General features: G+C 37.0%; 1 protein-coding gene across 1 annotated transcript; it reads right to left on the bottom strand.

The window, feature by feature from the left end:
- Positions 1 to 5,737: 5,737 nt before the first annotated feature.
- Positions 5,738 to 45,508, bottom strand: ric3a (RIC3 acetylcholine receptor chaperone a). Its single transcript, XM_028793778.2, has 6 exons — positions 45,265 to 45,508; positions 37,759 to 37,973; positions 34,702 to 34,780; positions 33,559 to 33,652; positions 20,006 to 20,151; positions 5,738 to 6,902 (listed from the first exon to the last, which is right to left on the bottom strand). The coding sequence occupies exons 1-6, from the start codon at positions 45,482 to 45,484 to the stop codon at positions 6,382 to 6,384; spliced, it is 1,275 nt and encodes a 424-aa protein (XP_028649611.1). The 5' UTR covers positions 45,485 to 45,508; the 3' UTR covers positions 5,738 to 6,381.
- Positions 45,509 to 62,234: the final 16,726 nt, after the last annotated feature.

Here is a 62,234-nt window from a genome sequence, read left to right as displayed (position 1 = left end):
TGTGGGGATGTTTTTCAGCGGCAGGAACTGGGAACCTGCTCCAGAGCGCTCTTGACCTCAGACTGGGGTGACGGTTCATCTTTCAGCAGGACAACGACCCTAAGCACACAGCGAAGATATCAAAGGAGTGGCTTCAGGACAACTCTGTGAATGTCCTTGAGTGGCCCAGCCAGAGCCCAGACTTGAATCCGATTGAACATCTCTGGAGAGATCTTAAAATGGCTGTGCACCGACGCTTCCCATCCAACCTGATTGAGCTTGAGAGGTGCTGCAAAGAGGAATGGGCGAAACTGGCCAAGGATAGGTGTGCCAAGCTTGTGGCATCAAAAAGACTTGAGGCTGTAATTGCTGCCAAAGGTGCATCGACAAAGTATTGAGCAAAGGCTGTGAATACGTATGTACATGTGATTTCTGTTTTTTTATTTGTAATAAATTTGCAAAAACCTCCAGTAAACTTTTTTCATGTTGTCATTATGGGGTGTTGTGTGCAGAATTCTGAGGAAAAAAATGAATTTAATCCATTTTGGAATAAGGTTGCAACATAACAAAATGTGGAAAAAGTGATGTGCTGTGAATACTTTCCGGATGCACTGTATATATATATATATATATATATACATACTTACAGCTGGAGATCCACAAAGGGAGAAAATGAATCACGTATCATAAAGTAGTTTTAATTCTTAAGCTTTCAACCCCTAACAGGGGCCTTCATCAGAGGATAATGCTTAGAATTACAAGAATCAAAGGCAATATATTGGAAAAAATTACATACACTGGGGGGCGTGGAGTTGTATGGTGGTTGGGGTTGGGTTTTGTTTTTGCTATATATTGCCTTTGATTCTTGTAAGTCTAAGCATTATCCTCTGATGAAGGCCCCTGGTAGGGGTTGAAAGCTTAGGAATTAAAACTACTTTATGATACGCGATTCATTTTCTCCCTTTGTGGATCTCCAGCTGCAAATATGCAAACCGTATCACAGACCTTCTCTTCTATATATATATATATATATATATATATATGGGCAGCATGGTGGCACAGTGGTGGAGCATGTTCCCCTTGTGTCTGTATGGGTTTCCACCCACTGTCCAAAGACATGCAGGTTAGGTAAATTGCAAACACTGAATTGGCCGTACTGAGTGTTGGGTGTGTGTGTTCAACCTGTGACGGCCTTGCACCCTATGCTAGCTAGGATAGGCTCCAGCACCTGTGCAGCCCTTAACTAAGATTTCTGTTATCTAGTGACATGTAGTGTCTATATGATTTCAATAGAAATACAGTACAATATATACAATTTGCAGTTGAAATTGAAACAAATACACCTACAAGCTGCAAGTTAACATCTACAGCCCAGTGACTGAATTGTGCTACACTGGAGAACAAGTCAGTAGAGGATTGTTCAATTGAGAAGAGACAAAATGTATTTTAGGAAGAGGTGGAATGATAGAGATTACACACATCACATCATGCCCTGGCATCTTGGGGATTGGTGTCATTTTTAGCTCATGGGGAACCAGTCCACTGGTGAGAGAGGTATTGACACGTCATGATTGGGCAAATGGATGCAAGTACTTGAACTTGGAGGCTTTGTATGTTTTAATGTTATCATGTCGTTACTTTTATTTAAATGATGCACAGACCATTCTATGCAGTTGTTGGTAGGGAATGAAGCTTATTTTAGTCACTTTACTAATAACATATATTTCTTTTTGTCCTGAAGGTGCCTGTGTGGAAACCTTGAGCTATCCAGCAGTATACAGTATCTACCAGCTTGAAAGTGTCCTCTTTTTTTAAATCACGTGTGCACTTGCTTGTTCACTGATCCTAATTATCTGCTTTAAATCATTTGTTCTTCATGTGAATCAATGAAATCTTATGTTACACATTACTATAAAGTAGTTTACTTTTACAGCTTTTTTTTTTTTTTTTGATCACTCTGTGTGTGTTATGTGACACTGTATAAGCTGTGACAAAAGCTGTCAAACCAGTTATGTGACTTCCTTAACCGATCATATTGCAATTAATTACGTTTCTATAAGCAGACTACTGCAGAAATAAAAATCAGGAGTGGTCTCTCTTAAGACTTTCTCGTACACTCAGATATGGGGATGGGTATTTGAGGAGTACACCCCAAGACAATTATATCTTTATATTATGTACATTAAAGTACCATCAACAACAAATCAAATCAAAAATATATTGAACAATTATTATAAAAGTAAAGTTGAATAAATCAGACTCTACAGTTGTATGAATAAAATGTAAAGTAAGATAATGGTAACAGGTAAAGTACCACTTCCGGTTAACGGAAATAGCCCAAAATTTGATAGAAATCTATGTTTTGTACCTAATACTTGTATGCAAAATGTGGTTGACCTAAGTGAAAACATGCTCCAAGTTATCATGTTTACATTCACACACACAAACACAGACAGACACACAGATATCTTTCGACGCAGGGATGTCTAAAACGCTGAGGTTCATCAAAATCTCGACATCGAATCTTTGGAAGATTACAATACTTTCCCTATACTTTGTATACAAGAAAGTAAAAAAGAGAGCTTAGGCATTTGATGAGTATTCCGGCATTTTTCAATGAATCAATTCATTTGGTTTGACTCATGAGTAAAAACTGGATCTGTTGGCTCCCAAACACATTTTATCCAGGAAAAGAATCGTTTTTAAATGTCAAATAAAACTTTCCAATAGTATGACCTATAATTCATGCCCTTATGTTATTAAAATACATTCAAATAGTACTACTTTTATTATGGTCACTCATTTAATTTTCTAACACATTGCTTTAGCTTATTCTGCTCCTTGGTCTTTTGTGTTTGTCTTTAAAATATCTTTAAAAATCTTTAGTGTCAGTCTCACAACAAGTGGGAGTCTGGAAGATAGGCAGACTTAAATGTTTTAGAAGATATAAACAGATATTCTTTCCTTCATCAATCTTAAGATGTGCAAATCAAATTGGTAAAGCATTTAAATACTTTAAAAATGTAAAAATAAACCTGAATAAGCCCAAGGCAAGAATAATCCTGGTTGTTTAACAGTAATAATGCTCATGAAATAGTACATATTATACACAGACATATGAATGTAACTACGTTTCAGTTTAATTCCATTATGGTACACATCTCTTAGGATATATACATGTGTACTGGTTTATTTTTATTTATTAAACCACTAAAAAATGTCTTGCATCATATAATTGCCAAATGAGCATGCACAATATAAAAACTTTGTTTTCAGTTAATTTTATTCTTTATATTTAAGTCACCAAAGTCTATATTATAATTTTTATAAACATCAGTTTAACAACTAGATGCCTGTGCTCATGGCACCTGAAGTGTCCACTAAAAAAATAAACACTGTAGTGTTAAACTATTTAAATGTTATATTAAAACATATTCATGTGAAGACATCATAAACTTACTTTTCATTCAGACTTCTTTTTGGGAAAACGTAATATTTAAACGCATCAGAAATATTGGCACAATGTATATTAACAATTGGTCTTCTTTGCTGCCCATATATCAATATTGTTATCAGTCTAAAAAATCCATTTTGGTTGGGGACTAATCTGCATATATTCTACCTGACAATACATTATACCGGCAGAAATACTGCACAGTTATGTATACAATACATGCTTGCGGTCAATTTAGATGCGGAATTGTTAACACATTAAAAACATTATCACATTAAAAAATACTTTCGAGTGTCAGCACTTTGAATAAAAAATATCACAGAAAACAGAATTTCAGCATAGGACTTATTAGGATTCAGTAAAATCAGAAACATCGTCAAGGGCCTAAATATTTTTGGACAGAACCATACATCGTAGAAAAAAAAAAAATCTATCAATGTTATAGGATTACTCATGCAAATAAAGGAAGGACCAATGACTCTAGGTCAGGGGTGCCCAATACGTTGATCGCGATCGACCGGTAGATCGCAAAGGTAGTGCAGGTAGATCGCGTTGCATTCAAAAAAAAAGTTTTTTTTAAACATTAGTGTATCATATATCTCCCTGTGGCATTTGCCACTTGATTGATATACAGGGTGGCCAGTCTGAGATCTCTTTTCTTCTAACACACTGGTCATCCTGCACTCACGATCAAACGCGCGAGCTACTGCAAAACTCCGGCTGTGATCTAGTTAGCCTTCCAATTTATATCGACTAAAGAAGGGACTTAAAAAAATTTATTTGGGGAGGGTATGGGCTGGATGTGGAATTGGAAGAGGATTTTTTTTCTCACAATGTCACAATCAAAGTGCGTTTGTCTGATCTGTCAATCTATCATTGCTATTCCAAAGAAGGAAAATGTGGAAAGGCACTTTCGAACTGTTCATAAAAACTACGAAACTGAATTGAAAAAAAGCATGTCCAATCTGGACGTTGGCGCTATACACATGCAGAGCAGGTTAGAGATTATGAAAACAGTGGAATTCGAAAGGCTCAAAAAAAAAAAAAATAGTTGGGAGAAATACACATGTGGAGAAAGTTAAAGAATATGAAAGTAGGAAAATTAGGAAGTATAAAAAAAAGAAAGTAAAGATCGCAGGAGCGCAAACAAATGGAAATTATTACTCCAAAAAGGGAAAATAATCACCACAGACCAGGTGTCATTAAAAAAAAGGATAAAGCGAAGTCAGAAATAAAAGAGTAGAAAACAAAGTAAAACATCATAAAAAGGTTAAAAAACAAGGGGGCCAAACACATGCAGAGCAGATTAGAGATAATGAAAACTAGAATTCAAAAGACTCAAAAAAAACATAAGCGTGAAACACAGGGTCAAAACTTTGACAGATGGTCTCAAGACTCAGCTTTACTTGAGCCAATCGCTACATTTAAGTGCTATCCATTTAGGGAAGATGTTGAGGGTGATTGACCCACATCAAAAATTGCAACACTGGTTCACCTAAAACTCCTCTATAGTGGAGGATGAGATTTTGACACTACAGGATGACATTCGGCTGAAGTATGGGGCTCATGGACAGTTTTGGAATTTACTCACAGAGTCAAGTACCCAAACATGAGGAAATGTGCTACCTCCTTGACTGCATTATTCAGCTCTACTTATTTATGCGAGTCAGCCTTTTCCCACATGAAGATTATTAAATCCAAATACTGTAGTGACCATAAATGTATTGAATTGTTATTGTGCCATAAGGGTTATTCAGTTACAACAACATATATTTTATGTATAAAGTACGAGTATATATATTTTTAATGTAGGTAGATCATTTCGACCTGGTCATTTTAAAAGTAGCTCGCAAGCCGAAAAAGTGTGGGCACCCCTGCTTTAGCTCATTACTTCAAATATAATGTAACACTTCATAAGACATACTCACCACGCTAGCCAAACATGGCAAGTGGTTCTCTTGCTGTTCATATAGACATGTGCTTTGCATGGCAATTATGACTATATACGCAAGTACAAAAAGAAAATGGATGGGTTGATGGAAGTTTAATCAAACTTTTATGTCAATATTACAAATGATTTAAGAGCTCCATCACAGCATTTGCAAAAGGACTCTAAACATCGGCTAACCAAAACACACAAAATAAATTAAATAGATAAAGAAAAACATGAAATGTAAAACACAGATAAAAGTTTTAAATCAGCAAAGGAACGCTTAGAATTTTACAAGAGAACGGTATAATCATGTAGTTCACTCCAATTTCAAAATCAGCTTTAAAACTTGAGTAAAAAAAAATCTTAAACATAAAAAATGATTAGATTATTTCTTTTTCCAGTTCAATAAAATGTATTCTCATAATATAGAATTATGAATCAATCTAATCTGCATATCTTTGGGATGTGCAAAATCCACAGTTTTGGAATACACTGGGATTACTACTTTATATTTTTTTCACACAAACATTATGTTTAGAGATAATATACTGGGGGTCAATGCCAGATAATTATGTAAAACTGCCAAAAAGAGAGAGTGCTCCTTGCCCAAAATCAGATACCAAAAACAGTATTGAGCATACTATTTAATGATTTTGTGTTTTCTTTTTATTTAAATATAAAAAATACAAAACCTTCCAAATTCTAAATCAAATTATTAGAATAGTTTCTTTAAGATGAATGTTATATTTTCTAGCCTGCCTATAGTAATCATTGTTTATTATAGCAAATTTCATTTTCAGAGAACAACACATATTATACAACTTTCAGTTTTCAGGAAAATCAAATATAGTTAAATATGTTTATTTTATCATGCTATTTGATTATTATGGTAAATTTATAAATAAAAATGAATTTCTCTGGAAACTAAAAAAATTTAAAATCCATTAAATGATGCTGTATATTGAGTAATACCTCTGCTGGCACAGTATGATGTATAAACTCAACAATGCAACACTTATTTTTCTAAATTTGTATTACGCTTCCTGATACTTCTCGGTTTTGGTTCACCTGGCATTTTTAAATCTTTATTGTTTTGTCTGATGGTATCAACTGCATCAAACTCATTCAACCACTGGTTTTCATCATCACTGTGGCTATCAAAACTGAAACTGATATTTTCAGCTAAGACAGCTGGGTCATCTTCTGACTGGCAATCCATGCTGCTCCCATCTTCATCATCTTCTTCCTTCTCACTATATGCAAGACTTGAATTTTCATAAAGGAACACACCCCTTCTTTCACAGAAGCTAGCTTCCTTTTCAAATGTTTTTACTTCTCTGCTATTGTCAAAAGTCTCTTGTAGATTTACTTTCAAGTCAAAGTTGGTGTGTCTGAGCAAATCCTCCTCTTCTATTTGTTCTGCCAGTTCTTCTGCAGATGGCTGGCTTGCATCATTTCCATCTACTGAAATTATATCATCTCTCTCTCTGCAACAGGGTGGCTCATCATATACAGGATATGTTTCCTCAGGATAGCCTAAAACAAAAAAAAAATGTAAACTTCAATGAAAATATTTATTTACTTTTATTTACATTTTTATTTTAATTTCAAAAAGAAAAACAATACAATTGCATACTACTCAATCAAACAATAACATAACAGATATTACAATTTAGAATTAATTTTAAGAAAAATATAAGAACAAAGGGAAAAACAAAACATGATTCAACCCTCACCCAAGAGGAAAAGAAAAAGAAGACTGACAAACACAAAAAAACCATCTAACTTTTTAAATTAAATTAGAACAATCAGTAGTATTCCAAGTGGTAACCTTAGATCTTCTGTTACTGGTGTGGTTATCATTCCAACAGCCAAGTATAAAAAAAAGTGGTGAGGCAGCCTTTGCACTTATTCACAAAAATCTGAAACAATTTACCAATAGAGATGTGCCAGGCAAACACTGTAGATCATTTTTAAAAAAACTCCTAGAAACACACTTTTTCAATTTGGCTTTTTCATAGCTACATTTTACTTCTATCCTTAATAAACTAGATATGCACAGAATTATCATACTCTTCAATGAACCTGAAATCTTCATTAATCTTTACTCGTCTCTGTTTTCACCACCTGATTAATGTCCTGTGCAGCCACCTGTGATGTTTAAATGAAAGCAGATACCCCATCCTGCCACAAGACAACAATAACATTTATTTATATAGCACATTTTCATACAAATAATGTAGCTCAAAGTGCTTTACATGATGAAGAAAGAAAAAAAAGACAAAATAAGAATTAAAATAAGAGAACAATAATTAACATAGAATAAAAGTAAGGTCCGATGACCAGGGAGGACAGAAAAAACTGCACTGAAGCCTCTAAGATGAAGCCTAAAAAAATAATAAGGAACTACTTAAGAACATTTATATTAGGTACAAAGCACAGAGAGGGCAAGGTTTTTTTTGGCCTGGAACTGCTTCAGTTTCTCTTGTAGTCAAAAGATTAAATTCTGATTATACAGCCAGCCTTTTCCTATAGAGTACCTCATTAGGAAATCTAATATTCATGATATATTCTAAAAATTTCTGCAATCAGTTCTGATGCCTTCCTAGTCTACAGTTTATTTTTTGAGAGAGCTAGGAAATAAATTGTCCTCTTAAAATAGCGTGACAACAGCGCTGTACAAAATTTGATGGTGGGCAGGAACTTACCAATAAAGAAATATTTAGTTCTTGAGTAACCATGGTAACTGTAAAGATTCATTAATGTTATCTTTTGAATTTGGATCTCTTAAATTTTTGGGTCTAACAGATTGTGGTCAGTAATAAGTTGTGTAATTGTCTTTGCAGTTTCACATGTTATAATTTCTGTACTTAATAACCTAACTAAGTCTGTATTTATAAAGTTATTAAAATCTCCATCCATTATAATTTTATGAATGTGAGGAACTGACACAAACACATTTTGCATAAATTCTCTATCACCCACAATAGATGCACATATCTTTAGTACAATTACTTTAGGTTTGAATAAACTGCACACATTCTTGACATAGCACCCTTCAGAATTTGATACTATGTCTATTGCTGCAAGTGGAATTGTTTTATGGATTAAAATTCCCACACCTCTGTTTTTTGTTTGTTTTTTAATCATCACTATAATAAAAAATTTGGCTGATCCAGTCTCTTTTCAGTCAAAACTAGTTCTTACTTATTAAGTGAGTCTCCTATACCCTTTACACCTATTAGATGGAAGAATTCTTCTCTGTAGGTTTTGACTGTAGCCTTTGAATATTCCAACTTGCAAAGTTTAACCATTGCTTGGAGATATGCCGTTTAAGAATGTTAGGAGACATTTTCTTCAGTAAAAGCATTGATTATTCCAGATTACAGCTTTAACATTAATGTATCTTTATTGCCAGGTATTAGCGACTGGTATGCTAAGTAACAAACTGACACCTAACAATTGTAAGGATAAAAAAAAAACAACAGAGTAATAACTTTTCTTTCTCTTCCTCCCCCTCCCTTTTTCAACCATCTAGCCTCCCCAAGTGAGACTAAACCCACACATTAAAGAGTCTCAGTCCTATGACATGCCAAGAGACAGGGCATGCCCAAAACATGCATAATAGTGTTATCAAAACTTTATATATACAGAAGCACATACATTTATGTGCCTGTACATATTAACCTACAAGCAAACACAAACGTATGTGCATTACTAATGTATACTCCCACGTTCTATGAACCGCCGCCTACATGTATACTTTGTAAAATACACTATGTAATACATGAACTACAAGCACTAAATATACAGTTGAGCTTGAAAGTTTGTGAACCCTTTAGAATTTTCTATATTTCTGCATAAATATGACCTAAAACATCATCAGATTTTCACTCAAGTCCTAAAAGTAGATAAAGAGAAACCAGTTAAACAAATAAGACAAAAATATTATACTTGGTCATTTATTTATTAAGGAAAATGATCGAATATTACATATTTGTGAGTGGCAAAAGTATGTGAACCTTTGCTTTCAGTATCTGGTGTGACCCCCCTTTGCAGCAATAACTGCAACTAAACGTTTCCGGTAACTGTTGATCAGTCCAGCCCACCGGCTTGGAGGAATCTGAGCCCATTCCTCCATACAGATCAGCTTCAACTCTGGGGTGTTGGTGGGTTTCCTCACATTAACTGTTCGCTTCAGGTCCTTCCACAACATTTCGATTGGATTAAGGTCAGGACTTTGACTTGGCCATTCCAAAACATTAACTTTATTCTTCTTTAACCATTCTTTGGTAGACTTGTGTGCTTAGGGTCGTTGTCTTGCTGCATGACCCACCTTCTCTTGAGATTCAGTTCATGGACAGATGTCCTTACATTTTCCTTTAGAATTCTCTGATATAATTCAGAATTCATTGTTCCATCAATGAAGGCAAGCCGTCCTGGCCCAGATACAGCAAAACAGGCCCAAACCATGATACTACCACCACCATGTTTCACAGATGGGATAAGATTCATATGCTGGAATGCAGTGTTTTCCTTTCTCCAAACATAACGCTTTTCATTTAAACCAAAAAGTTCTATTTTGGTCTCATCCGTCCACAAAACATTCTTCCAATAGCCTTCTGGTTTGTTCACGTGATCTTTAGCAAACTGCAGACGAGCAGCAATGTTTTTTTTGGAGAGCAGTGGCTTTCTCCTTGCAACCCTGCCATGCACACCATTGTTGTTCAGTGTTCTCCTGATGGTGGACTCATGAACATGAACATTAGCCAATGTGAAAGAGGCCTTCAGTTGCTTAGAAGTTACCCTGGGGTCCTTTGTGACCTCGCCGACTATTACACGCCTTGCTCTTGGAGTGATCTTTGTTGGTCAACCACTCCTTTGTCTGACTGTGGATTGGTGGAGTCCAAACTCTTTAGAGATGGTTTTGTAACCTTTTCCAGCCTGATGAGCATCAACAACTCTTTTTCTGAGGTCCTCAGAAATCTCCTTTGTTCGTGCCATGATACACTTCCACAAACATGTGTTGTGAAGAGCAGACATTGATAGAGCCCTGTTCTTTAAATAACACAGGGTGCCCACTCACACGTTATTGTCATCCCATTGATTGAAAACACCTGACTCGAATTTCACCTTCAAACTAACTGCTAATCCTAGAGGTTCACATACTTTTGCCACTTACAAATATGAAATATTCGATCATTTTCCTCAATAATTAAATGACCAAGTATAATATTTTTGTCTCATTTGTTTAACTGGGTTCTCTTTATCTACTTTTAGGACTTGAGTGAAAATCTGATGATGTTTTAGGTCATATTTATGCAGAAATATAGAAAATTCTAAAGGGTTCACAAACTTTCAAGCACAACTGTATTCTTATTATTCTGTTCAATACTATACTAGATGTATACTCAAAGTCCTGCAGAAGGAGCACAAAAGATTAAAGTATTACTAAGGTATTCAGATAAAAAGAAAAAATTTTTTTAAAAAGCAGCGGAATTTGTACCAAAACTGGTACAATTTGCAAACACATGGACAAAATCCAGCTTCTGCACATTGCTGACATTCTTCATTGCATTGCCCTCGACACGATTTTACTCCTGCCCTTAGAACAATCATTTCATATTATAAAGATTGTCAGAAATACTCTTTTTTGCTCTTGTTCCATTTCCTTTGGAGAATAGAAGATACAGGATTGACTGTTAACCGTTAAATTGAGTCTACCCAGAAACAGAAGACTATATTTGATTTCTGCTCGACATACAGTAGGTGTTGTTTAATAGCATAAAATGTAGCGTTTTGCAATGGCTGTAGCAGAGAAATCTGGAAATATATGGATTCAGATGTTTCCCAATACAACCTCCTGCTTCTGTCTGAGATGAAATATCAAGTTTTGTTTACCCATTGTTTATCAAAGCTAACTATGAATCTTCTTGGCTAAATTCTAAACATTTTAAATATTTCACAACTTTTAATATAAAAATTAACATATTTCAATTTTAAAGGTGTTATGCACAGCTTACTGAGAACTGGCCAAACAGATATAAGGTTGGCATTTCTGCCAAAGGTGTATCTACTCAGAATAATAACAATAGTAAAGCATGATTATCTTCATTTTTGGCATCTGATCCAATAGATAACGCTAATGCGCCTGTTAAGGCTTTCTACGGGAAAAGCACTTTACTATCTCACATAAAATGGTGTGTTCTCTATAATTGAAATCAGGATCTTTGCCAAATAAATCAGATGTGTGAATAGCTGAGCATCCAGGGCAGCAGATTCCTATGTGACAATAACACATTAGAAACAACTGAGCACCGTGTAAGTCACACCGGGAGCAACCTCACTGCCCATATGCAGAGCTGCCGAGATGACTCTCTGTTCCATCACGTGACAGCTTCAATCACAGGTTTTGTGTTGGCAAGTCCAATAAACATTGCTTTTCTTTAAGCATGCATCTTGCTAGCTGTACTGCTAAGGAAGAAAAAGTCTGCAAAGCGCCTCACCCGGCAAAGCAAGCGGGCAATTGTTGGAATCTTCAAAGCAACATGTGATTCAAAAGTGAGCGTGTGCACAAAGCAACTGACTTGAAACAGTTCCCTAATAGCGGCGTTATCAGTCACAATGGCCAGTTCTTTTTCTATTCTGTTCCATTCATTCAACATCATTGTCAACGAGCATCAGCTCTAGATCCCAGTTTTAAAATGCTTGCTTTTTGTCTGAGGACTGTAAGGACACATTTTCCAGACTGATTAATGTGACTGCTACATTTGAGCAACTGAAGAACTATAGAAAGACACAAGACTTCCTGCTGACTCTTTATTTTCGATTAATTCAATATTATCTTAAATGTTCAATATGAGAATGAGTTTGGCTGACAATTCCATTAAAGGGTATCTACATGGAGATTGATAACACACACATATTTAAGAAGCAATATCTGATTATTTTACAATATTATTAGCAGGATGATATAGATGTTTTATAAAGCAGATGCCATTGAATAGTATTAAAACAAGGAACTGCCCCACAATATGTGTGGACTCTGATGTGGCGATACATTAGTAAAATGTTAGTAAAACAATGGGGAATTTTGAATGAATGCAGTGTTGTGATGTATCAAGAACAAGGCTCTATTGTAGGCATGGAGCTGGACAGTTTGACATCTGTGGCAGAGCGACAGGCGCTGAGCAGGCTCCTGTCAATAATGGAGAATCCACTGCATCCACTGAACATTATTATCTCCAGACAGAGAAGCAGCTTCAGCGACAGACTGCTGTCAATGTCCTGCTCCACTAACAGACTGAGGAGATCGTTCCTCCCCCACACTATGCAACTCTTCAATTCCACCCGGAGTTGGGAGGTAAACATTAACACCATACAAGATTATTGTCTATTAAACCTGCCTTGCACTCTCCAACTTGCATTTATACCTGCATTTTTATTGCTCTTTAATTAATATTGTTTTTATCAGTATGCTGCTACTGGAGTATGTGAATTTCCCCTTGGGGATTAATAAAGTATCTATCTATCTATCTATCTATCTATCTATCTATCTATCTATCTATCTATCTATCTATCTATCTATCTATCTATCTATCCATCCATCCATCCATCCATCCATCCATCCATCCATCCATCCATCCATCCATCCATCCATCCATCTATCTAGAATACGCTTAAGGTCCCATATGAGGCAATTTATAGGAAAATATAGTTTTTGCAAGCAGAAGTCAACTTCCTGATAACAAAAAAAATGGAACAACTCATTTTTAAATCACGACATCATTACTATGAACACGGAGGGAAAGCTATTAAGATCTTAGTTCAACAAATCCACAAGCAGGAAGTTTGCAGTGCAACACCAGTAATTATCAACACAGACTGAGACAAAATTATTGAACATAAAAATATAATGCACACATTTAACAACTACTATAAGTCCTTACATTCTACTCAGTTTAAAGAAGACACAATCTAATGTGTTTTTCGATGCATTACAGATGCAACAACTAGATACTCTCAATGCAGAGGAATTGGATACACCTCTGAAACTCTCAAAATTATTAGATACTATAAATTCACTTCAGATTGGGAAAGCAGCAGGCCCTGATGGCTACCCTGCTAAATTTTATAAAAAAAAAATTTCAATTAAGTTAGCTCCCTTTTTATTAGCAACATTTATAGAAGCCAGAAACAATGATTGAGAAAGTTCTTCCTTCAGTAATGTCACAAGACCAAACCATATTTATTAAAGGCAGACAATATAACTTCCAATCTTCGATGCTTGTTTAATGGAATATATTCACCCATAAAGTCTAACACCCCAGAGATCTTATTATCTCAGGATACAGAAAAAGCATTTTATATGGTTGAATGGGGCTACCTATTCACTACATTGTACTCATTTCAGTTTGGCCTGATCAAACTACTGTAAAACAGCCCAACAACAACAACAACATTTATTTATATAGCACATTTTCATACAAAAAGTAGCTCAAAGTGCTTTACATAAATGGAGAGAAGAAAAATAAAAGACAAAATAAGAAATTAAAATAAGACAACATTAATTAACATAGAAACTTTAACTTTAACATAGCCCAGAAACTTTAGTCTGTATTAACAACATTATTTCAGACTACTTCAAACTAGAACGTAATACTAGACAAGGATGTCTCCTATCACCACTATTTTCAATCGCAATTGAGCCATTGGCTGTTCACTTCCAAAATGCTTCTGAGATAAAGGGGATTATCAGAGAAGAACTTGAACAGAAAATATCACTATATGCATGTGATATGGTACTATATATATCAGATCCACAAAATACTGTGCCTACAGTCCTAATAGCACTAGCAGAATTTCAAAAGATATCTGGCCTCAAATTAGTTTGAATAAAAGTGTGGTTTTTCCAGTGAACTCCCTAGCACACAACATTAATTGGTCACTTTCTATTTTATCATCGCAGATCAGTTTAAATACCTAAGGGTAAACATCACAAGTAAAAATAAAGCTCTTTTTCTACAAAATTTTGCTGTCTGAATGGAAAAACTTAAAAACAGGGAGAATTAACACTGTCAAGATCAATAAATTAACAAATTATTTTTTAAGAAATTATCAAAATCATTAATTATCATAACCTAATTTACTTGGAATTCAAAACATCCACTTATCCAAAGGGCAACCCTACAATGACCTAGAGCAGTGGTCCCCAACCTTTTTGACAGCAAGGACCACTTTATTAGATGCAAATTTTTCCATGGACCGGTTGGGGGGCAGTTTTATACACAATTTACACAACATTTCTATTATTATTAAGTTATTAAGCAGTTTGCATACGTTTGCAACCCGAGATTTTTCTTCTTTTTTTGCATATAACAAACACATATGCTTTGCATTTGCCATTCCAACAGATTGCACATCATAAACATTAACACTGCTATCTTTTTTTCATGTCTGCCGTTTCTATAGGAGGGTGACAATGAGTTAAATTCCAATGGATGTTTTTCAAATGTTGACAAGCAATAAGCAAAAGGTATCACTGAAAACCACAGAAAACAAAAACAGCAAAAAAAAAAAAAAAAAACCAGTACGAGGAAAGTTCGAAGAAAGAGATTTTTTTTACAATGTTTCTGTTTGGGGATCGTTGTGCAAACGTCACAACTGAGCTGTGACCACAGATCTAACTGTTCTGTGGATGATTCGCTCAGGCATTTCAAGGTCACTTCATTGTAATGAAAGCATCTGCTGAATGTACTTCGTAGTAACGCGATTTCTATAGACTCGTGTCATATGGGAAACTGTCGGGACCATAAAAATTACTTTGTTGTAATACTCTCTCACCTCTCTCTGCGCCGCTGCAAAGCCCCGCCCACCAAGCGTTCTGAAAAGTCTCAGTGAGTCTCCGTTGCCGGCAGTTCTCTCACGGCCCGGGGGTTGGGGACCCCTGACCTAGAGCAGAAGGTGGCATTGCTCTACCTAATTTTCAATTTTATTATTGGATGGCAAATATACAAGCTATAAAAACCTGTACATTGACACAAAGAGATATTCTCTTCCCTCTTTCCTGCTCCTCAAGTTTCACTCTGGCTGTTGGCCTTCCTCTCTTTCTCTTGGGGGCGTGCTGAACTGAATTTAGTTTGTTAAGTTTGACTTGTTTGCATGGTTTTAATAAATTTAATAAAAAAAAAAGATTCGGGAAATTCATTTTGGAAGAGCAAATCTCATTTGTAGAGTACAATAATGATTTAATGGCTTTGATGTTCTGCCTTTACATTGTTGTCTGAAAGTTACAATCAATGAAAAATGACATCACACATGCATTTATTACAATAAGAAATGTGAAATGTTAAATTAGCTCCATTAACTTGCAGAACTTGTTAATAACCTGTTTAACCAGATTGTGGTATATCATAACAGATGGTAAACTTATTATTCTAAAACACAACAACACAGATGTGCACACTTTAGAAACAAATCAATAGCGTCATTCAATTTGTGCAAGATATGTTGGCCAATGTTATAAAATTCAGTACGTTTTACGACTGAAATCAAGACTGCAAATGACTATTTTACTGCAGTCTTCTCTTTTACTGCTTTACTGTTTGTAATTGTGGTTGTTATACAAATGTAACAACCACAAACATATATGGTTGTTACAGAAACCAATTATATGGATATTACAATTTCAGGGTCTTGAAGGAAGGAGCATTGTAACATAAAACACATGCCTTTGAACAAGCGACCTCTCCAAGCTACTGGAGAGTATAAAAAAAAATGAATAAAGATATGTTGATAGCCCATAATGCACCAACTTAAACTTACACTCAGAAACGGATAATACGTATTTATTTTATATTAACCAAATGATACATAATTAGAGCAACCATTAAGGAGGATACCAGGGAGGCTAAAAAACAGTTGGGAGAGGAATATAGCAGATAAGGTTGAAAGAAGACCTTTCAGTATTTTAGTAGTAAAAGAACAGCCAAGAAGGAGGTCAAGTGCATCAGAAATAGTAAAGGGGAATTAAAAGATACAGACAATGAAATAGCGGATGCCCTAAACTTACATTTTTCTGAGCTGTTTACAAGTGAGCAAGTGGATAACCTCCCAGAGGTAAACACGACTACTAAGGCGGTACTGAGGGATTTGTAAATTGTAGAGGGAGAAGTGCTGCTCAGATTAAATAAGCTGAAATCAAACAAATCACCAGGACCAGATAATATTTACCCTCAAGTTCTTAAGGAGGCTAGTGAGTACATATATAAACCCTTGATACATATTTTTGGGAAGTCACCGTGCACTGGAGAGATTCTGAAGGACTGGAAAATGGCAAATATCCCATTATATAAGAAGGGTGACAGGGCAGATCCAAGCAACTATAGGCCAATAAGCTTAACATGCATCGCAGGAAAACTAATGGAATTATTAAGGATAAGATTGAGCAACACCTGGCAAGAACAGGAGTTATTCTGAACAGTCAGCATGGGTTCAGAAGAGGGAGGTCGTGTTTTACTAACATGCTGGAATTCTATGAGGAGGCAACAAAAGGATACGATTGAAGTGGAGCATATGATATTATTTATCTAGACTTTCAGAAAGCATTTGATAAGGTGCCACATGAGAGGTTGGGCATCAAATTAAAAGAAGTGGGAGTTCAGAGTGATGTTTTTAGATGGGTGCAGACACAGGAAGCAGAGGGTGATAGTGCGAGGGACCTCATTAGAATTGGCCGATGTTAAGAGTGGTGTTCCACAGGGATCAGTGCTAGGGCAGCTGCTATTTTTAATATATACATAAATGATTTAGATAGGAATATAAGTAACAAGCTGGTTAAGTTTGCAGATGATACCAAGATAGGTGGATTAGCAGATAATTTGGAATCCGTTATATCATTACAGAAGGACTTGGATAGCATAAAGGCTTGGGCAGATTTATGGCTGATGAAATTTAAGGTCAGTAAACGTAAAGTATTACACATAGGAAGTAAAAATGTTGGGTTTGAATACACAATGGGCAGTTGGAAAATCGAGAATATACCTTATGAGAAGGATTTAGGAGTCATAGTGGACTCTAAGCTATCGACTTCCCGACAGTGCTCAGAAGCCATTAAGAAGGAAAACAGAATGTTAGATTATATAACACAATGTGTGGAGTACAGTAATCCCTCCTCTATCGCGGGGGTTGCGTTCCAGACCCACCCCCCCCACACGAAAGGTGAAAATCCGCGAAGTACAAACCATATGTTTATATGGTTATTTTTATATTGTCATGCTTGGGTCACAGATTTGCACAGAAACACAGGAGGTTGTAGAGAGACAGGAACTTTATTCAAACACTGCAAACAAACATTTGTCTCTTTTTCAAAAGTTTAAACTGTGCTCCATGACAAGACAGAGATGACAGTTCCGTCTCACAATTAAAAGAATGCAAACATATCTTCCTCTTCAAAGGAGTGCGCGTCAGGAGCAGATAATGTCAGAGAGAGAAAGAAAAGCAAACAAATCAATAGGGCTGTTTGGGCTTTTAAGTATGCGAAGCACCGCCGGACAACGCAGCTGCTAGGAAGGGAGCAATGTAAAGGTAGCCTTTCAGCATTTTTTTAGAGGAGCGTCCGTATCGTCTAGTGGTGCGAACAGCCCCCCCTGCTCACACCCCCTCAGTCAGGAGCACAGAATGTCAGAGAGAGTGAGAGAGAGAGACAGAGAAAAACAAACAATTAAAAATCAATACGTGCCGTTCAAGCTTTTAAGTATGCGAAGCACCATGCAGGAAGCATATCGCTTGACAAAACAGCCACATTTAAGCCCAGCAAGGAAGAGAGCAATGTGAAGGTAATCTTTCAGCGTTTTTTGAGGAGCGGCTGTGTCCTCTAGGGGTGCGAACAGCCCCCATGCTCACAATATATTTGAGGAGTTTTATTTAATAGGTAATACGCGCTCTGGTTGGGTAGCTTCTCAGCCATCTGCCAATAGCGTCCCTTGTATGAAATCAACTGGGCAAACCAACTGAGGAAGCATGTACCAGAAATTAAAAGACCCATTGTTCGCAGAAATCCGTGAACCAGCAAAAAATCCGCGATATATATTTAAATATGCTTACATATAAAATCCGCGATAGAGTGAAGCCGCGAAAGTCGAAGCGCGATATAGCGAGGGATTACTGTACAAGTCCAAGGAGGTTATGCTCTACCTTTATAATGCACTGGTGAGGCCTCATCTTGAGTACTGTGTGCAGTTTTGGTCTCCAGGCTACAAAAAGGACATAGCAGCGCTAGAAAAGGTCCAGAGAAGAGCGGTTAGGCTGATTCCAGGGCTAAAGGGGTTGAATTATGAGTAAAGATTAAAAGAGCTGAGCCTATACAGTTTAAGCAAAACAAGATTAAGAGGTGACATGATTAAAGTGTTTATAATTATGAAGGGAATAAGTACAGTGGATTATTTTAAAATGAGTTTATCAAGAACACAGGGACACAGTTGGAAACTTGTTAAGGGTAAATTTCGCACAAACATTAGGAAATTTTTCTTTACACAAAGAACGACAGGCACTTGGAATAAACTACCAAGTAGTGTGGTAGACAATAAGACTTTAGGGACTTTCAAAACTCGACTTGATTTTTTTTTTTGGAAGAAATAAGTGGATAGGACTGGCAAACTTTGTTGGGCTGAATGGCCTGTTCTCGTCTAGAGAGTGTTCTAATGTTCTAATGATACATTAGGTATTCAATTGACTTTAGCCTCATATAGCCTGAATCCCAGTTGGTGATTTATTAGTTCATAAATTTATATCTGGATGAACATTAATTTTTACCTTGCTACTTCTGTCCTATAGCACTTTAAAATATTCAGTTTGAAATCTATTCCTGAAATATACTAATTTATGTTCAATTACAACTTCTTGACATTAACACAAACATGTAAGCTTTGCTGATGTTACATAATGCAGAGCCTGTCTGGAGATGGAAGTACTGTTTGGCTGAGCTTTGTTTTGGTGGAAAATGGTACCAGGAACAAAGTTTTAGGAGAAATTCAGACCCTCTGCCCTATAAAACAGTTAAAAGAGATAATATTGAATATTTGTATCTATCCAGCTACTTTCTTCCTGGACTGAAGTATTTTACAGCTGCTGGCACATTAAATTATGTAGGGCAAGAACAAGAATTAAAGTTTTATATACCACATGAAGTACAAGGCGTGCTATAATTAATTAATAAAGTCTAACCACTGAGCTATTATAAAAACACCAGTTTATTTTTGTGCAAAATATGTAAAGCTTATGCCATTTAATAACTATAAATAGGTTTTTAATACCTGTTGGTCATTACCTGAAGAAATATGACATAATTATCTATGCTTTAAGAGCACAACGAGAAGCTTACTACTTTAAATGTTCTTTGGCAAACCTAATAGTGATAATTGAAACTTTGTTGAAAATAACTACAGTTTTAAATTATTATTCACTGCTCCTTTTTTTCAAATTCAATGATGACATTCTTTCTTCATCTGCTTATAAAAAGGTGTATTATTTTCAGGAGGAGACACTGCAGCTGTATTCATGTGGCTCTCCCAAGTGAGCCATGTATTCTACCACAAAATATTCTGTTTGGCCCAAATTCATAAATTAATAAAATTGTGTACCATCCCAGTCTTCACTGTAAGATAGTTCTTCTGCCTCTTTTTCAGGTGAATGTCCATCTATTAGGTTTCCATCCTGCATTGCCCGTGTAATTTCATTTAAATGCTGGAGTAGTTTTGCTTCATGTTCTGAGGCAACACTTTTAATTCTAGAGAAAAAAAAAGATATATGCATATTAATGACAAATGAAGTGCAAGGTATTTAGTAGGCACAAAATGATTTTGAAAAAAAAAAAACACTATGTATCAAACCTTACTCTCTTTTGGAACATAATGATAAAAGGATCTTTATAATAACTATGTGCTTGTCTCTGTGGGGAAACTGACAAAATTCCTCCTTTTGTTTTCGGTAAAACAGAGCTGGGTGTATCTGGGTCACATTTTGTTTTAGGCTTTGGAAACATAACTCAAGAGACAAGCTTAAATTATGTTATATCGTCAAACTGAACACATGTATGTTAGTCATTTAAAATAAATCATTTACGAATTTATAGAAAAATAAACTTTATATATGTTTTTAATACAACTGTCATTGTAAGAGAAGTCGAACATGGCTGTGTCTGTTTGCATCTGCAATAAAAGGAACTTAATTCAAGACTAAAAAACTAAAACAAAGTGAGAAAAGAAAACTTTTTTACCTTTTGACCCTTAATCAGTGTCTTGAAACATAATGTTTTAATTTCTTGCTAAAAATAAAAAGAAAGTTAACTTTCACATATATTTTTTTTTCAAGTCTCTTTACTATATTTCTTAATTAAATAAATTAATTTTATTCATGGATGCCCAGGTGAAAATACAAATCCAATGTTTAAACAGTACATAAGTATTTGAAAGTATGTGTATAGGTGACATGAAGCATTGTTTACTAATTTTGAAAGGAAAATTAATAGTAGAGTATTAAAAAGCGTAAAATTTCTATCCACCAATGAAGTGCAAAATAATTAAAATTCTAAGATGGCAACAGCTACTAATCCGACTAATAAACACAACACAATGGTCAAAAAGAGTTACATCTACAGAATGTAAAGACGAGTCCATTGTAAAAAAATATTTTTTTAAATTTATAACAGGAAAATGATTGTAAACCTGGAGCAAAAGAAGTGTGCTCGTAATACTATAACAAAGTAAACATTCTTTTTGCTTGTTCAAAAATAAAATCATTCACACAAATTTGTACTTCTTCATGCATCACTAGCTCTTTAGACACTAAATATTCACTTATAACTTGTACTCCCAATGACCACAATGTCATTTCTCACAAATAGGTTGTGAAATGCTTCTCCAAACAAATACCAGTCAAAATCTTAACTTTCCCATTTAATTGTGTAATAACTATCTATATCTTAGCTTCAGCAAAACAAATAAGCTTTATGAGACTTCACAAAATCCTGAGGCACATACTAATGAAGGCTTACTATTGAATACAATCAGCAATTTTAAGTTTTATGGGGTCAGCATTAGTGATTATCTCTCATGGTTCCTTAGTGACATCCACCTTATTAACAAGATTCAACAGTGTCCACACTTACTGACATGACTGAGAAAAGTAAATCTATCAACTTGATCATAAATATATACACACAGTGGAAAGCATGCTGGATACCTTGGATTCTGCACTGTGGAAGACTGAATGACCCAGCTGCAAACCTCAAACACCCCATAAACAAACAGTTTGCTCCTGTACCATTAAATAAATTACAGTATGTCTGTTAGGGGAATTCTTGTTTACCGCTGGTTTGACTTTGTGTCAAACAAGCTGTTGCTCATGGAGTCCAGAATGAGCAACATTACCTGTATTGTGTCGGAAAGTCAGTTATGGCACTACGGCCATATGGCGCGGTTACCCGAGTGTGATCTGGCTTGCAAGATCCTCACTGTTGAGGACCCGAGCGGCTGGACGAGGCCAAGGGGACAACCATATAACACCTGGCTGCGGTAGATAGATGGTAATTTCTGGATGGTGGGACTGGACTGCTTGTCTGCCTGGGGGTTTGCCAACCAGGATCCCGAGCTGTTTCGCTGTGTGGTACATGCTCACCAACCCGACCCGACTCTGCAAAGCTGAAATAAATGGCACACGCTGTAACTCAACATCTGATGGGTGTCTGTAGTACAAAGCAAATATGTGTATAGGACTGGCAGTACTCAGTAAGATTTGCCAAGTTTTAGATATGGAGATCAATCATAAACTTCAGATCTACAACAAAATTCTCCTTCTAGCTTTTGCTATACATTGTGACTCTCATATAATATACAATTTATTACAGTAATCCCTCGCTATATCGCGCTTCGCCTTTCGCGGCTTCAATATGTAAGCATAAATATATATCGCGGATTTTTCGCTGCTTTGCGGGTTTCTGAGGACAATGGGTCTTTTAATTTCTGGTACATGCTTCCTCAGTTGGTTTGCCCAGTTGATTTCATACAAGGGATGCTATTGGCAGATGGCTGAGAAGCTACCCAGCTTACTTTTCTCTGTCTCTTGCGCTGACTTTCTCTGATCCTGACGTAGGGGGATTGAGCAGGGGGGCTGTTCGCACACCTAGACGATACGGACATTCGTCTAAAAATGCTGAAAGATTATCTTCACGTTGCTATCTTTTGTGCAGCTGTTTCCTGAAACGACATGCTGAACGGTGCTTCGCATACTTTAAAGCACGTATTGATTTTTTTATCTGTCTCTCTCTATCTCTCTCTCTCTCTGCTCCTGACGGAGAGGGTGTGAGCTGCCGCCTTCAACAGCTTTGTGCCGCGGTGCTTCGCATACTTAAAAGCCAAACAGCCCTATTGATTTGTTTGCTCCTTTGAAGAGGAAGATACGTTTGCATTCTTTTAATTGTGAGACTGAACTGTCATCTCTGTCTTGTCATGGAGCACAGTTTAAACTTTTGAAAAAGAGACAAATGTTTGTTTGCAGTGTTTGAATAACGTTCCTGTCTCTCTACAACCTCCTGTGTTTCTGCGCAAATCTGTGACCCAAGCATGACAATATAAAAATAACCATATAAACATATGGTTTCTACTTCGCGGATTTTCTTATTTCGCGGGTGGCTCTGGAACGCAACCCCCGCAATGGAGGAGGGATTACTGTATTTAAGATATTTCAATGATTAAATTAACAAAATGTCTGTTTAATACAATACTCTCTGCAATATTATTTAGTTGGTATTAAATCTGATCTAATTACTTGAGTACACAAGACATTTAACAGGCTAATCAATATTTTAACAGTGTTTTGCCTAATTCAGCATGAAACAGCAGAAGCAAGGAGAGGACCTGTCTTTATTGCCTATCAGGGATTTTTTTTTCCCCCAGAATGTTCTTTTTGGAAAACAGAAAAAGAGTGGGAATTGTTGACTTTCTTAATTCTTTTGAATAACAGAACATTCTGAGGGCTTTTAAAGGCGGTGATCAGCATGAGCTCAAGCGCGTGCAGAAGGAACTCCGAGTCCAGCTCAGGGCGGCGAAGGAGCAGTACAGGAGAAAGCTGGAGCAGAAGTTGCAGAATAACAGCATGAAGGAAGTGTGGGATGGGATGAAGATCATCACTGGCTGCAGCTCGAAGCAGGGTACCACCATCGAGAGAGACGTGAAGAGAGCAAACCAAATGAACAACTTCTTTAACAGGTTTGACCACCCTAATTCACTCTCACCTCGGAGTACTGCACCCTCCACACATCCTTCTGCTGATACCAGCATAGGAGAGACATCCCCACCCATAATTACAACAGCGCAAGGGAGCAGAGAGCTGAGTAGACTTCGTGCCAGCAAAGCAGCAGTTCCAGATGGAGTATCGCCACGACTGCTGAAGGTCTGTGCATCGGAGCTGGGGGGTCCTCTACAGCGCATATTCAACCTGAGCCTGGAACAGGGGAGAGTCCCGAGGCTTTGGAAAACATCTTGCATCACCCCAGTCCCAAAGGTATCACGTCCTAGTGAGCTAAATGACTTCCGGCCTGTTGCTCTGACATCACATGTGATGAAGATCATGGAGAGGCTGCTGCTTCACCACCTGAGGCCACAGGTTCAACACGCCCTCGACCCTCTGCAGTTTGCATATCAGGAGAAGGAGGGAGCGGAGGATGCCATCATCAATATGCTACATCGATCCCTCTCTCACTTGGACAAAGGCAGTGGTGCTGTAAGAATTATGTTTCTAGACTTCTCTAGCTCCTTCAACACAATCCAACCTCTGCTCCTTAGGGACAAGCTGACAGAGATGGGAGTAGATTCATGACTGGTGGCATGGATCGTGGACTATCTTAAACACAGACCTCAGTATGTGCGTCTTGGGAACTGCACATCTGACATTGTGGTCAGCAACACAGGAGCGCCACAAGGGACTGTACTTTCTCCAATCCTGTTCAGCCTATATACATCGGACTTCCAACACAACTCGGAGTCCTGCCACATGCAAAAGTTCGCTGATGACACTGCTATCGTGGGCTGCATCAGGAGTGGGCAGGAGGAGGAGTATAGGGACCTAATCAAGGACTTTGTTAAATGGTGCGACTCAAACCACCTACACCCGAACACCAGCAAAACCAAGGAGCTGGTGGTGGATTTCAGAAGGCCCAGACCCCGCATGGACCCCGTGATCATCAGAGGTGACTGTGTGCAGATGGTGCAGACCTATAAATACCTGGGAGTGCAGCTGGATGTTAAATTAGACTGGACTGCCAATATTGATGCTCTGTGTAAGAAAGGACAGAGCCGGTTATACTTCCTTAGAAGGTTGGCGTCCTTCAACATCTGCAATAAGATGCTGCAGATGTTCTATCAGATGGTTGTGGCGAGCGCCCTCTTCTATGCGGTGGTGTGCTGGGGAGGCAGCATTAAGAAGAAAGACACCTCACGCTGGACAAACTGGTGAGGAAGGAAGGCTCTATTGTTGGCATGGAGCTAGACAGTTTGACATCTGTGGCAGAGCGAAAGGCGCTCAGCAGGCTCCTATCAATTATGGAAAATCCACTGTATCCACTAAACAGTGTCATCTCTAGACAGAAGAGCAGCTTCAGCAACAGACTGCTGTCACTGTCCTGCTCTACTGACAGACTGAGAAGATCGTTCCTCCCCCAAACTATGCGACTCTTCAATTCCACCTCAGGGGGTAAACGTTAACATTACATAAAGTTATTGTCTATTTTTACCTGCATTATTATCAATCTTTAATTTAATATTGTTTTTTTGTATCAGTAAGGTGCTGCTTGATTATGTGAATTTCCCCTTGGGATTAATCATCTATCTATCTATCTATCTATCTATCTATCTATCTATCTATCTATCTATCTATCTATCTATCTATCTATCTATCTATCTATCTAAATGTGTGTCCTTATATGTCTACATGTGTATATTTATTTTTAACCTCTCTTTGAATACAGACCACAAGTCACATGACAAAAGAAAAAAAAACACCCTAAAGCAGTCTTATAGGTATCGGAACAGATCCAAACAGATTTCTAGGAACAAACTGCATCTGCAAATTAAGATGCAGGGATTTTAGCAAAAATCCATGCCTGAATTTCCATTACTGCACATACTTCACAATTTTTCAACTTTTGCAGTTATGCACCAAAAATCTGAAATACTATATTGATAGAGATATTCCAGGCTAACACCAAGAATCACTTAAAAAAAAAAAAAAACTCCTAAAAACCCACTTTTATAATTTATCTTTTATATAGCTACATTTTAGTTGTACTCCTAATAAAGTAAACATGCACAAAATTATCATATTCTGCAGGGATCTGCAATCATTAATTGTCTCTACTTTTGTCTACTTTCTCTTCCGGATCCTGTGTGGTGGCACTTTGTGCTACAATCACCCGATTGAGGCACTGTGCATCCACTTGTGATACTTGAATAAAGGGCATGTATCCCAGCTATCCACAAGACCTACTGCTTGCAAACCCTCTGGGACAAAGCCTAAAAATAACGAGGAATGACTTAAGGACATCTATGTTAGACAGAATGTACTGTTGAGCCTGGGTAGTCCTTTTGGCCTTGGGACCCCTGCAGATTTATTTTCATTTCTGCAGCATAGCTGTATTTTTTTTTCTGTCCACCTGGCCATTTGATCTATTATCAGACACATCTTTAGAGACTTAGAATACAATATTATATATCAGACTCTACTTTTCTACTAATTAAAACATCTGTGTTAAGTACAATAAGCTTGTATTGACATATTACCCTACGTTCTTGTCTATAAGCCGGACTCATGTATAAGCCGGAGACCAAAAATCATACGAATTTTTAAAATAAAATCGTTTCATAGATAAGCCGGACTCATGGATAAGCCGAACGTACTATAACCTATAACTAATAGAAGGGAGGGAGGTCAGTGGTCTCACTCGCACCCATTTAATTTCTTTAAAGGGGGAGAGAGTGTGAGATATTGGCGTCTCTCTCACTCCCCACATGGCGCGGTTGGAGCGGCCAGAGCGCGTTCTTTCTGCTCTGGGCGTCGCCGAGTCAACACGCGTGCGTAGCGGTCATTTAAATTGTGATTTTTATATGTAAGCATATTTAAATATATATCACGGATTTCTGCGGACAATGAGTCTTTTAATTTCTGGTACATGCTTCCTCAGTTGGTTTGCCCAGTTGATTTCATACAAGGGACGCTATTGGCAGATGGCTGAGAAGCTAGATTGCTTACTTTTCTCTTTCTCTTGCGCTGACTATCTGTGATCCTGACGTATGGGGATTGAGCAGGGGGGCTGTTCGCACACCTAGACGATACGGACGCTCGTCTAAAAATGCTGAAAGATTATCTTCACGTTGCTATCTTTTGTAAAGCTGATTCCTGAAAAGACATGCTGCACAGTGCTTCGCATACTTAAAAGCTCGAAGGGCACGTATTGATTTTTGACTGAAAAACAAACTCTGTCTCTCTCTGTCTGTCTGTCTCTCTCTCTCTCTTCCTGCTCCTGACGGAGGGGGTGTGAGCTGCCGCCTTCAACAGCTTTGTGCCGCGGTGCTTCGCATATCTAAAAGCCAAACAGCACCACTGATTTGTTTGCTAGAGATTGTTTTCTCTATCTATGTGACATTCTGTGCTCCTGACACACACACCTTTGAAGAGGAAGATATGTTTGCACTCTTTTAATTGTGAGACAGAACTGTCATCTCTGTCTTGTCATGGAGCACAGTTTAAACTTTTGAAAAAGAGACAAATGTTTGTTTGCAGTGTTTGAATAACGTTCCTGTCTCTCTACAACCTCCTGTGTTTCTGCGCAAATCTGTGACCCAAGCATGACAATATAAAAATAACCATATAAACATATGGTTTCTACTTCGCAGATTTTCTAATTTCGCGGGTGGCTCTGGAATGCAACCCCCGCGATGGAGGAGGGATTACTGTATAAGCCGGACTTATGTATAAGCCGATATTCTATTTTTTCATTTTCACAACTTTTTTCCTTAGATAAGCCGCGGCTTATAGACAAGAACTTAGGGTAATTTTAAATTCCTGATTCATTATTATTCTTGCCTAATTTAACTTGTTTTTCTTTTCTTTGACATCTTGTAAAGCACTTTGAGCTTCATTATGTGTATGAAGATGTTCTATAGAAATAAATGTTGTTGGTATTTAAAATATAAGACACCACTTCCTTTACTTTTACTTGAGGATTCAGTCTGACACATGCCTCAGATAGAAAAACCATCTAGGGTTATGTCATTTTACCATTGCCTTAAAAGTCATAGAAACAAACACATTTTGAAATTCTCCATCAACTGAACACTGGCCAGACAAATGAAGAAACAGGTGTTTTGTTATATAATCATTTCCTAACAAGTCCACTTTCTGTCATGTTTCCCAAAAGTAATGTTTGTGTGTTATTATGTATGTATCTTACGGTTTGTCTGGGGTAAGGTAACATTAGATAGTAAAAACCTTTAATGAAGAATTAGGAAGCTATACAGATTGGTGGAACACATTACTGTTCAATTAACCCTTTAAGCTCTGCCTCAATTTTGTCAGTTTTCTGTTATTTTGATTTAACTGGCCACAAATTCGTTGTACTTAATATACATGTTCTGTAAATCAAAATGAAGCACACAAATTCCTCTTTCAGAATATTTCCACACAAAGATGATATTAAGCATAGTAAGCTGCAAACTTCAATTAAGTTTTTACCAAAAAAAAAAAAAACATTCTAAATGTTATTCTTACTGGCATAAATGTTGGAATAAGCTTCCAAACACCATAAAAGTGATGCACAATGTATCAGAAATAACCAAAATGGGGTCTGAAATGTTTATAGTTATGTCTATTTTTATGAATTTCAAGTAGAGGAAAAACATTGATTCTTTGTTGAGCTTTTTCTGTGTTCAAATAAGTGACTACATTATGAACGTGCTTTATCAAAAGCACAAGTTCTAGATGTCCAAATGAAGGCCAAGCATTGCTGTTTCAGAATCTATACATCTGAAGAAAGGAACTATGTTGTAAATAGAAATTACAGCACAATAAACATTAAAACTCCAACTATACGTACATTATACCAAAAATGCATTCTGAATGTTACTTTTCTAGTCATGAGTGTTGGAATATACTTCCAAACACCACAAAAACAGCACAGAATACATGTCCAAATGGCTGGGAGCAACTAGGGAAAAAAAGGTATGAAATGCTAGCAAATAATCTATGGAGTTTCTGTCACCACCTTTTCTGTTTTCATATAAATTAGCATATCATGAAATTTGCCTTTCTGAAAAGCACATATTCAACATGTGTAAGTGAAGGCCAGACCTGTTCTTTCAGAAATATATATCTGAAGTAGGAATTATACTGCATGCCCAAGTTATAGCACAAACAATTGTAAAATTTAAAACCGTCTTTAGAAAGAGAAAAAAAAAGCATTTCCCAAAATATAGCATCATTATGATTTATGATTTTTCTTGCCGAGGAATAAGTTCAGTAATATTTCACACGAAAAAAATAATGAATGCCCAGGGATGAGAGAACAATACACAGCAAACATGTTCAAATGTGCAAAACCCAATTTCACCCTCCCAATCACAAAAATATTTACAAAGAATGTAACTATTGTGGTGTACGGCAGGGGCCCTTGCCCTGCTGGGACACCTCTCTACTGGAAGGACCAAGGGAGAGACCTTATCTAGGACATTATCTCCCCCAGAACACTACAGGGCAGCCCTGAGCATGGAAGCTCAACCCTGCTGGGGAGCGTGGACAACTGCTGAGTCCTTGGTTGCAGCACTTCCGCCACACCTGGAAGCGCTGCTGGAAGAAGGTCATCAAGCACCTGGAGAACTTCCAGGTGCAGTATAAAAGGAGCCAGCAGCCATTACTCCATGAGCCAGAGTCTGGATGAGGTGGACAAAGCTTGCTGGAGGAGTGGAGGCGAAGAGAGAGAAGAAAAAGAAGAAAAGTGTGTCTGGTGCTCTGTATTGTGCTGTAAAGGTGGGAAACATGGCGTGGAAAAAAAGCGTGTGTGCTGAACTTGTGTCCTGCATCTGTCTGTGTCAGGTTTGGGCAGCAGGAGTGTCCTCTGCAGGCCACACTATTTACAATTCAAAATAATGTTTTATGAAACTGATGAATGTATATTGTGTATACACACACACTGTACATTATCAATCCATCCATTTAAATATATAGTCCCCTCCAAAATTACTGGTACACGTGGTAAAAATGAGTGAAAAGGGTTGTAAAAAAAGCGTCTTTTGGTGAATCAAGCACTGAAAAATTGAAAAAATTACAGAAAACATGTAAATGTATTTTAAGCCAAGATTATTTGTGCCCAAGAAATTCATATTAACAAACTATAACTGAAGAGTTTTTATTTATATCTGACTTTCAGTTAATCAGAATATGTAGAAACTTTCAAGCAGTAATTCCTGTTTCACTGGGGTAGAAATATGAGTTGACACAGTGGACAAATTCCCTTAATCATTCATCGACATGGAAAATAACACAATTTAAATGAGAGGAAAATGTGTTGACCTTCATAAGTCAAGGAAAGGTATACAAAAAATTGTTGTTCACTTGAAAATACCCTATGGTTAGAGAAATAGTTAAAATGAGAACTGTTACCGTCTTGCCTGGAAGAGGACCCAAGTTTCTTATGTCCCCACACATACTGAGAAAGATGGTGAGAAAGATTAAAAAATAAATAACCAAAGGTCAGTGTTTGGAGAAATACAGAAAAAGTTAGCATCTTTGGGTCACCAAGTCAGGTCATCAGTAAGATAACAAGGGGGAAAAAAGTCTTGATGACATACAGTGTTGAATGGCATGAAGGGGAAGATAGATGAAATGCTGCTCTAGAGGACAAAATAAAGGAGCAAAAGTAGAAAAAAAAACAGACCAAAGGAACAATAGAATGAAGGTCGCAATATATTCAATACTAAAGATTCCTCACATTCCTTCACATATTTACATATACAGTTGTGTGAAAAAAACTATTTGCCCCCTTCCTGATTTCTTATTCTTTTGCATGTTTGTCACACAAAATGTTTCTGATCATCAAACACATTTAACCATTAGTCAAATATAACACAAGTAAACACAAAATGCAGTTTGTAAATGGTGGTTTTTATTATTTAGGGAGAAAAAAAAATCCAAACCTACATGGCCCTGTGTGAAAAAGTAATTGCCCCTGAACCTAATAACTGGTTGGGCCACCCTTAGCAGCAATAACTGCAATCAAGCGTTTGTGATAACTTGCAATGAGTCTTTTACAGCGCTCTGGAGGAATTTTGGCCCACTCATCTTTGCAAAATTGTTGTAATTCAGCTTTATTTGAGGGTTTTCTAGCATGAACCGCCTTTTTAAGGTGATGCCATAGCATCTCAATTGGATTCAGGTCAGGACTTTGACTAGGCCACTCCAAAGTCTTCATTTTGTTTTTCTTCAGCCATTCAGAGGTGGATTTGCTGGTGTGTTTTGGGTCATTGTCCTGTTGCAGCACCCAAGATCGCTTCAGCTTGAGTTGACGAACAGATGGCCGGACATTCTCCTTCAGGATTTTTTGGTAGACAGTAGAATTCATGGTTCCATTTATCACAGCAAGCCTTCCAGGTCCTGAAGCAGCAAAACAAACCCAGACCATCACACTACCACCACCATATTTTACTGTTGGTATGATGTTCTTTTTCTGAAATGCTGTGTTCCTTTTACGCCAGATGTAACGGGACATTTGCCTTCCAAAAAGTTCAACTTTTGACTCATCAGTCCACAAGGTATTTTCCCAAAAGTCTTGGCAATCATTGAGATGTTTCTTAGCAAAATTGAGACGAGCCCTAATGTTCTTTTTGCTTAACAGTGGTTTGCGTCTTGGAAATCTGCCATGCAGGCCGTTTTTGCCCAGTCTCTTTCTTATGGTGGAGTCGTGAACACTGACCTTAATTGAGGCAAGTGAGGCCTGCAGTTCTTTAGACGTTGTCCTGGGGTCTTTTGTGACCTCTCGGATGAATCGTCTCTGCGCTCTTGGGGTAATTTTGGTCGGCCGGCCACTCCTGGGAAGGTTCACCACTGTTCCATGTTTTTGCCATTTGTGGATAATGGCTCTCACTGTGGTTCGCTGGAGTCCCAAAGCTTTAGAAATGGCTTTATAACCTTTACCAGACTGATAGATCTCAATTACTGCTGTTCTCATTTGTTCCTGAATTTCTTTGGATCTTGGCATGATGTCTAGCTTTTGAGGTGCTTTTGGTCTACTTCTCTGTGTCAGGCAGCTCCTATTTAAGTGATTTCTTGATTGAAACAGGTGTGGCAGTAATCAGGCCTGGGGGTGGCTACGGAAATTGAACTCAGGTGTGATACACCACAGTTAGGTTATTTTTTAACAAGGGGGCAATTACTTTTTCACACAGGGCCATGTAGGTTTGGATTTTTTTTCTCCCTAAATAATAAAAACCATCATTTAAAAACTGCATTTTGTGTTTACTTGTGTTATATTTGACTAATGGTTAAATGTGTTTGATGATCAGAAACATTTTGTGTGACAAACATACAAAAGAATAAGAAATCAGGAAGGGGGTAAATAGTTTTTCACACCACTGTATGCTCTCAACATGGCTACTACAACAAATTATAGCAACAAAAGTCACATCTTACTATTCAATACCCTAATATCTAGGGATCGATTTTCTTTTCTTCATGCTGGCACAAATAATATAGCTCATATTTTAAGTTGATTAAGATCACTAAAGTTAATTTACACATTCAACAAATTTTGAGCATCCACTGGCACAGCCCATTAATTTTGCTGCATAGATAGATGCATGTCCTCTATTTCATCAGTGCTGCTGACTTAAAAAAAAATCCTGCTACACTTTGCTTAAATTTCCGGATTATTATCAAATTACCACCAATGTAATATGTGGTAACTTCTTTTACATGACTGTGTTTTTACAGAGATATTTCCATTAGCTGCTTTTATTTTACAGCAGTAAATAGGTTTCAGACATTGTGGTCAACAGCATTCAGAAATTTCTCTCCTTCAGAATGCAGGTACTTATCTTCTATTTTCAAAACATTTCCAGTCCAAACAAATTTGCTGAGGTTATTTCTTATTTATTGTATAAACGTATTTCCCTAATATGACATTGCCAAAAAATAACTTACTTCACCAACTGACCTCACAGGCAAATAACAAAAACATACATGAATATCTTCTGAAAAGCACAATGAGAGTTGTGCTTAGACAATTAGCATTTCTGTGAGGTAATGTTTTTGGGCTGCTGGAATTTTTATTAATAACAATTTAAAAGACTGAGTAGTGGGGACTGGCTTTGGCAGGTGTCATCTCTCTTCTGCACAACTGGAAATTTTAAAATGATCTTAAATATAATAATTGAAGGACACACAAATTTATTGTTTATACCCCCAAGTTGCTCCATAGACCCAAGTCTCAGGTATACCTACTGTTAATTCTGCAATTTGCATCACCTGTGGTTTCCTAACAATGACTGTGAACAAGCTATTGCCCTAACGAGCTAATTAAGGTCTGAGACCTTGGGAAATATGATCTGAGACCACAGATATCTTGGGGTGCCCTAGCTTTTGTATGGTGCTCCTTTCCTTTTATCACTGCACAAGTGTACAAAACAAAAAAAATACACTAATCTTACACAAAATGCTGAAAAGAAATGAGTCATCTTTAACTTTACGCCTTTTGGTGATCAGTTCATCTTGTGCTCACTTAACTATTCACAGTAACATTTTCAACAAGGGTGCCTAAACTTTTGCATGCCACTGTTTAAGAGTAGGTGTACTGTAAACTAATATGCTTCTTCAAATGAACAAAAGTTATTTGTCAGTGGGACCCTTTCCTTTACGTTGTGTCTTACTCCAGAAATAAATATGTGCAAAGACATGACCATTAAATGACTCATGAACATTTGCAAAATATAAACCAAAATTATATTAACTATCCATTTCCACATATGCATAGTACATTAATAAACAAAAGAAATGTTCAAACTATTCCTGTGGTGTAATACCCATAGCAATAGTAGTTGGATTACCATCCAATTATATTTTTCACATGAATTAAAAAAATAAGAGTATACATTACTTGTCTGGGTTTTCGCCTACTTTGGATACAATTCTCTCCATCACTTCTTCTGTGTCCTTTAGTTTTTCTTGTAGTTGAGAAAGTTCAAAGTCAGCTTAAATAAAACATTGGGGATATTTCAGTCACTACTGACTTACAATTTTATATTGAGTTCCTCTGATAGGGTATCAGCAATCAAATAATATGATGCAATCCAAGATTCATGGGATATACTAGTATAGAACTCATAAGCTTTTTCCTTAGAAAAAAGGGGCATCAACTGACATGAAAAGTAAATTCAACAGAAGTTCCTGTAATACTATATTAGTAAATATGGTGGATGACAAGAAGTCAGGATGGCCGATATTCAGTGCTTTACTGTATGTCCCAAGAAAGTCATTATACACACCCTTGCTTCAGTCAAGGTAACGTACAAAATTCAAATCTGAATATATTTTACAAGTCCCAATGGACAAACTAAAAAATAGATGAGTTTATGATCTGTAAAATACTCCATAATCATTTACCAGTTTTGCTTTAGTTCCAAGATAGCAATATCAGAGTAAATACTGTGTATAGGCAATATAGCTTATTTCAGTTCTGGACAGCATTACACATACAATCTATTGATTGAATTGGTCTTAATTATTTAAAAATAAATCAGATATTACCTGTAACAATGACTGTAAATTTGGAAAATACCCAGCAAAGACACCTGACAGGACAGTGGTAAACACTGCTTAGTACAAGTAGCCGATAGAAATTTCAGGGGCAAATCTTGGCACAGTCACTGCTTTTTTGGTAGTGCACATGTATGACCTGGACAGAGTGTCACTCTATTACACAGCATGGTTACTCACACATTTACACTAATTCAGTTCAAATTTAGAGGTATTAAACAAACTAAACTGCACATCCTTAGGAACCAATAGAAAACTTACAGAGACACAGTATGAACGTTATATGATAATTCCAAACAGACAGTAGCTTATTCAATGATTAAAACCAGGACTCTGGATTTGTGAGCAGCACTAAAATTTTTATTCCCCGTCAAACTACAGATCAAACATCACTAATGCAAGTGCTGAAAAGGTAAAAGAAGACTTTCATAAATCATTAGTATTCAATCAAAGGAAATTAATACAGCACATAAAATATACTCACTTATTTTCCTTTTAGCATTTTCTGGCTTTATGAAAGGAAATCTTTTGTCATTTTTGCTATTTTGGCTTTTGGAAGTAATCTACAAAATACAACAAACAAGCGCAGAATAGATGAATACGAGTACAAATAAATAACATACGAAACAATCAAAAATATACACTTGGGAGAACTATAAAGTTCCCTGTTCATACCATAATATTATATACTTTTGATTAATCCTGTATTTATGGAAGCACAAAAATATCACATAAGCATTTTAAAATAATAAATTTTTAGGTAAAATAAATAATTTAAATCATTTTCAGTGTTTTGGAGGTACAAGTGCCGACACGTAGTTCGCTCAGATTTAAGCAATCACATATAAAAATATAATAATTTGCCATCATCTGACATCTAATAAAGAGATTCTGTTTAGGCTTAGATAAATTCATTCTAGTGCACACTGACATGGGAGAAGGATGGAAAAGAATTCTGAAGGCATTAAATTTAAAATGTAATACTATGAAAACCATCATTAAGAAGCAAAGGAGACATGACTCCACTATGAAAAATGCATTCCAGAATTCTAAAGTTAATAATAATAATAGTAATAATTCATTACATTTACAGTGGTGTGAAAAACTATTTGCCCCCTTCCTGATTTCTTATTCTTTTGCATGTTTGTCACACAAAATGTTTCTGATCATCAAACACATTTAACCATTAGTCAAATATAACACAAGTAAACACAAAATGCAGTTTGTAAATGGTGGTTTTTATTATTTAGGGAGAAAAAAAAATCCAAACCTACATGGCCCTGTGTGAAAAAGTAATTGCCCCCTGAACCTAATAACTGGTTGGGCCACCCTTAGCAGCAATAACTGCAATCAAGCGTTTGCGATAACTTGCAATGAGTCTTTTACAGCGCTCTGGAGGAATTTTGGCCCACTCATCTTTGCAAAATTGTTGTAATTCAGCTTTATTTGAGGGTTTTCTAGCATGAACCGCCTTTTTAAGGTCATGCCATAGCATCTCAATTGGATTCAGGTCAGGACTTTGACTAGGCCACTCCAAAGTCTTCATTTTGTTTTTCTTCAGCCATTCAGAGGTGGATTTGCTGGTGTGTTTTGGGTCATTGTCCTGTTGCAGCACCTAAGATCACTTCAGCTTGAGTTGATGAACACATGGCCGGACATTCTCCTTCAGGATTTTTTGGTAGACAGTAGAATTCATGGTTCCATCTATCACAGCAAGCCTTCCAGGTCCTGAAGCAGCAAAACAACCCCAGACCATCACGCTACCACCACCATATTTCACTGTTGGTATGATGTTCTTTTTCTGAAATGCTGTGTTCCTTTTACGCCAGATGTAACGGGACATTTGCCCTCCAAAAAGTTCAACTTTTGACTCATCAGTCCACAAGGTAATTTCCCAAAAGTCTTGGCAATCATTGAGATGTTTCTTAGCAAAATTGAGACGAGCCCTAATGTTCTTTTTGCTTAACAGTGGTTTGCGTCTTGGAAATCTGCCATGCGGGCCGTTTTTGCCCAGTCTCTTTCTTATGGTGGAATCATGAACACTGACCTTAATTGAGGCAAGTGAGGCCTGCAGTTCTTTAGACGTTGTCCTGGGGTCTTTTGTGACCTCTCGGATGAGTCGTCTTTGCGCTCTTGGGGTAATTTTGGTCGGCCGGCCACTCCTGGGAAGGTTCACCACTGTTCCATGTTTTTGCCATTTGTGGATAATGGCTCTCACTGTGGTTCGCTGGAGTCCCAAAGCTTTAGAAATGGCTTTATAACCTTTACCAGACTGATAGATCTCAATTACTTCTGTTCTCATTTGTTCCTGAATTTCTTTGGATCTTGGCATGATGTCTAGCTTTTGAGGTGCTTTTGGTCTACTTCTCTGTGTCAGGCAGCTCCTATTTAAGTGATTTCTTGATTGAAACAGGTGTGGCAGTAATCAGGCCTGGGGGTGGCTACGGAAATTGAACTCAGGTGTGATACACCACAGTTAGGTTATTTTTTAACAAGGGGGCAATTACTTTTTCACACAGGGCCATGTAGGTTCGGATTTTTTTTCTCCCTAAATAATAAACACCATCATTTAAAAACTGCATTTTGTGTTTACTTGTGTTATATTTGACTAATGGTTAAATGTGTTTGATGATCAGAAACATTTTGTGTGACAAACATGCAAAAGAATAAGAAATCAGGAAGGGGGCAAATAGTTTTTCACACTACTGTATATATAGCGCTTCTCTGAGTACTCAAAGCGCTATTAAAGTTAATGATTGGGAATGGAGAAATACCTTTACAAAGACTACCAGAAGTCAAATGGGCAACCACAAGGGGAGGCAGAAACTCAAACATAACAGGCCACTTTCTGTTTATCATAACCATTTTGCATATTCTTTACAAATCTGAGCTATGGGGTGGGTGTCAAGAAATCAATTTTCACAAAATAGAATGTGAAAGCAACACAAAATTTCCAAATACAAACAAGAAAAAGAGGGATAAAACCGCAAAACCAAAGTGTGTTGTAGAGATGAACTGCTGCAAACTAAGCAAAATGTTCTTCCATTAAGTATTTCCATTATGTTTTGTGCCTAAACAAGGAAAATGAATGTCTTTATATTTAAATATATGCATTTAACATACTGAATTGCCAGACTGTTGTTTATTGTTAATTATTGTTATTTGTTTTTGGTGATTTGTTTTAATCCTCAAATTAACATTTTGTTCTTATTTAGATAGCTTGTAAGGTAATTCTCTTTCTCAATTCTGTTTTTTGAAGAACTGGCTAAAACACAACTAACTCTGTGCACTAGAGGGCAGTGCATCCTTAGCACACACAGCTATAATGCAAATACAAACCATTTCTCTATAAATTATTTTAACACACAAAATAGATTATATGACTGTTATTTTTGAAATTTAAAGCACCATGACAGCTATACCATCATACTATCAACCAAAGTTGAATTACTGTCTAGTAATATTTGGCCGATTCAAATCTGCAGGTCTAGATGAAGATATATCCTAAGTAATTAATAGAAAGAACTGTTTAAACAATTACCTTGAACAGAATGTAAAGGATGTACAAGACAATTCCAAAAATGTATATTGGTATAATCTGCCCCATGAAACTTGTTTTACTTCCTCCTTTGCCACCCATTATTCCTTTTGTCTTGAACATTGCATCTGAACTATGAGACTTTGGAAATGGTGATGATGGTAGTCTACCCTCAGACATCTTTTGACGGTTTATCATAGGAGGAAATTGGCTAGACCCTGCAGCAAAAACACATTTAAAAGAAATATGAATGAATAAAGCATCAAAAAATATAGCATACACATAAGGCACTGACCAATTTAAATTATTCCAAAGTTACACGACCCACCTCAAAAAGTCAGGTTACTTTACAGAGTACTAAAACATAATAAAAATGTACAGAAGCAAAATTAAAATAATAAATATGGGCATTAGTATTAGACTGTGGTCAGGATCTTTCCTGACTTTTCCATCCCATTTGCTAATTTATTCATTTCATTATACCACTACTAAAAGAAAAAACAATTAAATGTCTATTTTATTTTTAACTAATATTTAGCAAAACTGGAAAAAGGAAACAAAATATCTGCATCAGCTGCAAAATTATTAGAAAAAAATTCAGGCCTATGTTCTAACAGTTATCTGTAAAAAAGGGATACTCAGAATATAGTATTGATAAAAAATATTTAAAATAACACTTATTATAATACAGAGTATCAGATGTTACAAATACATGCTACTGTTGTCTTTTATATTTTCTTTTTCAAAGATTTTGAATTATTGTAAACAACTATTTCAATAGATAATTTATCAAATGTAGTTTGTTTTGCCACAAAGAAAAACTTGAGTCTGAAAAATACATTCAAGTATTCATTTAAAGCAGATAAGCTGAATTTTAGTATGGCCATCTTCCAAGACAATTCTTTCAGATTTTACAATTCTACTGCATATTAGGTGCTTCTATGTCCCATTCAGGCAATTCTCCCTAAAACAACGTTTTGAAAAGCAACCAATTCTGCATGTGATCCTCTTCAATATCACACAAAGATTTCAATGGTACAAGAATAACATAATAACTGACGAGATAAAATGAAAGCAATTGTGATTAGACTGCGACAAGACAGAAAAGGAGATGTGTCACATTTCTTAAAAAAAAATGGAAAACAACATATCCATTTCAGTTATTAAAGGTTACAAGTAAAAACCTTGCTTTAAAAAAAAAAAAAAAAAAAAAAAAGAATCAGGCAAAATGCATTAGCATAGAGGTAGAATCAGATAAATTGCTCCAACATAATGCAGCATAACAAATTGCTAGAAAGAGGAGTTTTCCATTAAGTAAGTGAGCACAGTAAAAGGAGAATGATCAATACTTCCATTACACTTCCCTAATTACAGAAAGACATAAAGCTTATTCATGTTTTAGACTGCAGTTTTGTTACAAGCTTACTTTAAATCCTTGAAAGTGAGACTTGCACCTCAGTTCCCTATAAAGAATCTACTTTCTTTAGAGCTTAATGGAGCATAAAACTGAGGCAATCATAGTGATCTCTAAATTAGGCATGCTTCGCAGAAAACCCTTGTGCACTTGCTTTTCTTATTTTGTGTCAAAACAGAATAGAAAGGATGTGAAAATGTATTTGATACATAAAGCATATGAAAGCAGTCGTGACTTTAGGCCAAAATGTAGTTTCATAATACAGGTATATTGTGAAAATGACATAACCACAAGAGAAACAATGAATTAAAAGTAAATAAAGACAGGAAACATGACTCATATACTTAACCTAAAGACAATATTCAAAATGAGACTAAAGATAAAATAATTATTTTCAAAATATATTCTAAAATAAACTAACATGAAAACAAAAGGAATTAGATCTTACTATATCTTTCATTTATAAAGGTCTTGCCACTGAACTGTGAATGTTAATGTCCATCAAAGAGATAAAAACTGTTTATGTACATGTATCTTTATATTTTATATAGGGTGTCTCAAAAAATGGATACCCACTTTGAATGATTATAAATAAAATGTTTGTTAAGTCAATACTGCAACAGATGTTTTATTTAAACTTGCTACATGATGAATTCCAACACTGAACTGTGAATGTTAATGTCCATCAAAGAGATAAAAACTGTTTATGTACATGTATCTTTATATTTTATATAGGGTGTCTCAAAAAATGGATACCCACTTTGAATGATTATAAATAAAATGTTTGTTAAGTCAATACTGCAACAGATATGTTTTATTTAAACTTGCTACATGATGAATTCCAACAGCAAATTTAAATAAAACATATTCGTTGCAGTATTGTCTTAACAAACATTCTATTTATAATCATTCTAAGTGTGTACATTTTTGGGGGCACCCTGTATAACTGTACTTTAAATATGAAAGTACTGGTTCATTTCCTTTTAAGCACCAGATATGCATGTATTTCCCAAAAAAAACCCAAAAACAAACAAAACCTGTCTGTGCCCAAAGCACATAAAATATGTATAAATAAGTATTTCTCAAAAAAATAAAAAATAAAAACGGGAGTACACTGTCTGGTACAATTTATGCTATGGACACTAGGAATCTTCAGACTATTCGCTGTTAAAGCTTCTACTATGAGATTAAGGAAGGAGCACACACCTGGCTTTGGTAGTAAAACACATGGCAGAAGAAAATGTGCTAAAGAAATGGAGAAAAGATACTTTAAAGTTGTATTTGTTGTAAGTAAACATGAAGAACTGTGAATAGACTTATACTAGTGCTGCTTGGATAGGTTCCATCCTCCTGCAACTGTGAACTGGATTAAGAGAGTCTGAGAAGAGTATGTTAGATATTATACTTGAATATTTTATTACTTATAGTGTACTTAATCTCATTTTTATTGTACATTTATCACTCAATCATCTGTCCCACTTATTTCACCTGCATATTTTGGCCAGCCAAAGCCAATTCTGCCAACAGAGAAAGCAGGACTAGCACCTTCCACTTAAATACTCCTTGGACAGACATCCACTCCCCACCATTCAGAAATAGAAACCAGGTTAGAAAATAGGAGGATTTTTAAAAATTTAACAGAATGTGGAACTTCTACAATAACAAGTGAAAAGTACATGAATAAAAACAATAAAAACAACCAATATAAATAAAGATGAACACAGACAAAAATCAAAGTTTTATGTAATTTATTAACACAAAATGGACAAAAAAGTACAAAAAGGCAATGGAATAAATAAACACTAACATACATGGTTAACAAGAATTATGACCCCAGCTATTCCTTTTAACATTTATTTCCCAGTTTATGAAGAACTACAGAAGGTTGAATGAAATACTAAATAACAACTGACACTTTTTATTTAATCAACAGCACTATAATAAATAAAGAAATAAATATACATGCTTTAAGATATATTCTTCAAAGACATTATACTACATATATAGTCATTACATTAATTTCCCTTAGTGTTGTGTAGCTGGCTCCTCTGTCAATAACTATTTTTTACTATATACTAGTGTATATATTCATCTTCTGTTAGACATTTTCCTAGTAAAATTCTACTCTTAATGAAGATTTAATTAAATTCTAGGAATAAAACACACCAAGAAGCCTAGAGATTTTTTTCATACCAAGAAGCCTAGAGATTTTTTTCATACCATTAATATTCTAACAGTTTCTTCTCTGCCTCCTTCTAAAATTAAATGATTTCAAAAACACATTTGTGGAGATTTACTAGTTCAGTCAGAATTTTTGACCTGAATATTTAGGTGTTGAAAATGAACATTACCAGGGAAAAAAATAAATAAGGAATAGGAAAGGGAAAAAAAAAAATCACTGAATACACAAATGTTTGTGTTTATTGTCTGGTGACAGGATTTTCTCACTATTATGAGTTTTTAGATTCAAAGACTGTAAAAAAAATATAAGCACAATGAATAAGATGAATAATTATTTATGAAATTATATAAACAATACTAGCCTCTATAATCCAAGTCTGTTTTTTGTTAACAAATGTTTAATATAAACTTATTTTATAAAATCATATGTAATATCATTAGAATTGCATATCTGGCAAGTGTCTTTACCCAAATCAACTTACATAATAAGGACAAACACAGATAGATAGATAGATAGATAGATAGATAGATAGATAGATAGATAGATAGATAGATAGATAGATAGATAGATAGATAGATAGATAGATACTTTATTGCCTAAATTCCTAAACATCCATCTGAACACTACAGTACTTTAAACAGCACTTACCACCCTCAGTGGCATGACAAAACTGTATATACACGCCTGGCATATTTATGTGTGTGCCCTGTAATAAACTCATACCCAATCCAATACTGGTTCTTTCCTCATACCCAATGCTTCCTAAGTTAGACATTAGCTTCTCACAACCCTGAAGTACACAAAGCCATTGATGAAGGCATGCTTAATAATAACACTATAAATGCTATCATTGATAATTACTTAGCATTAGTATACGTTTACAGGAAAATGATGAAAAAGGTATAATGGATTTTTCATTGCTTTGTATTTCTACTTGCAAATTTTATCTACAAATACGTGATTTGATATACGAGTAATCTCATCACTTTGCTTTAAAAGTTAAACTGTATTACAAAAACTATTTCAGTTCTCCATCATTTCTGTAGAACTGTGTAACAATGTAAAATTAGTATAATACATATTTCTAAAATATTCTTTATGACAGAAATATTATGTCAAAGCAGACCAATACACATTCAATAGGCTAGTGAAGGATGACAAATTAATAAAAAGATTGCTTAAATTATCCATACTGCACATTATCTTCAGAGTTCCAAATATTTTTTCTGCTATTAGGGCACCAATTTCCATTTATATTCATGTCTTAAACAGATTGTTGTGAAGTCATTAACTGAACAGCTAATTGATTTCTCTTGAAAACATCTGTTATCCCTTAATGTCTAGATAAAGCAGTATGGCAAAATGATAGCATCACTGAAAGATAGCTGCATCTGAAATGCAAAGCACTTGCAGAAATACCCTGCACCACAAAAATTACACACTTCAATAAAAATATGTTATTACTGATGAATACAACAAAGCAAGAAAAAAAATATTTACTTCAGTATATACTGTATTTTAAAACAGGGGTTCCCAATTTCAGTCCAGTTTCACAAATCAGTGAGTTAGTCACTCTTATGTCTCATCAATCTAATTGTTTAGCTGGCCTTTTTACTTTTCTTATTGCACATTCAAAAAAAATGTTCTAGTATGATATGTTGCATTTAGATTAAATTAAGAGATGCATTTTCTTTGCCATTGTTTTAAACTCAACTTTATTTTACCTTTTTTTCCCTAATTCACCTTGTTTCTGTGTAGTCTGATTCCTAACCTGTATCCAAATACTGACAATTAACAATGAACAGTGCAGACACAGGTGCAAATGACACTGGATGTCAAAGAAGAGCCGCTATTTCCATGTTACATTCACTTGTGTGCTAAATGATAATAAAAGGCTTAACTAAGCAGTCCCCTAGTTCACTCCTGCAGACCACCTTAACTGCAGGTGTTCATCCCAACCATCTTCTTTTAACAAGATTCCTGTTTTTGTTAAAGAAAGCTGTTATTTCCCAGTTTCTGCATTTTTTGTGTTGATCCAGAAATTAGAAATTGGATTTGCTAAATTTTAGGGAAATGTAGCAGGCATTTGTGTGTATTACATTCATTACTTTAATTTTTCTTGCTTTGTGAGATTTTCCTCTTTTTTGTTATGGTCATTTTAAGTTTTTTTTTCTTACTAATTAGCTCAGAAGTTATTTTTTCCTTAAGTAGCTGCTTCCCTTTGGCTTTTAGTGTCATATACACCTGTATTTACTAACTGTCAGCAACTGGATACAATTAAGAGATTAAACTCCCCAGGAAAAGGTGTATTAAAAAATGTTAACATTTAAAGTTAACACAAAAAAATGCAAATTTATGATTTTTTTTTTTTTATTTTTTACATACAAATATACTAGCACACATTTATGAATACAAAATAAGAGAAGAAAAAAAGAGTAATTAAACTTAAGATAATAAAGAAGTAAGACTGAGCCATTTAATTGTGCTAGATAAGTACACTTTACTTGTCCCCATGGGAAAATTAAAACTTTACAGAAGCTGAAGAAGTAAAAAAAAAAAAAAAAAAAAATTTATATATGTATAATGCATGGAATGAAAACCTCTGCCAAAGTGGTACTCAGGACTTAACTTGGGAATCGTCGAGTTTACTGATTTAGCTGAATACACACACAAACATTACATATTATATATATATATACATACATACATACACACACACATACATACATACATATACACACACACAGTATGTGTGTATCTATCTTTATGCATGCATACAGCTTCCAAGAATTAAAGCTTCCCCATTTTGTATTTTAATGAAACTGTAAAGTTTATTTACACATAAAAGATTAAATAGATTTACATTTCAAATTTTAAGCACTTTCTTCCATTTTTAACCTACAATTTTTTAATAACTTTAATCACAGAAAGGAAACAAACCATTGTTAACAGATCCCTTAGCTAAGCCACTTCTGATGCTGCGAAATTGCACGCAAGTATATTACATGCTAAAGTGTTTACAATAATGTTCAGACAATATGGATTTTCATAAATATAATGTGTACTTCGCTGTGTGTAAAATATTTGTTTGTAACACTCTGAAACTAACACTTTGATATTAGGAGATGGGCGGACGGGTGCATGGAGTTTAAAAAATAATACACACATTATGCGTCAGTCTCAACAAACATTTACAATGATGAGGCTATTATCTTCTGAAATGTTATTTTCAGATTTATCTATTAGGTTTTTCATGCCATTACAGAAGGAAGTAGTAAAATTGTCTTTTAAGGATTGTGATCAAGATTAAACGAACTGTAAAATGAAAAAAAGAGTGGTCTTCTGACCGGACAAGGAATTTCTGCTCACGTCTCCATGTAATATTTAGGTCAAAAATAATACTTTCAACCGAAATGTTTAAATCGGAAACAAGACATTAACAGGAGTTTGTTCTCACTTGACCGGCAGGTCAACGTTTACTCCACAGAGGCAATACTAAGATTAAACACTTTAACGTGTGTAAATCAATTTAGAACGTTTTAACAATGTTTCCTAAAATGTTTACTCTATACCCGTAATATCGAACTGTAAACATTTTTAATATACGTAAAACGATGATGAATGTTTACCCTCTCAGTGGTATACATGACGCATGTTTGGCCAACATTGACTAATCATCATGAAAATGGTTTAAAACAGATTGACACCGATATCAAACACCAAAGGATTTTAAAATATTAACAGATGTAAACATGTCTGCTTTAAGTAAAGGTTACTGTAAACGGCGATTTTTTTTTTTTTCTTTCGCAGCTGACAAAATCAAATGATAACGTTTACCCGTGCATTTTTAAGCGTTTAGTAACGAGTGTATTAATGACAGCAGGGTAATAATTATTATTACTCGAGTCCTTACCATCCGGGGTCCCTACTTCCTTCTTTCCTCTCGATAATAGCATTTTAGGAAGGAGCAATGACACACACAACACGAGACAGGAGACTAAAGTCACTTTCTGAAACGTTGAGAGTGGCATATTTAGTCTGCTATATGCATTCCTTTTCCAAAACAAATGTAATTTTTTCACAGCGAAAATACAACAATTAGAAGCGACTTCATCGATAAGAGCCTTTCCCATTAACTTCACACTCCGCTCTTTTCGTTCCGGTATCGCCGGAAATGAACACCGACCGGCACAGCTGCGCATGCAGCTGCGGCCATAATTCGCATCACGTGAACTACCCACGTGAGTAGGGGAGGGGACTGCGGAGAGTCACTTATTATAAAATATAATGCCTTACCAACAGTGAGTTACAGTGTGTTCAGACCAAAGTGTCTGTGTATGTTTATTATTTATTACTTACTTATCTATCACCCTTTATTTATGTATTTTAAGAGCGTCTGTAAAAAGCCGACTTTCCCCTTGGGGACAAATAAAGTTCTGTCTATCATACAGTATTTACCACCACTCTGGCCCATGCATACGCATGAAAAGTGAGAAAAGTAGTCATATCAAATAATGACAACTGAAGCACGTTATAATTCATATCACTCAACCTTTATTATAATGTGTGTGGACGTGACAAGCATTAAACCTTATGGAAGAAAATTAGACTTAGGAGTCACATAGTCATTTAGGATAAAGGTGTTTTGATATGCTTTCCATATTAAAATACAGCATCCATCTTAGAAGTAATAAAGGATTAATAAATGTCAGAAACCCACTCAGGCATATCAGGAAACCAGATAAAGGTCAAGTGAACAACAAAGACAATAATGTACCAGGAGCAGGTTGATATAGTTAACCAAATATATGATTAAGAGATCAGCAGATATCCTGTAAACAATGAAACTGGACAGTTGTCACATACACGGAAATTTCAAGGCTTATTATATACTTCCAGGAGTACCCGGCGTTGCCCGGGAATCTATAACTGGTGAATTTCCCAAATGAAAGAAACAGAACATAGAAATCGAACAAACATTTTTCTGATTGACATTTTATTGTAATAGGTAATATAAGTGGCCATTTTAGAGGCTTTGGATATACAGTAGTATATTTTTTGTGTTGTCGTGGGGTTCCGAAAATGAACAAATTGTGAGGATTGCCCACTGTAGAACATGTTACGTAGAGTTGTCCGTGTGAAAAGCATGGCTTTTCCAAATTGATGCGTTTAACTTGGAGTGATTGCCCTTCAGCCTTAGTAATTCACATAGCAAAATCCAAACGAATAGGAAATTCTAGGCTTTTGAAATCAAAGGGTAAATCATTCTGAATCACCAGAATTCTTTGTATGAAAACATGTTGACATCTTGCGCAAGGTTTGAGATGGCCTTGAAATAGACTTTTTTGAACCGGACATTGTAGACGTTTGAAATCAAAGGGTAAATCATTCGGAATCTGCGGAAGTCTTGGTATCAAAACATCTTGACGTCTTGCGCAATGTTTGAGACGGCCTTGAAATAGACTTTTTTGTGGCATCGGAAGTGGACTTTCTAATGCCATGTGTTTTTTTTTGGTGGCATGGGTATATTACAAGAAAAGCAGGACAATTATAATGTGTTCGCATGGTATTACGTACGGAATAAGCACCAGAGTGAGATGAATGTACGTTATTTACAATACGTCGGAAAGCGAACAAATAGCACCAGTCAGTCAGAAAGACCAAGACTGAAATCTTACTGTGAGTCGGAAAACGAGCAAATAGCACCACAAATACGCAAAGGCAGTCACGCACACTGGGTCGTTCATGTTTTACATCCATACGGCAGTTCCCCTTCACGCGGTGAAAGCAGTCGGCTTTCTCATAGTTGGACACTTCTGCAATGTCTTGGCAATTTAAAGAAACGTTGGTAAAGAGGGATGCACATAGACGAAACATGCCGCTAGATGGTGCCGCCGTTAACGTTGGAATTCTTTGTATGAAAACATCTTGACGTCTTGCGCAATGTTTGAGACGGCCTTGAAATAGACTTTTTTGGGACATCGGAAGTGGACTTTCTAATGGTATGTCTTTTTTTTGGTGGCATGGGTATATTAGCGAAAAGCAGGACAATTATAATGTGTCACATGGTATTACGTACATAATAAGCACCAGAGTGAGATGAATGTACGTTATTTACAATATGTCGGGAAGCGAACAAATAGCACCAGTCAGTCAGAAAGACCAAGACTGAAATTGAGTCAGAAAGCGAGCAAATAGCACCACAAATACGGAAAGCCAGTCATGCGGACTGGGTCGTTCATGTTTTACATCCATACGGCAGTTCCCCTTCACGTGATGAAAGCAGTCGGCTTTCTCATACTTGGACACTTCCACAATGTCTTGGCAATTTAAAGAAACATTGGTAAAGAGGGATGCACAGAGAGCAAATGTACCGCTAGATGGCACTGCCGTTAACGTCTGTTGCAACGTGTGGCCATCTTGTCGATGATAAGTACGGGGACTTTTTGCGAACGTTGTGTCGGTCAAAAGGTGTCCTGCGCTTAACCAAGGACGTTTTTCCAAACCAAACATACCCCATGATCTCCTCCTGGTCACAAAGCAGTCCCATGCCCAGTTTGGTGGCGATCGGACGCCCGGTGCAGATTTGTATGGCGGACAAACAAACATACATAGACTCTGCTTTATATACTAGATTTAAGAACAAGGACATAATGGAGAAATACTTTTATTTAGGCTGGTTGTTACCCTATGCTAAACACTTTATGTCTATTAACCAATCAGACTATAATTAATGAAAGCATTAATCAGCACTGTTATATAAATTCAGTTATCAAAAAGTCTGAGCTTCTGCTTTTATTCTGTGAGCATTGTGATAATGCTGTAAAAAAATGTTCCCTTTTTAGTATGGTGCTGCAAGAGAATAAATGACGCAATGAACAACTTTCTTCCTGCCTGGTTTCTGACTAAAAGACGTTTTACGAACTTGTCCTACTAAAGAAAACGTTTCTTTCTTTAATTAAGATGTTAATTTCTACCACAAACTCAAAAGTGATGAATATGACATACAGACTATTTTAGTTACCTTTTAAGAGGGCCAATACTCCAATACTGTACCTGTTGTAATTTTTCAGGCAATTGGTAGAAAGGTCAGGAATATCTCATTTAAGCTTCAGCCACATTATGTCTGTTGTGCTGGAAACCATTTACCAACCTTCAAGACACTATATTCAATTTAATATGGTGTGAGTGAATATCCATAACACATAACAGGATTTTGCTAACATAAAAATTTACATTTTCCTAACGTTATAGCTGTAGTTCTCTGCTCTCTAACTGCACTAAGGGCACCTAGTGAGAATTAAGCTGCTTTTGTTACCTGTAAGCAGCTACATTTTGTTAACTTATAAGTCATCTGTGATGCCAAGACGAGACTGACAAATGTCATGGCTTAGTGGCCTGGGTAATCCTGTGATTCATTTATATTGAGGAAAGACAGCTTTATCTGAAGACTTGGTGCTGTAAGTGATGGCTGGCTTGTTGGTAATGTAATTGGGTAGGCCCTCATTTTTTTATGTGAGACCTGCACTATTCATTGTAATAGCAATGATGTCATAACATGTGATAATTGATAGCAGATACAAACCCAGACTTTAGTGCCTTGTGCCTTGAGCAACAATGTTGCTCAATTTTTTGGTTAGTGGTGGAGCACAGCATAGAACTCCTTAAACACAGGTGGCAGAGTCTGGATGCATAAGGTGGGAGATTGCACTACCAGCCAATAAAGGTCTGCTGCAGCGTGATTGCATGTACAAGGTTGATTGACTTGATCAATATATGATTGTTCATAATGCTGTGCTTCTAGATTAAAGACAGGACTTTTAACCAATGAATGAGAGGGAGAGGTGGATCTTCAATTCATAAGCACAGTATTATGGGACAGCTTTTCCTGTTTAAATTGTTTTTCCGGAAGTATATATTACTTCTGAAGCAAAAAATGCATGTGTTTTGCATGTTTTGAGGATACGATTGGATAACCGACATGTGGATTATTCAACATGAGTAACATGAGATTTTTTTTTTTTTACATTTTTTGCATTTACAATTTACATTTATTTGCTTGGCTTTTATTTATCCAAAAAGAATTACAAAAGACATAATCATAATCGAGTAACATTAGGCTAGAGCCTGTTTGTTGAACAAGTTTAGTAGTACAGGTCACAGAAGGTGTCTGCCACAACTGAAAAGATGTCATAACTAATAAATTTACAGTCATAGATTAACAGTCAACAAATCAACTAACAATATACAGTAAGATATAAGATCACAAAGTATTATTTTGGCTTGTGTTATATCATAAATGTTTTTATTTCTGTAGTGCATGGAGACATGAGATTAAAAGTTTTTTCTCAGCTAATATTAGAAACTGGTGGCACGGTGGCGCAGTGGGTAGCGCTGCTGCCTCGCAGTTAGGAGACCTGTGTTCGCTTCCCGGGTCTTCCCTGCATGGAGTTTGCATGTTCTCCCCGTGTCTGCATGACCAGAATGTATTTATGGCCACGAGCAGAGTGTTCAAGGAAACCTACTAGATCGACTGTGATCCGCTCAAAGGGTATGTCAATCAGGGGAAGGGGAACAAGAGGAGCACGGTCCCGGCAGGGAATCTGGCGCAGCTGACACTCCGGGCATGAATCACAGAAACGACGGACCTCCTCGTTTATTCCCGGCCAATAAAAACAAAACTTAATATGCTCGAGAGTTTTTTCAGTGCCAAAGTGGGCTCCTAGTAGATGGGAATGAGCTAATTCGCACACCTGCCTACGGAAGGCACGCGGAATCAGCAGTAATTTTCTCACTTCTCCCTCGTGCTCTGCCACTCGGTACAAGAGTTTATTCTCTATGACAAAGTAAGGCAATCGTGGATTGGGATTGGCGGAATTGTGTCCGTTAACTGAGACCACTGCATTTCTAGCATTTTTTAGTGAATCATCACTCCACTGCTCCCTCTTAAATGAGGATGGCGTGCTTCGAAACAGAGAAGCCATTTCCTGTATGGGATCTAGGTTGACCTCAGTAGGCAGAGCCTCAGGGGGTTGTGTCGACACATGACACGTAGGTACAGCCAAGCACGGCATGGAGACATTCAGACCGGTATTATCCTTGTCCATTACCAAACCCACCTTAGATACTGGCGTTGTGTTCTTACCGCTTATACTATCAGACCAGTCCCTCCCCAATATTGCAGGATAAGGTGGATTAGGTAGTACAGCAACGACCAGATGGGTCATAGAGCCATCTACCATAACTACGCATGAGGCGGATTTATAGAAATGGGTATCCCTGTGTATGCATCTCAGACTGGTCTTAAGTTGTAGCCACTGTCACGGTAGAACAAAGGGGCAAGCAACAATGGATATGTTATTCCCCGAGTCAAACATCGCGGTGATTCTGTGACCATTCACCAAAACAACACCTGTATGAGGAAGAGACGAAGGGTTCATTAGGGCACAGTACCTTTCTCCCTTGCCGTGTGAACAGTCCATCGGCTCAGCCGGGCATGCTGGAAATATATGTCCAATCCCCCCACACTTGAAACAGCAGGGGGGGGAATGTAAGTCTTCTCCCTTCTTTTAGTCGGATTGTCTGTGGTTTGTCAGATGGGCTCAGGGGCTGCAGCACATACTTGTTTAGGCTGGCGCGAAGACCCCTCCAACCCTCCTGATTTACAGACTGCCCAGTGCCTTTCCACCACTTCAGTCAGGATGTCCATGGAAGTGTAATTCTGCCTGCGGACCTGCTGGGCGAGATTGTCTAGGAGGGCAGTCACTTGCTAGGTGGAATTGACATCTGGCCATAACCAACGCCCCAGCTTGCTCCAGACCTTGAGGGCCTGCGTTCATATAGCCCTCTCAGGGTCAAACTGCCATTCACACCAGTCCCTTGCCTGCTGAGCCATCAATACAATGCCGTAGCACTTGAACACCTCTAACTTGAGGGTGGTGTACTCAGCGGCCTGCTCCTCAGTCAGGTCGTAATAGGCCCTCTGCGCCTCCCCTTTCAAATATGGCGCTAGTATGTATGCCCACTCCGAACTCGGCCATGCATTGCGCCTGGCAGTGCACTCAGATATTAGGAAATATGACTCTACATCATCCCCCTCTGTGAGATAAGTTAGTTCAGGGGGTAGAGATCGAGCAGTCTCCGACCTTACCGCAGCTGCTGCGCAAGCCTCTGCTTCCGCCAGCTCGTTCCGAGACTCTCCCAGCTGTAACTTGACCGTCCCAAGCTCGGCTATGATAGTGCCCAGGACGGTGTTCAGGTCTTGCTCCTCCGACATGATACCGTAACAATAATCCTGCCAGTTACACCAACTGTAATAGAAAGAAAATTCGACAGCCAGTCAGATAAAGTTTTGGGGAACCGCCCCATATAATGTCCAATGTACAGGTCAAAATAACGCTGAAACATAAAGGTTCAACGAAGCATTTGACAAAATTACATTGCAAATACGGGGGTATTTATACAGAAAATCAAAATGGCTACAGGCAATTAAAGGGGGGAAGTGACGTCTTGGCTCTGACTTGTTCATGTCGCCATCGAGGAGGGACGGAAAGACAAGTCGGCCATTTTGACTTTGCGATACGCCTGTTTATTTTTGATGTTTGCGTCTGCGGAAAAAGAGAGAGAGAGGTTAGTACCCTTTTGTAGCCTTCCATCTCGTGACCGTCTACTCACTGTGGGTTTTGTCGACTGTCTCTGAATCGCGCGTGCCTGATAATATATATATATATATAGTGACGTGTGAGTCACTGTCTTGCACCCTAAAACACGAGGCTGAGTTTCAGTACTTTAGCAAAACCAGTTTTATTCTACTTGAAACAGGAACACCATGGTTATTTATTGTACCAGGATCTACCACTATTCGATACACAGACACAGGAAACGGGAAGGGTCAGGACCAGGTCAGTAGCCAAGTTATACTGTTTCCTATGTTATAATGATCTTCGCATCAGCCATTGTCCACAGGCACTTATAGCAGAACCGTGATCAGCTTATAATTGTTTCCGCGGTGCTATGGTACTGCGCTGCGAACCTGCAGTTGCCTCAGCGATGTACAAGCAGTCCTCCACAGACATGACAATCATGCTTCGGTGTGTTGTTCCGTTCGGGGGGCAAAAGAAGCCTCACAATACATATTTATATATATATATATATATATATATATATATATATATATATATATATATATATATATATATATATATATATACACAGTATATATGTGTGTGTGTGTGTGTGTGTGTGTGTTTAATTCAGCTTCAGGGAGCTGCAGTCTGCCCCAGTGATACTGGGAGCAAGGTATGACCAAATGGATGCCAGTCAATTGCAATGTACAGTATAACTCTAGAATTCATACAATACAATGTGATTATCTTTCCAATACTATGGCTTCACAGCCTACTGGATTTGTGCAGGGTGTCTTGTCAGAGATTATCTATTAAATAATTAATTGAAGCTCTGAATAATTCAAAGATTCCTTAATTTATACTAAGGTGCCAAGGAAGTTTGGCACAGTTACCTTAAGCATCTTTCACCTACACATGCATTACATAGTCAGATTACTTTTTAAAGTAATTAGAACATTAGAACAATCAAGATGAGAACAGGCCATTGAGCCCAACAAAGCTTGACAGTCCTATCCAATTAATTTTTCTAAAAAACATCATGTCTATCTTTGAAAGTCCTTAAAATCTTACTGTCTATCAGACTACTTGGTAGCTTATTCTAAGTGTCTATGGTTCTCTAGGTAAAGAAAAACTTCCTTATGTTTGTGTGAAATTTACCCATAACAAGTTTCCAACTGTGTTCCCTTGTTCTTGATGAACTCATTTTAAAATAGTCTCGATCCACTGTACTAATTCCCGTAATAATTTAAAACCCTTCAATCAGTCCCCTCTTAATCTTCTTTTGCTTAAACTGTATAGACTCAGCTCTTTTAATCTTTCTTCATAATTCATCCCCTGTAGCCCTGGAATGAGCCTAGTCGCTCTCCTCTGGACCTTTTCTAGCACTTCTATGTCCTTTTGTAGCATGGGGACCAAAACTGCACACAGTACCCTAGATGAGGCCTCACCAGTGCATTAAAAAGCTTGAGCATAACCTCCTTGGACTTGTACTCCACATATTATGCTATATAATCTAACATTCTGTTTAGGAGTCCACTACGACTCCTAAATCCTACTCATAAGGTGTACTCTCAATTTTTAGACCTCCCATTGTGTATTCAAACCTAACAGTTTTACTTCCTATGTGTAATACTTTACATTTACTGACATTAAACTTCATCTGCCTCAAATCTCTTCAAGCTTGTATGCTGTCCAAGTCCCACTATAATGATTTAATGGATTCCATATTATCTGCCAATCCACCTGTCTTCAGTATCATCTGGTATCATCTGCAAACGTAACCAGCTTGTTACTTATATTCCCATCCAAATCATTTATATATTCTAAAAATAGCAGCAGCCCTAGCCTTGACCCCTGTGGAACACCATTCTTAATATCAGCCAATTCTGCTAAAGTTCCTTGTACCATCACCCTGTGCTTCCTGTGTCTAAGCCGATCCTGCATCTATCTAAAAACATCACCCCAAACTCCCACTTCTTTTAGTTTGATATCCAATCTCTCATGTGGCACCTTATCAAATGTTTTCTGAAAGTCAAGATAAATAATATCATAAGCTCCATTTTGTTCATACCCTTGTGCTGCGTCCTCATAGAATTCCAGCATGTTAGTAAAACACGACCTCCCTCTTCTGAACCTATGTTGACTGTTCAGAAAATCTCCTGTAACTTGTCATGTGCTGCTCAGTCTTACTCTTAATAGTTCCTTCCATTAATTTTCCTGTTCCTGTTTCCTATGCACGATAAACTTACTGGCCTGTAGGTACTTAGATCTGCCCAGTCACCCAATTTACATAATGGGATAATATTTGGCATTTCCTTCGTAATTTCCCCAGTGTGCAGTGACTTCCTAAAAATATGTGTCAAAGGTTTGTATATGTACTCGATAACCTCCTTAAGAACTTGAGGGTATATTATCTGCTCCTGGAGATTTGTTTGACCTTATACAGCTGTTTTTTCCTTTGCAGCTTACTATTTAAGTCTTTATTAAACCACTGCAGATTTTTACAAAATTTCCTGCTAATTCCAAATTTAGGTATGTATCTGTCCTCCATTACACATAAAACATTTTTGAAGTTGTTCCACTGCTCCTCGACTGTCTCCACAGACAGCTTAGAATTTGCCACATCTGCTCAAAATTTGCCCTACCAAAGCTAAACTTAACAATTTGTGTCTTTGTATCCACACTGTTACAAAACACTGAAAATTTTATCATATTATGGTCACTTGATCCTAGTAGTTCAATAACCTCTACACCCTCAGTTCTATCCTGATTAGTACAAAATACTAAATCCGGGCAGGCTTCATCCCACATTGGTGCTTTAACATACTGTGTTAAAAAACAGTCACTGATTACTTCTAAAAACTCCCGCTATTGGGCTCCACCATATGAAAGGTTATCCCAGTTAATATTTAGATAATTAAAGTCCCACATGACTATAATATCCCCTTGTAAACTTGCCTTTTTAATATTACTAAAAAGATGTGTGCTGAAATTACTGTCTGCATTGGGTGGTCTGTAACACTCTCCAAAAATGAGCCCTCTTTCCCTAATGCTTTCCAGGCGAAGCCACATGCACTCACTAAGATGGGGCTCATCATCTAACTGAAAAGGACTTTCATTTAAATTATTTTTGACATAAACAGCAACCTCACCTCCTTTTCTGTCCTTTCTATCCTTCCTAAAAATGCGTATCCCTCTATGTTATATTCATCCCCATATTTGTTATTTATCCAGGTTGCCGTTATTGCTATAATATCACAATTATGCTCTGCTACATACAACTTCAACTCACTTGCCTTATTTTTGATACTTCTAGTATTAAGGCAAGCTATTTTTAATGTGTTACTCCTATTACATTTAAATGTTGGGTTAGAATTTACATTACTACAAATGTTTATTTTTACACTATTGTTTGTTCCTCCATGTATAGTTCTAAACCTGGCCTGTCCTAAACTCCTTGCCCCCCCATTCCATCGTTTAAACAATCCTCGACTAACCTACTCATACCTCTCCCCAATACATTGGTGTCCCTCCTGTTCAGATGTAACCCAATGCAGAAGAACAGGTCCCACTCTGCACCAAGATTTGAGCCACACATTAAGCCTTCTAAACTCCTCAACGTTAACCTGGACTGGCATATAGCACATGCAGAACTTCAGAGAAGACTACCTTGTAAGTTCTGCTCCTCAGCCAGGCACCTAACTCTTTGAATTTGGATTGCAGAACTGACAGACTAGCTTTATGTATGTTATTTGTTCCAACATGGACAATGACAACTGGATCCACCCCTATTAACTATTTATTGCCATGACACTGTTATTTACTTACAGATGCTGAAATCAGCTACTGATGCTTTCTGTCTTTCCTCTACGATGCTAGTTCAAACACAAATAACAAGAATAAGTACACATAACAAGTAACAAGTGCACCCCAACCACCCAGCTACTTTTGCCCCTGTGTGGGTGAAAAAAAACTTTAAAAATTCCCACACGGTTCCTTAGAAGCAACTTAAACACAAGTTAATAGGAGCAAAATGCATATTTTTAATTAACTCTCACACCACAGAAAGCACAAAAACTCTCAGCAACTGTCAGTTGCCTCTCTCGTTTGCAAAGTTGAGGTCAGCACAACTTTCTTAGGCAAATAATAATATAGCAGATTATTAATATTATTATTACTACTAGGGGGCTCTGCCCCCTGCTCACTTCACTCGATCACTCTCGGGTTTGGTTTACCGGATAAACAATTTAAAGAGATTGTTATTTTCATGGGAATTGTTACATATGTATTAAACAATTTAAAGAGATTGTTATTTTCATGGGAATTGTTACATATGTATTATTTTCACTTTTACTTTAAAACTTTTGCAAAAACAATATTAGTCCTTAATTTCCTGCCCCAGGTGTGGTTAAATCTGTTTCTCGCTGGACGTATAACGTTGCTTGCATTGTGAAGAGGGGGGCTGAACGCACGCTAAAAAGATGTGGTCGGTTCAGCTGCTGTCTTGCTGCTGCTGCTGCTGGCGAACTGCGTGTTCTGCTTGTCGTGTTTTGCGTCAATCATTTGCCTGTACAGCAGCTGTCCTTTTGCCACTTCGTGTCTCTGTCGCTAGCGTTGTAAAGTGTGGGGTGGGGGCCGGGACTGAACGCACGCTAAGGAGATGCGCTCGGATCATCTGCTGGCTTGCTGCAGCTACCGCTGGCAAGCTGTGTGTTCTGCTTGTCGTTGTATTAAGAGCTGGGAGCACATGAAATGTGTCTGCCAAAACCATTCCAACAACTGCTAGGTTAGATGTCCGTGAACTTGTTTTAAATTGTTTGTAAGTACGTTGTAATGTCTAGTCTCGCCTGTCGTCAAAGTGTCTCTCCAAGATGATCAGGTCTCGCTCACTTTGCTCAACCCCCCAAAGGCACGGTACGCTCCGGCCACTTCGCATCTCTCCCGCTTGCGTTGTGAAGGGGGGAGAGCTGAACGCACACTAAGGAGAAGCGGACGGATCAGCTACTGGCTTTGTGCTGCTTCTGCTGAGGTGCGTTTTCTGCTTGTTGCGCTGCGCGTCGATCATTTAAAAGCCTGTACAGTAGCTGTCCTTCTGTCTCACTGCCTTGTCTCATATGACGTTAAAGTTTGTCTCGCGGGACGTCAGATTGTCTTCTGAGAAGATCACATCTCATCTCCCTGATCTCCCTGCCAAGATTTTTTTTTATAATAGAGAGATTATTATTATTATTATTATTATTATTATTATTATTATTATTATTATGATTATTATAGCAGAATTAACAGAAGTAATTTTGCTAATCTTGTTAAATTCCACAGTATTGTCTTTGTACTAAAGAGTCCATACTTTAGCTTAAATTAAAATGTTGTTAATGCAAAACATTATTCCTTGAATCTATTACCAGAGGGGTGTTAGTGTTTACCTCACTAGCAAAAAGAGAAGTTAGAAAATAGGCAGAAGGTACTACACATAATCACATCATTAATTTTTGCTTTATTTGTGTAGCTGCTAAATACAGCATCTAAGGATCTCCTCAATGAAAATCAAGTATGTTAATTGATTACACACCTTTTTTTCAGTTTCATGGGATGCAAGGCTACTAAAGATTCTGAATGCATTACATTACACCACTATTTACTCCATAATCGGATACATCGTATTAAAAAGATTTAAACCTTTGGCAAAGAAACCCATTGCACAAGCATCCAGAGGCATGTAAGAAGGGGAAACAGCAGTAGTTAAATTGGGTTTTTTTTATGATTTGAGGATGATTTTGTCCGACTATTATATTTTTACATAGCATCCCTAAAGGTACTGTAAGTACTGATTTAAATCTGATTAGAATGAAAACTAGCCAACTCTAGAATACACAGGGAAAGAGATAGTGAAACTTTTAGTTAAGAACTCTGAAGCAATTTAATTCACACTAAACTGTTTAATTTAATGTGCTGCACATATTTAATTATAATGCACATTAAAATCATTATTTCTTTTAGTTCAGCTCCCCCTCAAAAATTCTTTGAAGCTTTAAAGTCATTATCTTGCTTAAGTGCCCATTAGGATTGATGTAATATTGCAATGCAAAGGCACATTTTAAGATGGAACAGTGGGCAGTGGCTCACACATTGCATAGTCAGCACTTGAAATTTTAAGCCTTACTTGCCTTTGTTTACAGAAAACAAACAAATTGTCAAAAATGACAAAAGATTAAGTTGGGCCTAAATGACTACCATCCCATTATGATACTAAAGAATAAAAATCTTTTTTTGTATAAACAATGAATAAAACAAATTTAGTTGCCTTCATATTCAGCCTTAAGGAAGGAACTGACTTTGTCAGCAAAATACTGTTCAGGATGGACTGATCTGATGTACAAGGACTTTTAATGAATTATTCCTCTATTTTACCTGGTGCATAATACATACTGTAATATGCTTAAAGGTGAGGGGTCCTGTGTTTTGGCTAAGGCACAGAGTGATAAAATAGCCCATACTTATACAGTTCCTATTGTGACAACTCCCTGGTCTACTGTGCACTGTCCTGTAGAGCTTTGGGAAAATGCTTTATAAAAACAGCATCATAACATTTTAGACACAGACGAGCAGAGCATTCCAAGAATGGGAGTAAGGCTGTCTGTGAAGGGAGGCATGCAGAACTCATCTAGTGTAAATCTGCTTCAACAAAGACTACACCGTAATTATAATCAGCAATCAATATGCCATTGTGAGTTATGCTTTATACGGGTTTACACACATACCGTATTTATAATGTTTTAGTATATTTATACGTAAATTTAGCTTGATATTTCTGCTTATACTAGGAAAAGCTTACACTACATAAGAATTATTTATTAAGCTGTGAGACAAGCCTCTTTTGAAATGTAAACATCCTGAGACAAGCTGTAAAAAGAGAAGATAGTCAAACATAAAATTATGTTATATGTTAGCAAGAATGTACAGGTTACAGGGAAATGCAGGCAGAAGGAGCATTTACATGTGTAGAACAACTACACAACTTACCGGACTACTTTTTGTAGATTTTATTTGCACAGGACAATAAAAAGTGCAGTCACCACACCTTGATAATCACAGGTTGTCTGTCAATCACAGTGGTTTTAATATCCAAGTGCTTTATTATTGTTGACATCCTTGATCTATCCAGCTTTTGGAACTTTTCTCCAAATGAAGTTGCCTGGATATAGCATAAGAGTGAAAAACTCAGCAACAGTCAGGAGAACAGAGACTGCTGTTCAAATGATGATCTGCCTTCTTGTGGCTTGATAGCTATTTGTTTCAAGAAGTTAAATCAGCATTGAAAGTCAAGCTAAGTGCTGTTTTTCTCTAATCTTCATTTGATTGTCCTTCAGTCTTTCTTTGGAGGTGTATGTGTGTGTGTGTGTTTGTGGGTGAAACATAGGATGCAAAATGAAGGAACCTATTTTTCGTGAAACATGTTCCCCCTGCAAGGAAATGTGTCAGGTATCTATCTTACTAAACCACAGTTAATTTATGCACGGCGGACGCACCGAGGCGCATGCGCACTGCGGCCTTGGCGCCCACCCCAGACTCCAGAGTCAAACACAGCGGCTTCCCAAAACGCGGCGGCACCCGCCCCAGAGTCAAACGCAGCGGCTTCCCAAAACGCGGCGGCTTCCCAGAGTCAGTAGGTGGCGCCCAGACAACACAACCTGTACAGTCATGGATACAAACAATGAACGAAGGCACCCACACAAAGAAACCGTTTTAGTTCAGATAGGGTTATTGAATTAAATGGAAACTTTACCATGCCTACAACCTGTGAACTACACCTGAGGTAAAGCGTGCACGCCAGGTTGTACAGCCGCCCGGATGCGACCGCCCACACCACCGCATATACCCTCCATGATATGTCATCACGCAGCGGCTTCCCACCGAGGCGCATATTGCGCCATGACGCACGCCCCAGAGTCAAACGCAGCGGCTTCCCAGAGTCAGTAGGTGGCGCCCAAACAACACAACCTGTTCACTACACTTGCTCTAATCCACTGTGCCAGTAATATAGATCACATAACGGTCACAGACTCAAACCCAGTGGCTTCCCCGACTCAGTGGCTGGCACACGAACACCACAACCTGTAAACTACACGTGTTGTGCTCCACTCTGCCAGCAGTTAGTGTCAGCAAAGGCAACAGAATCACGTCTCCACAAAACGAAACCGCTTTAGTACAGATATGCTTATTGAATTAAATGACATTTCCCCAGATGCACCCACCCTCCATGATATGTCATTCATCCAAATATCGGACGGAACAGAAACTGATTGCCATTCTTGGATTTCCGATTCGTTAGCGAATCGCGGGCTTACTTGTAGCCCACTAGGATAAGGGCAAGTAAGGGATTCTGGAAATGCTGGCGGGATTGTATCTCTTGGCTTGCCTGTAATTTACCCAGTAGTAGCTGGGTACTGTTGCCAATAAGGTAGGGTGGCCAGGTAAACCCATCTCAGTATTTTGCCTCCATGACCTTCATCCACCAGGATAAATCAATGACATGTGAAATTTGAAATGGTAGCCAACAAAAATACTGATTCAGCTCTACTGTTTTGTGGATTTTTTGCTACTATACTATACAACTCAGTGACTCACAACAGGTGCATCTGTAGTATAAGTCTAATTTTAAAAACCTCATGCTGATTTGGAAATCATACCCTGCCAGTTATGCTTATTCAACATTCCTTCATTTCAACAACAGATGTCTGCTTACTAGGAGCAGCATAGAAGCACAAGCACCCTCTGAAATGGAATTGTATTATTTTTCATTGTTTAATTCTTGTAACACCTCCAACAATATACTGCACAAAAGGCTGTATGGTCCTGAACTTTGTGTGAAACACAGGGAATAATTATCCTAAATGCACTTAGGCCCTTGAACAAGTGTTAGATCACAGTTCAGTACTGACTGAAGTATTGACTGACACTTTTATCCAAGGAGACTTGCACAATGAGACTGCAATACAAATGCTTACATACTTTCTTGCACAATAGGAACATCCATGGGTTAAGCGACTTGCTCATGGTCACACAGCGAGTCAGAGGTGAGGTTAGATTTGGCAATCTTCTCATTTAGAGCCCAAGGCCAACCACTACACCACTTCAGTTGACAAATACATATTTTTGGGTTCTTGTTAAGTAACTGATTTTATATTTAGTGAAGTTAATTATGCATCAAGGAGATGCTAAGAAGGAAGTCACACTTAATTGCATATTTTAATCAAAAACAGTTGCATTATGTCTTCATTTTTTTCTTTAATGGCTTCCAATTAACATAACATTCTCACACTCACGTAATTCAGGGTGGCAGAGGGCTGGGGCTTATCCCAACAGTACTAAGCACAGAGCCTCTGATGTGCTTCATTTGAAATGGATCGATTCTTTTTTTTAAGAATAATTTATTATGAGATGCTGTTGTAATCTAACAGTAAATATATGAAAATACTATTATTTTTATTTAGTACCTTCCCCTGCTAAATGCATTTCAGCAGTCTTCAGCTGGCTTACTCACATTTTGGTTGCACTTCACTAGCGGTCTCAGTCCAATAACAAGGCACGGATCTGTGAAATGTCAAATTAAAACCATCCCAACCAAATATGAAATTCCCCACAGGGTTTCTGAGGATAAAGAAAGCCCTTTTGAGAGGCAAATCTTTGTTCCTTTATGTTTTAATTGGCTTTCAGCTGTCATATTTACAGAATGTAAAGATATTTGCTTTCATGCCATTTATTTCTGATGTCTTCCTGGGCACTGTTGAAAAGAAGACGTTGTGAAAAGCATGTTTAGCATGTTTACGTTTAATGCATAAAAATTCAAAGTGTCACCACCTTTACTGTTAAATAATTTCACAGCTAATAAAAACTGTAAACTTCTGACTGTAATTCTGAAATCAGATGCTTTTTCCAAGACTCATTTCATTCATCAATAGTGTGAACTTTCCTCTTCTACTACATGGTTGAGTTAGAGCCTATCCCATCACCAGTTGCAAAGCAGGAAAACTTGTATTGTATTGGATGGCACTCCATTACAAAGCAAGCTCACCAACACACCCACTTTCATTCACACAAGGAATATTTATAGTTACAGGTTAGCCCGATATTTGGGAAGTGAGTGAAATATAGTGGGGGGTTACATACTGAATAGAAAACTGAAATCATTAAACTCCACAGATCTAGTTACACTGCATTCATGTGAACACCCTTTGAAGTGGAAGATTACAGTTGGACA

This window comes from Erpetoichthys calabaricus, chromosome 2 (genome assembly GCF_900747795.2).
Source record: "Erpetoichthys calabaricus chromosome 2, fErpCal1.3, whole genome shotgun sequence".
In the NCBI taxonomy this organism is placed as follows: domain Eukaryota; kingdom Metazoa; phylum Chordata; class Cladistia; order Polypteriformes; family Polypteridae; genus Erpetoichthys; species Erpetoichthys calabaricus.
The sequence above is the reverse complement of the archived record's forward strand: the minus strand, read 5'-3'. Positions and strand labels throughout refer to the sequence as shown.

Coding starts and splice junctions, on each gene's coding strand:
- ric3a (XM_028793778.2), bottom strand. CDS start 45,484: ATGGGAAAGGCTCTTATCGATGAAGTCGCTTCTAATTGTTGTATTTTC. Junction 20,152..33,558: donor GTAGGCGAAAACCCAGACAA/GTAATGTATACT, acceptor TTTTTTCTCTAG/AATTAAAAGTGTTGCCTCAG. Junction 6,903..20,005: donor TTACAGTGAAGACTGGGATG/GTACACAATTTT, acceptor TTTTTGTTTTAG/GCTATCCTGAGGAAACATAT.